Source organism: Vanellus vanellus, assembly GCF_965231255.1.
Source record: "Vanellus vanellus genome assembly, chromosome: 1".
NCBI lineage: Eukaryota > Metazoa > Chordata > Aves > Charadriiformes > Charadriidae > Vanellus > Vanellus vanellus.
The window spans coordinates 12523451-12595539 of NC_138905.1; the positions used below are offsets into that span (position 1 = coordinate 12523451).

A 72089-nucleotide genomic window follows, 5' to 3' on the forward strand; every position below is an offset into this window, starting at 1 on the left:
CTGAATTCAGAATAAAAATGGGATTTTAAAGTATATAGTAGAACTATTTAGAGTCATTAAAACATAGTATTAATACAGAAGTCTTGTTGCTAGTTATTACATGATGCTATTGTTTATGACAGCATTTGGATCCAATTGCACCAGACTAAACAGAGACCATGTTAAATGCCCACTGGATACCAAATGGTTTGCTAAAACGTACTGCCACTAAACCACTATGCATCAGACACCATCCCCTAAAGGTACGGCCGTGTTAGAGGGTGGTTGCTCACCTGCTTTACTAGCTGGCATGGGGCTTTGTGGTCATCACAGGTCAGTCAGCATCATGTAATCCTCTGACCTTAGTGGAAGCAGAATGCAATTGTGTGCGACAGAAAATGTTGAACATAAAACTTCTGTCTCTGTCGGCAGCAAAGCAATGAGCAGCACTGTCGGGTACAGTTTAGTGTTGTATTCTAGTACGGGTAACTTTGGCTAGTGTCGAGAGAAATTTCCTACCTCTGATGCTGTTTTTTGAGGGATGAAGTGTAACAAGTGTTCTGATGCTCGTGTTTGTTTTTTTGTTTTTTTTTGTTTTTTTTTTTGTTTGTTTGTTTGTTTTTTGTTTTTTCTAAAGAGGATTTATATCCTTGACAAGACGAGGCTAATCTCTCAAGCTTATTTACTGCAGTAGAATCCCATCCAACGGTAAATCATGATGTCACCTGCACATGCTGCAGACTCCTTCGGCTGTGATTCACTTTGTGGAATGATTTCTTATGTGTCCTGATTAACTGTGGGGAATAGAATCTTACCCATGTCTCGTTTCCATAAAATGCTATTCCAGATAGTTCACCTCAAACGATCATCTATGGAAACAAAGCCGAAAGGATTTTGCATTCTTGGTTACAGCGGGTAATTTGTCTAGGAAATGAGACGACTTCCAATTCAGGATGAGTTTGTTCATTTCAAATGGGAAAGATTTAGAAAGTCTGCTTTTGGCAGCCCCCTATATCCTCTTGTACCATCACTGCTTCATCCCTAGTTCAGCATGGTTTCATACTTAGCACCCCACTGCCTTGGATCAGACGGACCAGCCGTGACTGCCACCATCAGAACAGCCGCCAGTCAGGAGCTCTCTTTTCCCATCAGCAGGTAACAGTGCCCGAGAACTGCATTTTTAGAAGTACCAGCCGCAATAAAGCCACGCACGATGTAGTTGATAGCCATGCACAAAGCATTTAAAAACACAACACAGCAAGTGCTCAGAAGCACATGCCAAAACCTCCTTTGATCATACATACGGCACAGAGTTCAGGAGTTGCATGGAAGATAGCCAGAGACTGCGTGTATGCCCATATGATCATCATATGGAGACCGTTACAGCAGAGAGATCTACCCATCAGGATTATATATTGCTTTAAAAGGGCTTATTCTTTATCTTTCCGTGTTGTGCAGATCTGACGGTCTCTTTCCATCTGCTTCCTCTCCAGAAGATTAAAAATAGCATTCACAACAGAGACGTTAAAAGTCTTATTTTTCAGCTATAACAAATCCCACTGGCACCCCCAGCTGCTTCCTCTTCCCCAAGATCCACTCACGGCCTTTCCTGTTACCTCCCTCTGCTAATAAAAAGCCCCCTAAATGAATGCGTTACTTGGCAAGTGCATTTATTGTAGCCGTAGGTAAATAACTAGAGGGGGAAAAAACCCTGTAAGTAATTAGAAAGGTACACTGCCTCACAGATTCATTAAACTACTCAGCTTTTCTCAAAGTCTGTTGGATAAGCTAATGGCCCAAGTCAGGCTACAGAGAGATTTCAGGCAGCCGACACTCAAAACTTCAAGTGGAGTCCCAAAACAGAAAAAGAAAACATGCATGACATTTCTGAAGTGTGGAGGAAACATTTAATCATTGTGGTGCACAATGATCATTGAATCACCAAGACTGTAAGTACCTTTGGTTTTCTTCCTCAGTATCTTTAGCACATCTGTCGTGCTACAGAACATAGAAAAGAGAGCAACAGCAGAGGATAATAATAATAAAAAAAAAAAAACACAAAGGAAAAAAACCCACATGAAATATTTAAACCCATAATAGGGCAGGGAGAATAGAGCTGTAGCAGGATGGCTATTTGAGGCATTTTCTAGATATTGCACAAGGTCATGGCTCTGGAGGAGAGGCACAGTTACAATGGAACACTTCGCAACAAAGACAGTGTGAAATTGTTTCAAAGTATTACAAACTACCAAGGCCACAAAACTAACCACCTGCCTCTGGAGCTGAAGAGCCTCCAATGAGCAGCAGCCAGCTGAGACCTGCAGCAAAGATCCATTGAGCAGAACTATTCAAACACCCCACAGAAGTCCTGAGTTCTGTCATTCGGCTCTTCCTCCTGCATTATCTACAGCCTTTGCCATTAGAAGCAAACTCATCTTTGTGACTCAAAACACATTTTGATTATGCTGTTTCATGATTGTCGTGCTCGGCGGCATGCCCTCCATGTTGTTTGACAGCAATAAAGAAATCAGATTGTAAAGATTAATAGATACATGAAGGTAAATGATGGTAGCTTCTCACCGTACTTCTCATGTCATCGCTCTCTTAAAGAAGTCAGTGCAGAGAGGCAGAATGCAGCACCGCTGGGCACCTACTTTGAATACAAGTGAAGAGCTGTGCTGATACAATGGCTAACAAAGTACTTTATTTTGGTATAATGAAAAGCTATAAACATCAATTTGCTGTGCTTAAAGCACAGAAGCCTGTGTAGGCACGTTAACTCCACTGTTTTGCTTTCCAGAATACAGCTCATAAGAAAGATCTGCCTTAAAAGTCCAGCTTACACCTCCTGGGCCATTGTCCACCCAAGAACAGGAAAGTCCTCTAAGTAGTTAAGAGAGTTAAAGCAAAGAAGGAAACTGACTTCCTAGGACTCTCTCTCCAAACCCAGCAGTCAAAGACTAACAGCTCTAGAGCAGAATTCTGGTTGGCAATGAGGCAAAGAAGTGCTTTAGCAGAGCAGCCTTTAGTCAAAATCAAATCAGGCAAGCGACAAATATCTTGCACGGAAGCTTCGTTCAGAAATTTTAAGTGTTCGGCTGACAGTTAAACTCCTGCAGTCCTGTCTCACTCATGGTCTTTCATCAATATTCTCCCTGAATTCTTCCAGAATGAACAGTGTTCTGATATTTGTCTATGTTTCCCTGGTCTAATAACACCATGACTTAATGAAAGTCATCCATTCATTATTCTAGTCTGATCAGAAACAGCATGGAGGCAGAAAATGGTTTTGGTATTTCAGCCTATTATAATGTATTTTTCTGTCTTTCAATCTGCATTTTTTTAAAAAGTGTATTACATTGTTTAGTAATCTACAAACCTCTCAAGTAACATTTAAGCTTTGGGAATGGAAAATTTTGAAGCTCGTTGAGATGATTCAAACTGATATTTTTTGGTAAAACCTTTGTTTTGTATTCTTTCCCCATCCATCCTACCAAAAGGAAAATTTAAAAAGAAAAAAAAAAAAAGCTTTCCACTTTTAAACCCTTTTCACTTATAAATAGCTTTGCAATTCAAGATACCCAAGGAGAAACGGAAATGATGCAGGAAAGAATTGCAAGAATGAATGAAGGACTAAAAAAACCATGCATTGTACAGAAAGTTTCATCAGGCTGAATCCATCCAGCTCAACAAAGAAACAGCTAAAGGATCACGGGATCAGTCTTAAGTGAACTCTCTAAGTTTTTTCTGTTTGTTAGTAGTTGAAAAAACAATTGACAAATTAATTTTGAGTTGAATTAGACATTTCAAACTATTATAAATCAGATGGTATCTGGAAAAAAAGATCTAAAAGGTTGATTTTGTTACCATTCAAAGGCGAAGAGGAGGGACATAGATGCTCTTACACAACATAATACAGCTAGCTGGGGTACTCCAGGATACACGCAAAGGGGCTCAGCATCAGCTTTGGTTCAGAGCAAGGATCTGAGTAAAGGTCTAACTCTGAGATCTTCTACTGAACTTATTGTACTTTGTACAAGATACGCACGTTTGGTGCAAAAGAATGAATTATTAGGATTGGTAACTGATACATTCACAGATTCTAGCCCTTGCAGAAATGAGTAGTCAGTATCATGTAAAGTGAAATAAATTTAACAGGACAAGGTAAAAATAACCTTTCAGAAAATATTACTAGTGCCATCATCCCCTCAGTCCTAGAGATAGTACAACAATGAGAAGTGCTATCTCCTAAAACCTGGCATAGACCTACTTCAAAAATCAGTTTCTGAAATGCTGACAAAATGTGATCGTGTGTATAAGTGCTATTGGAAGAATGCAAGCCTTGCTTTGCATTCACAGAATCACAGAATGGTCAGGGCTGGAAGGGACGTCTGGAGATCATCTAGTCCAACACCCCCCGCCAGAGCATGCATGATTTTAATTTTGCAAATTATTTCCCTAGTGATTGTGTCTTCCTTACTCCTTACATGTACAAGTTTCACTCTGTTTTAAATAAACTCAACTAGATTTCGTTTGTCAAAGGCTGAGAAAACATACTCATTACCACATGCCAGCTGATAGACGATCACTTGACAAACTGTTTTAACTCACTTGAGATACTGAACATTAAAGCGAGGCAAATTATCCCATTTCTAACAGAGCTCATGGCTTTCTGAAGTCCTTTTGAAAGTGATGAAACAGCTAACTCTCTTTTTAAAGCTCTCACTGAAAGTCAGTTTATGTAAACAACCCTTCTACAGCAGTCATCAGTTTGGCCTCAAAGGACGTTAACGCTTGTGTGTTGGTAGTTCGAGGTCCTATACCATTGATACTGGTTTAATATTTCTTTCCTCTTCATCAAGGATGTCAGCTGCCAACATACTGGATTCAAACACCAGAGCTATCAGGAAGCACTATTCAGTTCTTTGCTGCAATTCCACAGAAGATACACAGCTGATGGAAGGGTGGTATTTCAGCGCAGGTCTCAGGAAGGCTCACACAGAACACCGAGTGCTCCATTAATCTTCCTTTCACATTTACTGGGGAAAAAATCAAGTGAAATGAAATAGCTTGTCCCTATCTCTGCACTTTAGTATTTTAAACCCTAGAAAACCCATTTAACAGCCGCAGGATTTATCTTTTAGATCATCTTTGAGACTCTAAAACACTAAAAATTCTGGTTTTGAAAGAAAAAAAAACCTCATTCAAGACGAGCAAACTATTACTCTGCAGCTATATTAGCATTTTATTCTTTCTGGCATGGCTTTTAACTAGAGGAAGATAGATCTTCAAGGACTGAGGATCTGGATAGGACAAGATACTTCAAGATGAAGTGTACAATATACCAACAACTTTGTCCTAGTAGCACCCAAATACATCATCTCTTCGTGTAAAACTGCATTAAACCCTGAGAGAATTCAAATACAAACTCAATAGACATCAGAAGAGCAGCCACCTCCCTCCCTCTCCATCTCTGTTCAAGTCCTCTGAGGAGTGCTCCTGCTCTCCTCTCCAGGAGACCTGGGGTGCCTCTTGCCTATTTCTTTCTGCTGAGTAGCTCACAACCCTTTTCCTCAATATTTCCAAGATCAGGCCTTTAATACGCAGACATCGAACAGCCTCACCTGGGAAAGGGGTAAGTAGCTGAGCAACTGCACATACCTCACTGTAACACCTCACAATTAGAGCTCCAGATAACAAAAACATACAAAACCATACCAAAACCCCCAACTTTATGTCACGTTACTCTCCCAAAGTTGCTTTCTTCAAAAGTTGGACACAGCCGTTAAGTTAACCACGGAGTATTTTCTTTAAAGCTTTCCCAGAACATCAGTTTTGTGTGCCTGACTGACTACAAACATCTCAAAAATGTTCTTTTTGTCTCAGTAGATGATACAGTTTTTTACTTTCTTCCATCCCTTAAATAGAGTCAGAAAGCCAAAGACTGAGAATTTTATAAAGAATTAAGTTATAAGTAGAAAAACAAGGCAAACTAACAACATTTAAGCCAAACCAACATAAATTGGCTATGAAAGATACTGGCAGAATCTATAAGCAACAACTTCAGAATTTGATCAAATGTACTCAAATCTCCATGTGCAATATCTATCTAACAAATTGCTTTTTTTACAATAACATTTCTAGAAGTATGAAGGATTAAAACTGCATTTTGTTAAAGTTTAAAAATAGTAGAAATATCACCATTACAAATTGGATGTAACGAACTATCCTTACTGACTTAGAGATATCCTAAGACATAACACACAGGACAAAATCACATCTTACGCACATGTTCAAGTATGTTTGCTACAATAAAATTACTTAATATAATTTGGATATCTTTTTTGTCATTGTTCAGTTTTGTATTCTAAACTATGCAGCTGCTAACTTCTGATTTTCATTTACTTTAATAAATCCACCAATAATTCTTAATAAAGAAATGAAGTTTTGGCAATTTACACCAAGTGAAAGTTAACGCTATTCTCATTAGAAAATAATCTTTGTTTTAATAAAAAGCTCTCAATGAAAGTTAGACAAAGTATTTTAAGTTTGTGGTCAACAGCTCAATGTCCAAGTGGAGACCAGTGACAAGTGGCAGTCCTCAGGTGTCAGTACTGGGACCGGTGCTGTTTAACATCTTTGTTGGTGCCGTGGTGTCGTGTCCTCAAACCAGAACACATGGATGTTGGGATGGAGTGCACCCTCAGCAAATGTCCCGATGACACAAAGATGTATGGAGCAGTCGACATGCTGGAGAGGAGGAATGCCATCCAGAGGGACCTGGACAGGCTGGAGAGGTGGGCCTGTGCAAAACTCATGAAGTTCAACAAGGGCAAGTGCAAGGTCCTGCACATAGGTTGGGGCAATCCCAAGCACAAACAGAGGTGGAGAGTGGATTGAGAGCAGCCCTGAGAAGGACTTGGGGGTGTTGGTTGATGAGAAGGTCAACATGAGGTACCAATGTGCGCTTGCTGTCCAGAAACCAACCATATCCTTGGCTGCATCAAAAGAAGTGTGACCAGCAGGTTGAGGGAGGTGATTCTGCCCCTCTACTCTGCTCTCATGAGACCCCACCTGGAGTACTGCATCCAGTTTTGGAGTCCGCAGCACAGGAAGAACATGGACCTCATGGAATGAGTCCAGGGTACGGCCATGAAGATGATCAGAGGGATGGAGCATCTCTCCTATGAGGACAGGCCGACAAGAGTTGGGGTTGTTCAGCCTGGAGAAGGCTCCAGGGAGACCTTATAGTAGCCCTCCAGTACCTAAAGGAGGCTACAGGAAAGCTGGAGAGGGACTCTTTATCACGGAGTGTAGCAGTAGGACGAGGGGTAACTGTTTTCAACTGAAAGAGGGGCAATTTAGAATAGATATTAGGAAGAAATTCTTTACTGTGAGGGTGGTCAGGCACTGGAACAGGCTGCCCAAAGAAATTGTGGATGCCCCGTCCCTGGAGGTGTTCAAGGCCAGGCTGGATGGGGCTTTGAGCAACCTGGTCTAGTGGGAGGTGTCCCTCCATGGCAGGGAGGTTGGAACTAGATGATCTTTAAGGTCCCTTCCAATCCAAACCATTCTATGATTCTATGATTTACGGAATCATAACAGGAATATCTGCATCTTTGTTTTAATCTACCATAAGAATCCTGGCATACAGGACAAATATTAACCTTTTCCAATAAAAACTATGTAACATTCTCAGGCTGATTTAATTTCATAGGATTCATACTTTTCATGGTTTGTTTTCCTTTTTTTTTTTTAATCACATTCTAAGAGAATCACTACATTGGAACAGATGAAGAGTGAGAATGTGTGACTATACCTCAGTATATTTTTTTCAGAGTAAGACATTATGGTTCCTAAGGTAAACTGTCACACTTTTCAGCTTATGTGCAAAACCGATGGATTATTCATTTGTTGTAGTTTAGATAACTACCGCTACTTTATTTTGTCAAATGGCCAAATCCTTCTGGAAGTGTCTTGGTATCTATTTGAAATGTGTCTCTCAGCCATTTGTACTGTACAGTTTGAAAGTGCATTCTGATCTTGTAGAAATGAAGATACTTAGTATAAGAGGCATTTGAGATGTGCTCTGTGTCATACAGTAAGGGCTTTTGTGTATCCCTCTGGAACTAAAAGGTACGTAAATGAAAAGCTCCATGTGCTCAAGTTTTTGGTCTCCTAGACTTTTCTTCGTGCTTTTCAGTATAAACTCATGCAGCTTTAAGTACACTTATTTATTGTCTGATCAGTCTGCATATTCGTACATTACTATAATAATAAACTTACATTACATACAGACATCTGTATGTTCTTTATCTGCAAAGAAATTAAAGATTGGCATATTCCGCAGGATTCAATGTACCCATTCCTTAAATGGCTACACAATAGCACAACCTGTGAGTGGGAAAGCACAGTGACAACACCTCTTACCAAACTCCTCTATTAGTGGAAGGACAGAAAAGAAGGGAGAATAAAGAAGTTCAGAGGGAACAGCTAGTACTGTGAAGCTACAGTGACTTCCAATGACAACATATTTGGTCTTAAACATCTTTTGTTCCATTGCAATTAAAAAAAGACTCAGATTTCAGATAGCACATTCTGATCAGTACAACCTTGCATACATACATTTTTCTTCTGTAACAGCTGCTCTGAAATTCCTTTGAGAATTGAGGCATTGCACTAGAATAATATAGTTCTACTATAAAATTATATTTCTACCTTGTGGGCTCAACTCCTGCCCTTCGTAAAATCCAGAAGGGAGTATGACCAAAAATGGTATAGCATGACACTATCCCATATGAATATCAACCCATTGACTGCACTTTAATGTGGATTATGCCTTAGTCTAAGCAAATTATTACTAAAATAAAACGGCTCAATAACCCTGATCTCTGCTGTGTCAGGTAACAGTCATAAAGCCTTCCCACTGCCACAACACCTTATCTGGAACCATGACCAACTTTGAAAAGCAGTGCTCCTAAATATGCTATGGATAAAAAGCTAGATAAACACATTTTAACTCAGCCATTTTAAAATACAGTGTATTTTCATGACTTGGAAACATAACTGATTGAAATTCTGCTCCTAGCTTCCTCTATGTCAAGGCAGCTTCTTTGCAAGAACTTTAGAGACAGAGCTGGAAACAGTTTTCTTGTACCTATGCAACTGAAATTTTAATACACCTGTTCTTCAGAGTCCAAAAAACTTAATTTTTGCAAAAATTACAGGCACTGATATAGGTAATGACTGGTAATTGAGTTACTCAACAAAAAGTGTCCCTTTGATTTCCAGTTCCTCTTTCACTAGTTTCATCTTCCTCACTCATAGCCTCTGAGTGCACTCTCCCACAGGCTATGAATTATTCGAGGTTGAGCACCTTTCAGCCTCTTGTTGCAGCTTCTACACTTTTTTCAAAATGAAACAGTCAAGGATTTTAAGTTTACAACCCCAGCATTACTCTTGACCCACAGGCTATTAGTAATTAATATGAAGTATTATAGCTTCAAGAGACATCCACGCAGAAGGATAGCCAGTCTCTTGGTAGAGTTTCTGTTTTGCTTGATTTGGAACAGAAACTTCTCCTTTCATTTTCCCCAATTCTAAATGCATACGAGCCATCATGCTGTTCAGCATGCTGCAGATTGATCTCTTTTGCTCCCTAAGATTTTACATAGAATTTAAATCGTGAAGCAGCTAAATGTGTACATGGCAACAGAAACTGCATTGCTACTCTGTTCCCATGCTATGATCCTGGACCCTGTTTTAGTTACTAAGAAGTTACTACATTTAACATCAAACTTCCTCTAAATTCAATAGGTAGCATCATGAAGTCTAATACCAAATTTTCCAAACCATACTTCCTCACATACTTTCCACACCATACTTTCCTCCTTAAAAATAACTACATGTTTAACAATGGCTGCATTTTACTGAAAGACTTCAACCACAGACAATACACTCATAAGACCACGGGGGCTGGAGAGGCCTCCGTGAGGTTATAATTCCCTACATATACTAAATTATACATACACTAAATTTAGAATATTTAAAAGGATCTGAAACAATATCTAAGCTAGTAGAGGGAACTTCTTTGTGTAAGGCTAGAAAAAGCAGTTTGCCTGGATACTTTGCATGCAAAAATGTGAGGAATAGCGAACTGGAAGAGAATACAGGCTCACATTGCTCAGGCAAAAAACTGCCCTTCTCAGACAGTGGCAGACCCACAGAATCTCCTCCATTTTCTGTAGTGCTCCGACTGTACAGAGATGGAATGGAGCCTTATTAAAACTGCAATGAAAACTAAGTGTGTGGCTCCCACTATTCCACATAAATCCACTTGCAGTTCTTCCTAGAGCAGTAGCCTAGGCTGACAACTCTTATCACAGGACAAAGATACATCACCCAGTACAGAGCATCTATAGGGAAACATACCTGCTGTCCACTCACCAAGTCAGAAAAGACAAGTTCACCTGCCTGGACCAGCAAGCAAAAGTATTTCACAATTTTGTTCTATATTAAGATGTAAATATTTTAGCAAACACCAGTTACGAAATTCCTAAAATTCTCCAATTGAAGATGTTAGGAACAACAGTAAAGGAAAAATATTTAGGAAATAATCAATAATCATCAATTTATGCTGATTTTCATTTTACCGTTTCTTGCATAAAGTTTTTAGATTTACTTGCTGTATCTTCTCATTTTTACTACCTAGTTATCTCCACAGGATGGATGCAAAAAGATTTCCATCAGCACAGTTAATGAAAAAAATTTCTTTCAAGCAAGGCACAAAATTTAGATTTATTTATGTAATTTGATTAATCCCAATTTTTGTTTTACATTAAGTACAAAAACCAACTTGAACGTAGGTATAAATACAATTTCCACAAAGCAGTTCAATGAGATTCAAAATCAGTTATGTATCCAGAACTGTAAAGCACAATTAAAAGCAGCCCAGGATATACAGATTGCTTACCATAACTGCTGAAAGAGCTCCTAATGTATGAATATATTTAACAACCTCCAGTAATAAGTTATCTCCTTTCTAGTCTTTCATTTGAAACGCATTTAGCAATTCTGTACCTAACAAAGGAAGCATTAAAGAATGAGAAGTGCAGACAAGTTTTACTCAAGCTATCTGAGGCCTAAACGAAACACACATACAATTAAAAATTAAATAACAGAACAATGACTTAAATATTTTCATTGAACATATTTTCTAAGAACATAAAAGCTAAGATAATACAGAAAAATAGCAACAGGTTCAAAGACTGATTTACTTCTCAAAGAATCTATGGTGTACTGTAGCTGCCAGAAATATTTTAACAATTATAGAAAATCATATTTCCAAGTTTGGTACGTTCATATTTTCTAGATGACATACATTTAAGACAACCATCCATGAACTTACTTACAAATAGAAGCTTAGTAATTTTAAAATCTGTATAAAAAAATCAATTTTGGCACTACTCATAAGGCAATGGATGACATATACCTAAGACAGCAAAACAGATAATGAAAGCATAACCAGAAGAAAATAATATTCTTAGCTTATTTAAAGAAACTGTGAGATTTTAATTATAATTAAAGAGGAAATTAAAGAATCAGCGTTTGCAAGTCACTAAAACACCCTATCCAAAATACTGAAGATTTTTTATATGCAACAGGAAATCGCTTTAATCTGTGAAGCCACTGTGCCATGTCTTGTGGGAAAACCTGGTATTTCTATGATTATTAAATTATCAAACTAGTTTTATTACCAGAAAATAGCAAAAAGTTTAAGGAGAACATGATTTTACTTCTTAAGTAAGCAGAAAAAAATATTACTCTGAAGTCTAGCCTTTGTTAACTGTCTATAAAAAAACCCCAAAGATAATTTTGTCATTCACTCCACTGAGTAAAGACCACAGTTTTGAACTTTTTTTATTGATGTGAATGTTTTTAACAACTTCCTTTTTGCATTTCCATCAGCTTTAATGATAGTTGAACCTTAAAATTCAATTTCTCAGTGTTGCCACGTTTGCACTGCAAAGACTGCAAGCCGAGATTTCATAAACTGTGGATTTAATTTAAATTTAAAAAATAATCTTGCATTTATCTTAAATTTATAAAAAGATTTTTTCAAAACTTAAGGCAAAAAACAAGTTTTATTGGTTATGTTTTGTTACGTCTGAGCAGGTGTACGAGGCTGTTTAAATATCAAAAAAAGCTAACGCCATATACAGTAATACCAACAAAAGTAAAGAATAAGGCAGCATGCACCCTTAAGATGAAAAGAAAATTTAATTTTACAAGATGTTTAAATAATCCAAAGGCAAAAAGTGTCTGTCTCCTCTAAGAGTATCTTCATAAAACATGGAAATTTTAGAGGACATCAAGTTACTAAAATATTCCGTTCAACGTTTATACAAATACATTACTACAATTTTAAGTTTACATACAATCAACTGACATCTCAGTGTTAACTAATTACTTAAATTTACAAGACAAACATAAATAAAGCTGTTAAAACAGGCAAGTACAGTACTGATCTATCATTCAGCACAATGTATTTTGTATTTCTTTCACCTTGAAAACAATCAGATAAGAATTGTGCGAAGTCATTCTCCAAACCTAGAAATAAAATAAAAGAGAATTAAGTATATCCATGTAGGTTTTACACAGCATTAGCATATTCCAAATGCCTAAGTCCTGTTTTCAGGCATGTAATTTACCATTTAGCAACTGTTTGTCTGCTTCTCAGAAGAGGCCACAGTCTTTAAGGTTATTTTTAATAATTACATCAGTTACAGCATCAAAAACAAACTGCACATTTTTTGTGTCTGTGGCACATGTGAAATGAGTGTAGATTTCCTTCGTGTCTTTTCTCTTGTTCAGATCTTCAAACTGACACTGAATGTAAGCAGCTGCTTCTTCGTAAGTGTTTGATCCTAGAAGGACAAAATTGCTCAGTAAGCAGGTTTCGAATGAGAAGGAGTAAGATGCATACTGTATCTTTTAAGTAAGTGGTTCTTTGGAAATAGTTAAGCTAAACCTGAAGAGGTTTAGGTAATTCCGCAGCCATTGCTTTAAGACACCATAAGTAAATCTTGAAGGAAAACTTTTGGACACATTTTTAAGAATAAAAACTAAGGACTCAAATTCCAGCTGCAGGAAGAAGAGTCTTTCCATTTACTTCAGTGGCAGATGGAATAAGTCATTAATGACCCATCACTCTTCCCTAGATTAGGATATTTTTTTTCCTTCATTCAAGTTATTCACTTTCATTTTTCATGTTTTTAAAAGGTTTGAGTTTTTCCCAAACTCAATTGAAGACATCGGCCATACACATTTCTCCTAAGCTTTTTACCTCCAACGTGCAATTTTCTGTACAATGGAATAGCCTGAAGTTACAATGGAAATTATATTTAAAAAGGCTAAGACTTGTTAAATTAAGTTATCCTCTTTTTCTATGTATTTCCTCAATAAGCCACCTACTTCTAACATGTATGTACACTCCCCGTTCAAATAAACTCCCATGTATCCTCAGGGATTCCTGCTAGTGACAAAAATTACATCTAAATACAAACACAGGAGGACATCAGAAAAAAATAACGGCCTAAATAAATTAGGCTGAAAAGAGCTGCAGCAGTAACATTCAAATGCTATCAGTGGACCAGCATTATTTCCCTGGTTAAAAAGACAAATCTGACTTAGCACTACTTTATTTGTGATCCATAAAAACACCCCCCTATCCATAAAAAATCCTCCTTATTTGTGCATCAAAATTGATGTAATTTAACCAAAAATTACTTGAAATCTGCACCCCCTTCCAATACCTGCATATTCAGGGTAGCAAATAGTGAGAGGACTCCTTTTAATTTTTTCTTCAAAAAGATCTTTCTTGTTCAGGAAGAGAATAATAGAAGTGTCTGTGAACCATTTATTGTTGCAGATACTGTCAAACAATTTCATGCTTTCATGCATCCGATTCTGTAATTGGAAAAAAAACACCTTGTTGTAATTTATCACACTGCAGTAGTAAAATCAGAATACATATTTTTGATTAGTTACAAATGAACAAGACAAGTTACAAAACTAAGTCTCTAGCATACAGAATCACATTTTACCACAGGGAAGTAAAACAGAGAGGCCAAGAACACCACAAAGAATGCTTTCACGAGCATGGTTTAAGCAACTACTTTATTTTTTTCCCCTTCTCATTTCCAGGCTTAAGCTGTTTAAAATTTTAGAAATTTTTGGTGTGTTTTGACGTTCTGCAGTACAGATATTTTACAAGAGTTGCTGAGTTACCTGACTTTGTCTTATAGTGATTAGATCTTCTGGAAATTGAAAATTAAATTATGCACCTAGCTGAGATTCCAGCATAACAGGAAAGAAAAATAAAGCTCTACAGAACTAGAGAATCAAGTGATCAGTTTTTTTTTCCTCTTACCCTAATTTTTAACTCTGTAGAAAAATTATCCAACATGTAAGTACTTCAGCCAAGCTCCAGTCATTTAAGTAGCAGGGTGCTAGCTATGACCTTCTTTGGCTACATTTGACTTGAAAGGTTTTTTTGTTTCCTCTTTCCTCCCCAAACTATATTTTATAAGTTGCAGAACATGAGGAAGAGCAAAGAATTCTGTTAATGATTCACACATGATAGATAAGTATCACTTTAGACCACTGGGATAGTAAAAAGCATGCACAATGTGCATACTGATATGAGAGGAGTCACACCTTGAAAAAGGAGAAAGGAGTGTAGGGGGTTGGAAAGGAGCAGGAAGATAATCTCTGCTGCTTTTTTTTTTTCCCCACATTTTCACAAAAATTTCACATTTAGAAAGAAACAAAAACTGAAGACTGAGGAAGGAAAGGAAAAGAAAACATGCAGTAAAGTACAAACAGGTAAGTTAAGCAATTTCTTGTTATATACTTCTAGCATCCATAAAGAGACTGAAACGTGTATTACTGACAATCTATCCTCATTAATCTGTGTCCTTTAAAACATGAAAGAGTGTAGCTGAAAAGAATACTTGTCTTATAGTACTCCTGAGAATAAGACGAAACACTTTGAAACCTGAAAGCATGAACACCATCTCCATTTCCCTGAGACCTTATACACAAAACCCGTAAATCTTACAAAGCAGTAATACTCTAAAAGATGTATTTGTAGCTTTCCTTTCAAATTTATTTAGTTTTTATCCAACAACTGTTCTTGTCTTCAACATTAAGGTACTTGCCATTTCCTCATCTTCAGCCAAGACCAAGTCATAATCACTTAATGCCACACAAAAAATAATTGCTGTGACACCCTCAAAACAATGAATCCACTTCTTCCGCTCTGATCTTTGGCCTCCAACATCAAACATCCTGCAAACAGAAGTGCAAAGCAGGGAATGAACTTTGGAATTTCTAGCTTTTTGAATATTAACCAATAAAATCTGAAAGTATCAGCCGTGCAAGTTCAATCACAAATTTTTTAAAAAAGCATAAAAATCTGCAGCATTTACTACCATTTAATATCTCAGTATAAAAAAAAAATTCAATAAAGCCTTAAGTCTCCTTACACGTCATTTTACAAAACATGAGAAGGTGCGAGATGAAAGCTTAAGAAAACTGATTATTTACAAATAATTTGTACTGTATTTTGTTAAAAAAGTTAACTGCAATCTATAAAAAATAAAAATACACAGCTTTACTAATTGTAAACTAGGTTAAAGTGTTACCCCGTCTTTAGCCCAAATGAATAAAAAGTGTAAAATAATAAAAGGTATTGATCAACAATGCAAGATTCTTTAAGAGGAGAGTGGTGTCTGGTTTAATACTTGGAAATAATGCAATACTAAGGAAGTTGGATACAAGTAACACTGACTTGATTCTTTTTGTTTTAGTATTCTGAATATAAATATATAAAATCTAATTTTCACTTTTTCAAATTTAATCTTGAATCTCTAGATTTTCCTCAGTTTCTGCTCCTCTCTCTTCTAAATAAAACCACAACTTGACCTATTTTTCAAGTGTCCACATTTAAATGGGATATTTAAGAGACAATAAAATTATTTTCAAAATTCTCTTAAAAGACAAAACAAGCATTATGTGAGAAGAATAATCATCTTCCCTATGGTTTGGAAATGCAGTTAAGTGGGAAAACTGAGCTATAAAGGTGAATCCTGTTTCTTTTGAATTCTTGGCAGAAATAGAATAAGAAAAGACTACATTACAGAACTTAACAGCGGAGGATCAGCAAATTAGCACAATATGAATGGATTTGCTTTTCTCTGCTGTCTAAATGCTTAAAATGGCCATTTACTAACTATTATGGGCTACAGCCACTCTGAAAGACAGAACTTTCATTAGAAATTATTAGGAACTTCAAGTATTTTGCAAGCTAGATAAACAGCATCCTGATATAATGAACTGTGAGTCATGGGGGGGAGGGAGGATGGACAACCAACACAAAAAAAAAAAAATAAAGAAGACAAACAGTGGTATCCTGAAATTAAGTGACATATATACATCACAGGATCTTCTTAGAGAAGACAGACTTTTTCCACCTGTTTCCTTCCTATCACAGAAAAAAAAGTCTGTCGTCTCAAATTCTTGCAATGACTTATAGCTTCAAAACAATGAAAACGTCACACATTACTTCCCTCACTATGTCAGTCAATATTCTATCACGCAAAAATTTAATTTTTCCCCCTACTTACAAGGAAATGTAATTATTCCTTTTAAAAGAGGCCTGACTTTTGTCTTCAGGGGTTTTCACAAGTAATTTTAAGCCTTTTCTACGTTGTCATAGAAAAAGAGCTTAAAATCCAGTAGGTATAAAAATGTTCAAATGGGAGGAGGAAGACAGAAGAGAAAGAACACAGAACAGAGCAATTCCTACATCTCCATCCTCTTTACTGTAAGCAGTAGAATGGCCAGCTCTATCATGAAAGCCTTATTTGGGTAAAAATGTCTTATGAACAGGAAGAGAAATCCAGACCAGAACAACAATTGTTAAGATGCATAGTTATAATTCCTGTAAAGATATTCCAGCAAGGCCTAAAATAATTCAACATTATATTAGTAATAAGGCTATCACATTGAAGGGTTTTGGTAGACAGCAAGGCATGTAGGGTTGAACAACAATAAATCTTATTCTTTATAGGACAGAAGAGAATACAAGACAAAAATTAACTGAGAAACCGAACAAGAAAATTGCTCCTTTTATTTTTCGTGGACATCATCCACGAAGGAACGTGAGAAATTAAATGCTTTATACTGATGGCAGTACTGTAATATCAATCTGCATGGGTCTCACCTAGCTCAATAGTATCTTACAGCACTGCTCAATGCAAAAATATTACTACTGAGATGGTAACTGAGAGGTATAAAAACCAGGCATAACTTCCCATATTAATAAAGAACTGTTGTAAAAATTATTATTTCAAAGAACAGCTAAAACATGTAAAGAACATAGGTCTGCACATGAGGCACTGTATGATTTTTGGTATGTTCAGTCTATGTTGCCAGCATGTATCCTGGGAAGGGAGGAAAAATGCAGAAGACAGACAACTTCTAGAACACAGAAGTGTAATTTCCAGTTTGTATTCACAGATATTGATTTTTGCCAGAAATATTTGAGTCAATTCAGAATAGCCTCTCTGCCAGTGGTGTGTTTCACCAGTGATGTTTGTCTCTTTTTGGGTCTGCCTTTCTAATGGCGCACCTAACAAAGTTCCAGTTCTTTATGCAAACCATATTTATGCACTCATCTTTGAAATTTCTATATACTAAAATCTAGTGCTGGATGAAGCTTTGGCACCACAGCTTCACACTAAACACCTCAACAGCAAGTAATGAGAACCCAATGGATTGTTTTATGTAATGCAGCTTCTTCTCCATATGATATGGGTACAGAGAAATACAGGCATACAGAAAAGAAACTATTTGGCACACAAAATTCATAAAAAAGATAAGGCTGCAAGTATCTTTCAGAAAAATTAGCCATTCTGAACAGAGTGGTCTTAAAGTTCATAAGCTTTCCATTTGCCCTGTTAGAAGTCATACTGAGGCCTGTTAGGTCACAGTCCCACAAGACTGAAACACTCATGGAAGCTGCTTAATCTCCAGATAAATTTTAAGAAGTTTTGAAAGAATCATTTACAGATACCACCTTCCAATACGGGAGGATGTGCACACAGGGTTGTGTGCAAACCCATCTTTTAAGCAGCCGCCTCAGGTGCCAAAATTCATAGTACCGTCCATGGTTTGACTATTCAAAAGAGCCATATTTTGCTCATGCAAGGTAAGTCAGAGTCTACAATGAACTAAAAAGAAATACAAGAAAGAAATTAAGTTTTAATCTATCCCCCTTATCTAAAGAATGAAGGTATTAGAGAAATGATTTAATGACTTTCCATTATTTAAAGAAAGCAGACTTCTCCAATGAGATTACATGGTGACTATGCCACATTAAGACAAATTACTTGACTGAAGTAAATGTAAAGCATTAGAGACACTTCTCCAGTCATCACTCTACTAAGCTATGTAGTTATAATAAACGAGTAGCTACGTTACGTAGTTATAATAAACGAGTAGCTTTCCAAATGGTTTATCTGCAATTGTGCAAATTTAAGGACTTATGCAAGGCCCTTTCATTAGCACAGTATGTTTTTGAAAGCTACTGTTGCCAGATTTGCTATGTTCTGCTTCTTTCAGACTACTTAAGCAAAGAACATGATTCTAGTACCCATACAAAACGTGACAAGGGCGCCAAAAGGACACCAGACAATTATTATGACAGCTTTCACTTTTTTTTAAGTTATAAAAGTTGTCTGTTCCAGTCCCCAGCCTTGCAAAAAGACTATGAATTTGGCAAATATTTTTTTGAGGCAGGGTGTTTACAAAAATATGATACTGTTGAGGTTTGGTCTGGGCTGGCCACTAAAATGAACAACAGGTGCTCTCTTTTACCTTCACTTTAATGAAATAATAATAAAATAATACAAAGAGAAAAAATAATATTAATAAGAAAATAATTAAATATATACAATATATACAAAACCAGTATCAAGCTCCCAGGATGACAATCACGTCGCTGGCAGGAACTGGGAAAGTCCCAGACTGGACTCAGCGACAGATAGGAACTGGATTCCAGATCTGGATTCAGGAACCCATGGACTAGGGTCAAAGGCAGACAGACAGTGTCCTCCTCAGATGCCAGCCACTGAAGAAGGAGGTTCACCCCCTTTGATCCCTCAGGCTTTTACGCTGAGCATGAGGCAGATGGGATGGAATGCCCCGTTGGTCAGTTTTAGGTCTCCTGTCCTGTCCGCTCCTCCCCATAGGCGTGACACATTTACACCCTTCCACTTCCAACCATCTAACTTGGTACATAACAAAGTCAGCTGACTTTGGTTGTCACAGCAATAAGTACAAGCAGAAGCCTCTCTGCATACCATTCCTTGGTATTAATTACAAATATTAGACCCTATCTGCTAGAAGCGGACACTGTCTGAAAAACACACTGTTAATTTCAGAGTTAGAAAAGGCTTAACTGAAATGTAAAGTTACTGAAAAGAAAATTGGTTCTGTTTTACCTCAAACCGGGACAGATACATATCTGGAAAGTATTATCCCACTTTCCTGTTTTCCCTGTGCTGTAAGATTGGGGGGGGGGGTGGTGGTGGTAGATAAAAAACCCTACCAATTTAATGTTACTCTACTACATGACTAGGTAAATTGCACTAGAAAGGATTAAGTTACAGTTGTTATTTTTAGACATCTTCAAGTGTCCTGAGTTGCTAGATTTTGATTTAAAAAAAAAAAAAAAAAAAAACAAAAACACACAGTAAAAGTAAGTAAAGAAGGAAACAAATTAGAAGAAAAGAAAAAAAAAAAAAAAAAAAAGACCCTTGGCTTTCTGATCCAAAACTGTCAGAGACATCATAACCTCTAAGAAGGTCTTCTACTCGGGTGTACTATTGTGCAAGTGACAATGTTCATTGCCATTTAATGTTCTACAATGGAATAATGCCATCTTAAAAAAAAATTAAAGATTACTCCCTGTTAGAATTTTAAAATTAAAAAAGGATTCTGTAGAAGTGTTCTTTGAGGGGAAGTCTCTAGATATCACCCTATAGAAATGCAAGTCACCCACTTACTTCTACTTAGTTCTCAATTAATTAGCGATGGCGGTACCCATAGGAAAATATTTCATGCTTCTGTCAATTCTAACGCTGATGTTTTATAATTTTGTACTAAGACCTGAATTTCCATAAGAATTTTGTTACATTATCAGAAGAACATTTCTACAGAATAAGGTGTTCTTTGAAGACAAAAGTAGCAAATAATCAGACTCAACTTCTGAAATAGTCTATAGAAACAGGATGAAGATGAATTGCTATTTGCATTTTAGATTGAATCAATAATCAGAGCTATGCTAAGCGCTTTATAAAGAAGGCTGAAATGATGCTCAACCTCAAAGAATCTAAACATGCACAGCAAAACAGGAAAGAAAAGACAATTGATGAAAAAAAAAAAATTGAAGTACACAATATGGCACAGATAGTCATGTTTATGTACCCTCACCTCAGTATATTCAAGCCTTTTATGCTTTTAGTTCACCTTAAAAGTTCTTTTCAATGTTATCATAGAATGGTTTAGTTTGGAACAGACCTTGAAGATCATCGAGTTCCAACCCCGCTGCCATAGGCAGGGACACCTCCCACTAGACCAGGTTGCCCAAGGCCACGTCCAGCCTGGCCTTGAACACCTCCAGGGATGGGGCCTCAACAACCTCTCTGGGCAACCTGTTCCAGTGCCTTACCACCCTCAAAGTGAAAAATGTTTAATCTGAACCTGCCCTTTTCCAGTTTAAAGCCATTCCCCCTTGTCCTATCGCTAGATGCCCTAGTAAAAAGTCCTTCCCCAGCTCTCCTGTAGGCCCCCTTTAGGTACTGGAAGGCTGCAATAAGATGTCCCTGGAGCCTTCTCCAGGCTCAACAGCCCCAACTCTTTCAGCCTCTCCTCATAGGGGAGGTGCTCCAGCCCTCGGATCATCCTCGTGGCTCTCCTCTTGACACGCTCCAGCAGGTCCATGTCCTTCTTATGTTGGGGATTCCAGAGCTGGATGCATTACTCCAGGTGGGGTCTCACAAGAGTGGAGTAGAGGGGAAGAATCACCTCCTTTGACCTGCTGGCCACACTTCTTTTGATGCAGTCCAGGATACGGTTGGCCTTCTGGGCTGCGATCACTCACTGCTGGCTCATGTTGAGCTTCTCGTTAATCAGCACACCCAGGTCCTTCTCCTCAGGGCTGCTCTCCAGCCATTCGCCACCGAGCCTGTATTTGTGCTTGGGATTGTCCCGACCCAGATGTAAGACCTTGCACTTGGCCTTGTTGAACTGCATGGGGTTGGCTTGGGCCCACCTGTCCAGCTCCCTCTGGATGGCATCCCTCCCCTCCAGTGTGTCTACCTCGCTGAACAGCTTGGTATCATCAGCAAACTTGCTGAGGGTGCACTCGACCCCACTGTCCATGTCCTCAACAAAGATGTTGAACAGTACAGGTCCCAGTACCGACCCCTGAGAAATGCCACTCATCACTGCTCTCCACTTGGACATCGAGCCGTTGACCGTAACTCTTTGAGTGCAACCGTCCAGCCAGTTCTTTATCCACCGAGTGGTCCATTTGTTGAATCCATGTCTCTTCAATTTAGAGACCAGGATATTGTGTGGGACAGTGTCAAATGCTTTGCACAAATCCAAGTAGATGACATCAGTTGGTCTTCCCTTGTCCCCTGACACTGTAACCTCTTCGTAGAAGGCCAGCAAATTTGTCAGGCATGACTTGTCCTTGGTTAAGCCATGCTGGCTGTCACCAATCACCTCCTTGTTTTCCACGTGCCTCAGCAGAGTTTCCAGGAGGATCTGCTCCATGACCTTGCCAGGCACAGAAGTGAGACTGACTGGCCTGTAGTTCCCTGGGTCTTCCTTGTTTCCCTTTCTGAAAATCGGGGTTATGTTTCCCCTTTTCCAGTCAGCAGGGACCTCACCAGACCGCCACAACTTCTCATATATGATGGCTAGTAGCTTAGTGACTTCATCTGCCAGTTCCCTCCGGACCCACAGATGTATCTCATCAGGTCCCATGGACTTGTGCACCTTCAGATTCCTCAGGTGGTCTTGCACTTGAACTTCACCTACAGTGGGGCGTTCTCCATTTTCCCAATCCTCATCTTTGCATTCTGTGTCATGGGCAGTGTGGCTGCAGTCCTTGCCAGTGAAGACTGAGGCAAAAAAGTCATTAAGTACCTCAGCTCTGTCTCTGTCCTGGGTAACTAGTTCTTGTGTTTCCTTCCAGAGAGGGCCCACAGTTTTCCTAGTTTTTCTTTTCTCTCTGACATACTTAAAGAAGGATTATTTGTTTGTCTTAATGTCCCTGGCCAGATTTAGTTCTATCTGGGCTTTAGCTTGTCTAACCTGATCCCTGGCTGCTCAAACTATACCTCTGTATACTTCCCAGGCTACCCGCCCCTGTTTCCACTCCCTATAGGCCTCCTTTTTCCTTTTGGTCATGTCCAGGAGCTCCTTGTTCATCCACGCTGGCCTCCTTGCTTTTCTGCCTGCCTTCCTCTTTGTAGGGATGCATTGCTCCTGAGCTTGGAGGAGGTGGTCCTTGAATATTAACCAACTTTCTTGGGCCCGTCTTCCCTCCAGCATCTCATCCCATGGCACCATACCAAGCAGATTCTTCAAGAGGCCAAAGTCAGCTCTCCTAAAGTCCAGGGTGGTCAGCCCGCTGCGCACCCTTCTCACTGCCTCGAGGATCTGAAACTCGACCATTTCATGGTCACTACAGTCCAGGCTACCCTTGAGTTGGACACCGTCTACCAGCCCCTCCTCGTTGGTAAGAGCAAGATCCAGCATAGCTCCTCTCCTCGTTGGCTCCTCAACCACTTGGAGAAGGAAGTTGTCCTCAATGCAATCCAAGAACCTCCTGGATTGCCTATGCCTGGCTGTGTTACCCTTCCAACAGATGTCGGGGTGGTGGAAGTCACCCATGAGAACCAGGGTCTGTGAATGTGATGCTGCCCCTATCTGTCTATAGAGGGCTTCATCCACTCAGTCTTCTTGGTCGGGTGGCCTGTAGGAGACTCCCACTGTGATGTCCCCTGCTCCTGATTTCCCTTTAATCCTGATCCATAGGCTCTCAGTTGGCTCTTTATCCATCCCTAGGCTGAGCTTCATGCATTCCAGCTGCTCCTTCACATATAAGGCAACACCGCTCCTCGTTTCCCTTGCCTGTCTCTCCTGAAGAGCCTGTAGCCTTCCATGGCAACACTCCAGTCATAAGAGTCATCCCACCAAGTTTCTACGATGCCAACGAGATCGTAGCCTTGGAGGTGTGCACACATCTCTAGCTCCTCTTGTTTGTTCCCCATGCTCTGTGCATTTGCATAGATGCACTTTAGCTGTGTCTTTGTTGAGGCTGACCTGGCTGGAACAACTGTAATTACTTTGTGCTGCTCTCCAGGTGGCATTCCTGTGCCGTGTATTAAAGATGCCTCCCCCCACTGGCTCCTGTTGGTCCAGGAGCTCCTGGCTTGTCTACATAAGTCTTTGAGCATGCTGCAGCATAGCCAGCACATTTTGGAGCTAATGGCTGCAGGCCCTCACCAGCACCCTGTTCCTCTATCCTTGGTACAACATCCCTTGGCTGGTCACGGGCAAACCTGATAATACTCCCTTCCCCCATCGAATCCAGTTTAAAGCCCTGTTAATGAGACCTGCTAATTTTGGGGCAAAAACCCTTCTCCCCATTTGAGTGAGCCAACCCCCATCTGCTGCCAGCAGGCCTGGTGCTGCATAGGCCATTCCATTGTTGAAAAACCCAAAATTGTGGCGGTGACACCAGCCACAGAGCCACGTATTAACAGACTGAGCTCATCTGTTCCTTTCAATGTCATTGCCCGCAACAGGAAGTAGGGATGAAAAAATAAAAAAATTTCTTCAGCCCTCATTAAGCCTGTCTCCTAAGGCACCTGTACAGGTGTTTAAGTGTACAACATTACAGCTAAATACTTCCAAAGGCCTGTCTTACAATTACACATTTTACAGAAGTATAATCGTACGATCCTTATAATGGACTTCGTAGGACTGTAATCGTATGGTCCTTATAACAGTCCTAATAATCAGTACAGAATGGACATAGCTACCTACATACAAATTCATTGAGAAAGTAGAAGAATGTAAATCCATCTACAATACAAAACTCAACAAAAAACAGAGTGAGAAAATGGACATTTGCATTTACATGAAAAAAAAAAGTTTTCCATGAAGATACTAAACAAATATATTGTATAGACATGCTGACAACAATCTCTGCACAATCTAAATGCAGATGAAATGTGAGTTCTACTGAGTTTTCTTCTCATTGTTCCTGATGAGTAGGAGATGGAATATTATTACATTTATACTATCCCATGCTTTCACCATGAATGTCTTTGGACATAAAATGTTCAGAATATTACATTATTTTGTAAATCCCACATTACAAGAAACATAAGTCACATTCTTTCATCACTAAATAAAATACTACCTTAAAGTACAACACATATTTAAATTCAGTTCTTCAGGAAAATGGATTTACTCTTTCATACGACATCAGCAATCATTTACAAGCCCCCAGTTCTCCAATTGAATTTAAAAGGGAAGAATCTGATAGAAGAACTGTTTTTTAACATGGCAGAAAATGGAGTATTTTGAGATTTAATTTACATATAAAATATCTTTACAAAAAGCTTCCAATAAACCCAAAGCATTTACTACTTAATACCTACATATTTATTCTGAGTTATTACAGAGTTCCAACAACTCCCACATCCCTTCAGAAAATTGAGCTGAGCATGTGGAATTTTTTTCAGAGAAAAAGGCAGGGGGGCATCAAAGTTGTGGTTAGACAAATCTGTTAGACAAATCATTGAAAGTCCATCTTTTAGAACTTTACAGAAACCATAACAGACAGATGAGCATGCAGCATGATTTACATACTTAAAATGAAGATCTTTGAAAGTAAAGTGAGTTTCCACTATTCCTGTAGTTTTCACTCTAGTCCTGAGAACGTCCTGTTGGGTTGGAATGTAGCTGGTTTGTGCTATCCTGTCCAAGTCATTCAAGTAACTGAAGGTAAAAATAAATACTGCTTTCAGTTATTCATAAAACAGTAACAAGACAATTACAAAGAATTATAGAAGTTCTAGGTCCATTCATTATATTGTGCCTGACTTTCATAGAATATATTTCTGAGATAGGACAGGAGACAAGACACATTATTTCCCTCAATCTTCCAAGGTTTTTTGAAATAAGCTTTAGAGACACAACGATATTTCATCCTAGAAGAAAACTTATGCAATTGACTCCACTACAAAGAATTCTTCAAAATCCCAAAATGCAAACATGGTTCCACATACACCAATGTTATTTGCACTAACTAGAAGAACTCCATCTTTGTAACCTACTGAACTATAAGTTACTTTGAACTATAACCAAAGCCCCAAATTACCCTGAATCTGATAATAGGTATGAAAAGAACAACCCAGTGTTTTGGCCAGAATTAATGTTTTTAAGAAAATGCTTAATACATAATACATTAATACATAGTGTTGGTGGACAGCCGGCTGAGTATGAGCCAGCAGTGTGCCCAGGCAGCCAAGAAGGCCAACACCATCCTGGCCTGCATGAGGAATAGTGTGGTGAGCCGGACTAGGGAAGTAATCATCCCCCTGTACTCGGCACTGGTGAGGCCTCACCTCGAGTATTGTGTTCAGTTTTGGGCCCCTCACTACAAGAAGGACATTGAGGTGTTGGAACGTGTCCAGAGAAGGGCTACAAAGCTGGTGAAGGGTCTGGAGGACAAACCTTATGAGGAACAACTGAGGGATCTGGGGTTGTTTAGCCTGGAGAAGAGGAGGCTGAGGGGAGACCTTATCACCCTCTACAACTACCTGAAAGGAGGTTTTAGAGAGATGGGAGCTGACCTCTTCTCCCTGTCGACAAGTGATAGGACAAGAGGAAACGGGTTCAAGTTATGTCAGGGCAGGTTTAGATTGGATATTAGGAAGCATTTTTTCACTGAAAGGGTTATTAAACATTGGAATAGGCTGCCCAGAGAGGTGGTGGATTCACCATCCCTGGATGTGTTTAAGAAAAGGGTAGATGAGGTGCTTAGGGACATGGTTTAGAAGTGGTGGTGTTTTTATCAGGGTAGGTTAACGGTTGGACTTGATGATCTTAAAGGTCCCTTCCAACCTCACTAATTCTATGATTCTATAACAATTAACTTTCTATTGAGAATTTGTGATTGCACAGACGCTAGCAATTTTAAGGATACAACTGTATGGCTAGAAGAACAGTTTTATGAAACTGGAGGTAGAGGTGTCTAAAACAACAAAATAGAACAGAGGAGGTTACTAGAGAAAAGTAAGCGACCCTCCAAATGAAGTGCTCCATATTGAAGACAGTTTATAGAAGGGCTATTTCTTAGGTCAAGAGATCTGTCATTGTGAGCTCAGCTCGTTGTCATCTACCTTCTGTACCCTTAGAAGAACTTCAAACAAGTAACAATCATGGTGGAAGTATCAGTGTTATTCCAATACAATTTGATCACATTTCTATTCATTTAGCATGCCTATAATTACATTAGTCCAGCTGTAGTCTTCTCAGTTACCTTACCTGCATGTTGTTTATTTATGTACAGTTATTCTATAGAACAGAAGTACCTTATCTTAAGGAAAGTGAACTTCAAACACTACAAGTCAATTCAGCTTTAAAAAGCTGCCCTGTAAGGCCAATATCACTGCTATGTCATTCTTTACCATCTTACCTCTCCCTCAATGGACTCTCTTCCTTGCTGACTTACCATTACTTGCTGCCATCACATCTTATTTCTCACACCCTTGATTCCTTACTATTTCATTTTTTTAATAACTACCCTAGCACAGAAGACACATCCTGGTTGTTACCTTTGCTCAACACATTTCTAACAGAGACTGTTAATTAACAAATAAAATGCGGCGGTGTTGAATGACAGAAGAAACTATTATGAACATGAAGGTAGTATCCTTGGTAATACAGACTTCACATCACATCAAGTTTCCTGAACATGTTCAGATACTAACAGGTATTGAGTCATGTTTTTGTAATAAAAATGCTATGGAACGTATTAAAGCAGCTTAAAGCAATTTTTGTCTTCCTCAAGAGGATGAAACAACTGGTTGGAACATAACTCAAATTCATAATTATACCACACGTCTTCCTCTCCAACCCTGAAGGTTAGTTGCAGCATTTTGACCCAAGCAGACAATATCTTTGTCCAGACACTTCGATATTTTCCATCTACACGGGAACAGGATTCCTCAAAAGATGAGACTTCTATTTCTCTAGCTATTACTTAGAAGACAAAGAGAGCCTTTTTTGTCACATAGTACTTACTAGGCTGCAGAGTCATTAAGCTGGTATTCTCTAGATCTGTTGAAACAAGCTTGAACTCCACTGTCTTTCCACAGTCTCTTGATAACTCCAGCAAGCTCTGCAGTCATAAATCCTTCATCTGCTGCTCCAGCTAACACAAAGAGTTGCCGAGCATCATCCTTTAAGATGTAAACAGAAAGTGGAGAGACAAACATTGAGAAACACAATGGAAGCATTATAACCGAAGAACTATATTCAGCAAATGAGCTACTTTCTTAACCTGGTAAACGTGAATGTAACCAAACCAAAAAATGTGAAGGAAAACAATAGGGTTTAGTGTTCTGCACAGGATATTAATTCCAACATTTTTCAACAGCAGAAAGACTACTTAACCAAATTTCTCACTGGCTGATAAAGCTGCTTCTGATCTGTTTATAACTTAACTAAGCTTCTATAAACCAAAGTAGTAACATATTTTGTGCTCAAATCTCAAGTTAACCTTATTTGTTTATCAAATACCAGAAACTGAATAGAATGGTTACAATGCATAATAGAACCTTCAGAAATGCAGATGTATGTTGATTGACTGAAGAAAACACATAAATCATTTAAGCTTCAAAAATCAACTTTCTTTGAATGTGACAAATGATTTCTTCCCAAATCATGCATCAGGATACAGAAAAACACTTCTTGAAGCCTTTCCAGATAAATCAGTTACAAATATTCATTACCTTATTTCTTCTACAGAGACCAAGGTAATGCCATATCAAGCAAATATCAAGATTTTTAAGACAGCAAATGCTAGATTTTAAGATTGTGTATAATGACTGCCTTTGAGAGTAAGGCTAATGGAGTAAAGGATGTCAATCCACCAGTATCCTGTAACAGAATTTGACCAGTTGGCTACCTTCATCCAATTTTGACTAAGGAAAGAAACTTAATGTTGGAGCTGTAAGGCATTGGAAAAAGAGGATAGCAGCAGGGCAGAGGAAAGAGAACCGCATTAGTACTCTCCTGTGGTTATTAGCTGTATGTGGTCTAATGCCAAGGTACGTCAGCCAGAAAAATCAACATACTTGTGGCTTGTAACTACTACCCACAGCATGTACTGTTTGTCCAATAATTAAAAGAAAGAGAACAGATGATAGTGAAAAGGAAGAAGGAGAAAATAGATACTTAGGCACATCAGCTGCGAACTGAAAGTATTTCACGAAAGTGGATTAAAACAAGCAACACAAAGTTATTCTCACAAAAGTGCAGATACAGATAAACATCGGTAGAAAAATACAGTTCTGTCACCTTTGCTATTCAAACAATAAGCCATGAAAAAAGCCCACATTTTCAGGACAAGCACAGAAAGTAGTGCCTGTTCCAAAGATATTGTCTGCTGTAGACTTAAATAATCAAAAATTATGACAGCTAACAGGGAAATTGTTTGCAGATGGATTGAGTAATACCAATAGTCACAGCTTTAAAACAAAAAGCTTGCAGTCCAGTCAATTCAAAGCAAACTTGAAGAGATTTATGTATATCCACATGTAAACATATGTAGTTATACATATGAAAAACAGGTAACTGACACAGTTCAAAATCTTTTGAAAGCTAAAATAGCTACACATATAAAAATGAACACATATAAAAATGAACATTTGTGAACCAAATCAACACAATACCTATTACTGTACAGGCACAGGACAAATTGTGGACAACTAATAAAAATTCAATTGATTGCACTAATAATTACATGAAAAAACAAAGTAGTAAAGATCAAAGGGTTGGATAGTTAGAACTCACTGACTGTAGTTTGAGCAACGTGTCTGCATAAAAGAAACCCAAATGACAATTCTGATGTTGAATATCGTTTGTAGATGCAAATGCCAAGGACCTACAACTCATAAAAGCAGCAGATCTTGAAGAAAAGCCAATATATTAAGACACATGATGGAAACAGCTTAGAAATTGACAGTCAGTTTTGTCATGACTGACTATGCCATTTATACCTAACATAGTCTGATTTTCAAACATACAAAATTTACTGTTTCAAATAGCTCTAATTACTACATGTTCTGAAATGGGGGGGGGGGGGGGAGGGGGGCGGGCGGAAGGAAGATGGAACAAGAGAATCCATTTCAGCTTTTTTTAAAAGCCTAAACATTAAAATAAGAAAGAACTGGTCTCTGTTACCTCCATTCTCCCTTTTCTAAGGATGGCAAATACTGCAGACACAAGTGAGGTAGTATGCAATATCAAGTCCTATTTTCATTAATAACCAATGCTACATACTTTCCTTTAATTATACTGGAACGGGGCAGCTTCCTTTCTTGGTGTTGCTATTTTTATACCAGATTTCATAAATGAGATAATGTAAAAAAAATAATTTAAGCACCTCTCTAGCTAATAACAGCAAATCTTATATTTAGAAAGTGTTCCATGGTCCTTTAAAGCACATTCACTAAATGTCTCTCAAAACATACTGTCTACTTTAGTACTGAAATGTCCTGTAGGACAGAGGTAGATACACCAATCTTGAGACTGAACATTACTGAAGCTGCTGGTGTAATCTGTGCTCCCTTGATTCAATAGCTTTAAAATAGAAAACATTCAACTTACTGCTTTACCATTAGTCTTATGACAGAAATAAGAGTATATGATTTTCCAAATAAACTTATTCCATTTAGAGTAAAACCCTCAGAAATTTAAGGAAAAGAATCTGAATGTAACAGTTTTCCTCAGGAATTACAGTTTTGAGCGCCGCCTCCCCCCCCCCCCCCCAATATGAAAAAACTACAACAAAATAGAATAAAATTAAAAGGCTATACTGTAATAACTGAGAAGTAACCATACATTTTTTTAAAAAAGCGAGGGTGATGTATAACAAACTCTGAATTCCTTTTCCATTTCTAACTTTACAAATGGTAGAAATCTAGTACTGATGTTCCATAGCAGCATTGCTCTGAAAAAAAGAGCTTGGACCCATAAGATCTGCATAAGCGCAAAGGGATGGACAGATATTTTAAGATTATCCCTGACAAAAGTTTGCCTCATCATTTATATAGCCGTCTAAAGTCGACAAATTCCGATGACTTCACATTGATATCACATATAAAATAGCCCTCAAGATCTTGTTAGTCATTTTATCTGCTAACACTTAAATTTACTCCTCCTCCGTGTTCTCTTACTACGTATTTAGTAACACGAGTCTACCATCTGCCTCTTTCCAACATTAACTGCCAGACTCCAGAGAGGACTCCATTGCACAAATACTGAACTAACATGCAATAAGATACTGTTGCCGCCCTGGAAAACTTTTTCTTAAGGGGCGACAACAGCAAACATGAGAATAAATGTAGAGAGGAATAACCAATGAAAAGGAAGCTTTTACTAGTTATGTTTACAACTGAACAGGTTTCAGGTAGAATTAACATATGTACATAAAAATGACTATCAAAAAGCAAAATGAAAATTAACTAATAATTCACATGACTGCCAATCAAATTTAGATTTCAGATACAACTTCATGACCCACTTTACATAATCTTATGAACATTTGTCTTCTTTATGAAAACCATACATAATGCATTTCACAAGGTCACTGAAGGTATATTCTCTAATACTTATGAATTGCTTTTTAAGCAATCAATAAGATCTTGAACACAAGACTTTGTCATGAATGAAAACTTTACATATTATTACTTATTTTTCAAGACCCTCCTTCTCCTCCCAAACTGTAATTCAACCTTAACACGATGGAAAGAACTTAATTATGACAAAATATGCCTCTAACTACCTTACAAACTTATTTCAATACATGAACAGCAAAAAAAACCACCTTCCTCCATCTTCCCTCAAGACAGTGATAATGTGGCTAGGTCTTGCTTCAAAAACTGTACTATTGAGCATTCCATATTCTGACATTGATTTCTATGGAATGAACATAAAGGCACACATCCTGAACTAAGCTGCAATGCTATTCAGACTAACAGCTTCGGTGATCAAATTCAGCACTGCAGCACAGAGCTTATTCCTGTAACCAGAGGACAGGCAAAAACACTTAAGCTAAGCATTTTACGGAGCTTCAGAGCCTCTAACCTCCAGACCAGATGTGGACTTAATCAGGGTCCCCACAGGTACGAGTATAAGGTTAGGACTGGAGAAACAATGAGCCAATACAATCAATTCTCAAGACCAGCATCAGTAGGTAGAATGGCAAATAGACCCATCAGAGGTTTGTATGCAGGACATTAGACAAAAGGAGATGGAAAAGATGCAGAAAAGGTTTGAAAAAGGTCTCCTGTTTCTTGGGAAAAATCCTTAATCTTTATGGTATCATGAAAAAACAGGATATCAGCAGCAGGGCTATGCTCATGTCTCTGCTTTGAGTAAAATAAAATCCTCCACATTGGAAATCAGTGTGAAACAGGATCAAGCTCGGAGGACAGAAATATTTTAGGCAATGCTGTGCTTATGAACTAATTAAGAAGTGCAAACAGTAGCTAGATGCCTACCTATTTAAGCTATATTTAAGGAACATGAAGGTATCTAACTTAAATGACTTACAGAACATAACAGCCCACAAGTCCTTACAAATAAAGAGACGTGACTGCATGGTTTAATGTTTTTCAAAAATTCCCTAAGACTTGGATGTTTAGTTTTCCAAATTTAGATGGAATTTGGAGAATTGTATCTAAACCAAATAGTTGTCATGAATCAACCCACTGCTGATCGTTCTGAGGGTCACCTTGCTGTGTAAAGACCAATGGCATTTAGTTTTCAATCAAAATTTGTATCCAACAAAGAAGATTTTGGAATATCAAGAGATTTTTTCAGGAAACAGTAACAGACAAAAATTGAAAATTAATGGATATTTCAGCTGTGTATCTGTGGGTGTACTTCAATACTCACAGCCCTGGTTGGATCACCAAAGTCTATCTTCAACCTCCCCATTGCTCTAATGATAGCAATAATGGACTGAATGGTGTTACTGTAGACAACAGCTTTGTACTGTTTACATTCTTCTTCTGAATAACCAGCTTCATGGATAATCCTACGGAAGGAAAAAAAAAATAAATTCTCTATTCAAATAAAAAAAATATTTCTCTATCATAGTATTTCACCATACTTACTTCATTTGTTTGACAATTGTGCTTTTCCCTGATTCACCAGCTCCTGAAAAATAAATGTGTGAAAATTCATTAGAGTAGACTTTTATTGATCTTTGAAAACACATTTAGTTTCTTCATTCCAAATACCTAATCAATATAAAAAGTTAAAAGTACATGCTACAAGTTAATTTTTAATACCAAAATTTAAGGGTCTTAAGCTGGAAATTTCAAAAATCAAGACATTTTAAGAACAAATCATTCAGCTCTAAAAAGTCTTTTTCTTTTTACAGAAGCAAGCATAATCTTTACATAGTCTGCTGGTGTTTCTAATGCAAACAGATAATAAGTTGTTCAATTTCAAATGGGTCTGAAGCTCAATTCCTCTAACTGCCTTTTTAATCAACACCTAACCAGAAACCTCCTTTATACATCCTCCACATTGTATTAAATGGTCTTCAGTGTTACACATGAACCTCTTCAAATTCTTCAGGGTTCCAGCCCTTGTAACCATCTTTTGGACCTTGCAAGAATAAACCAACACAGGCAAACTACATTTTGTTGGAGCAGACTGCACGCAGTTTGCCAGACATGCTGATACCATTCTCAATGCTTAAGAAATGTAATAAATAAATAAAAAGCACACTATGTTAAAATACAAAGTTTACAAAGAACAATTACTATGCCTGTCAGCAGACAGGGAAAAAAAAAAAAAAGCAGTTTTTTTCTGTTTCAACAACCTTAGTTTACCTCCACTTTCTTTAGTCTGCTGCTTTCCCTGAAAAATTTATGGAACTCTTGGAGCTGTGATCTAATCCCTTTAAGCCAGCACACTCCCGCTTTGTCTGTGACTTGTGCTGAATTCTCCCTCTCCCGTTTCCTCTTTCTCAATAAGGCTTTGCAGAAGCAAGTATAATCTACACAGTCTACAGGTGTTTCTAATGCAAACAGATAATCAGTTGTCCAATTCCAATACAATCAAAGAAAAGTCTGTTCTTTAGTGGTCACTGTGACCATGGAAAGCCACTGATAAAGGCTGTATTAACCTTCAAAAAAGGGCAAGAGGAGGAACCTCAGGCATTATGAGACTGTCAAGCCTCACCCTAATCCTCAAGCTAACTCTAGAGCAAATACTCCTGGAAGTAATTTCTAAGCACACGAACAAGAAGAAGGTGACTAGGAATTGCCAGCATGGCTTTACAAAGTGCAAACTGTGCCTAACTTGGTAACTTTCCACAAGTTAATGGCTGGTTTTGGGAATGAAGAACACCAACAGATATAATTTACTTTGACTTTAATAAGGCTTCCAATGCCACCTCCCATAGCATCCTTGTATCAAATTGGATAAATATCGATTTCAAGGTGCCTGAAAATCTTCCTAGACAGACAGACAAAGACTTCTGGTCAACAGTTTAAAATCTAACCGGAAGCCAGCTAGAAGAGGCAATCTTCAGGAGATGACATTGGGCTAATACAGTTTAACAACTTCAGCAATGACCTGAAAGTCAGGATGGAATGCACCCAAATCAAGTCTGCAGGCAACATCAGTCTAGGAGGCAGGAATTGGTCACAACACTGGGGAACAGAGGTGCTATTCAGAGGGTCCTCAATAAGCCAGAGGACTAAGCTGACAGGAATCTCATGACAGTGAACAGAGACAAATGTGAAGCCCTGCAAGTGGCACAGAATAACCCATGCAGTAATAGACTTGGGACTAATGGGTTAGGCCTTGTGGAAAACAACTGTAGGGATCAACAACCTGAAGAGTCAATAGCGGGCCCTTACATCAATAAAGGTCAACTGCATACCAAGCTGCTGCACTGGGTTTGGCTGGGATGGAGTTAACTTTCTTCACAGCAGCCCATATGGCACTGCGCTTTGGATTTGCGGCTAAACCAGTATTGATAACACACTAGTGTTTTTGCTATTGCTGAAAAGTGCACTGACAGCATCAAAGCTTTTTCTCTTTTCCACTGTTCCCACCCCTAGTGAGTAGGCTGGGGGTGGACAAGAGGTTGAGAAGGGACATAGCCAGAACGACTAACCCAAGATGACGAAAGGGATATTCCATACCACATGATGCTGTGCCCAGCAGTAAAAGTTCAGGAAATGAAGGCGGAAGGGTGGATGGACATTTGTGGTTTGTCTTCCCAACCAACCACTACGCACGCTGAGGCCCTGCTTTCCAGGAAGTGGCCAAACATCTGCCTCCCAGTGGGAAGTAGGGAATTAATTCTTTTTGCTTTGCTTGCGTATGCAAGCTTTTGCTTTCCCTATTAAAAAGTCATTATCTTGATCCACAAGTCTTCTTGCCTTCCTTCTATATTCTCCTTAGCCTGAGGGTGAGGACCATGATCAAGCATCTGTGTGGGTGTTTGGGTTTACCCCAGCCAATAGCTACCACTGCTGCACTGGCAAAACTGCAGTCAACAAGCGAAAAGAAGCTGTTATTCTCCACCAGTCAGCATCCATGCCGCTGTATCCAAGTATTTTGTCCTGTTCCCCTCCTCAGCATCCTGTACATGAGATACTGATAAACTAGACAAAAACCAGTAGAAGGTCCCTTAGTTGATTAGAGGGCTGGTACGCATGGCAAACAAGGAAAAACTACACAGAAATGGGCTTTTTAATCCTGGAACGACTACGGGAAGAGGAAGTGAGGTGTGTGTTTAATTGCTGTACTCTCCATAAAACCCACTTAAGAGTGCTGACGACAGAAGCAAACTTCTCAGAGGTATACAACAAAACAGACGTGAGGCAATCAAGCAGCTGCAGCACAGGCAGTTTCACAGAAGTGGGGGGAGGCAGGAAACCTACCCCCATGGAAGGGGTTGAGCACTGGAACGGAGTGGGCAGAGAGGAAGTAGAAACTCAGCTTTGGAGATCTTCAAGATTCAACTGGACAAGGCTGTGAGCAACCTTGTCTATTTTGATGTTAGACTGGCTTTGAGCCAAAGGTTGAGCTAGATGACCTCTAGAGGTTTCTTCAAACTTAAAATATTATTTGATGTCAGTATAACAAAATATTTCTATACTTTGACTACTATATAGTGATGCCTTTAGGATATTCCTCCTATTAAACCAAATAGGTAGATTCCTGACAGGCTCAAGCCAATTTAGGACTGGCTGCCAAAAGTTGTGCCACCTCCTCCCCAGCACTCGTACCGATATGACTAGAACTCCTTCCCTTCCTCCAACACACAGTAGAATGGTGTTAGCACTAACAGGAGCTACCGTGCTCCAGAAGTAGCTAAGGAATTGAGTAGGCCTGTCAACATCAATCTAATATCGTTTAATGCCATCTTTAGCCAATGTCCAAGATTTTTTTTTTTAAATAAACTGCAAGTTTTTTTCTAGAGTAGCAATAGTTCCTAGACTCTGATCTGCCATGGAATTTCAATACTAGCATATTACCATAAACAGAAAACAGAGACACCAGTACAAAAGACATTTACTATTGTGACACCCGGAGCACTTATAAACCAAATTAACATTTAATCTGTAAATAACTAATTATGCACATAAGCACAAATAAGTGACAAAAGTTTAAAGATGAGCCTTATTAATGAAATTACCATAATTTACTTTAGATTAATGTTTTTTTCAAACAATTTGAAGAAATTATTTAACCCTGCATTCAACAGCAATTTTGGAGATAATAAGAAATATTACTACAGCATTTAATTTATATCATCTTGTGAAGTGCTCTTTCTGTTAAAAAAATCACTATATTTGACAAACTGAGCAGGTCAGTGTTGGGGCTAGTTACAGTATCAAAATTTAATTATTTTGTAATACAGTTTCTACTTATTTTTTCCTGTGTCAAATATGCGTGTTTCTCTATGGTGTTAGAATTCACGTGTACTAAATACCTAGAATTCTAACAAAAGTCCTCTCAGTAACATAACCACAAACACTCACAATACATATTAAAAAAAAAAATTATTACAGAGTACCTAACATCAACAGTGAGTTCCTGGAAGATGCATTCCCCTATTTGACTTAATGGAAAATAGAAACAGTTGTGTTTGCTTTGGGCTTGTGAGTTTTTTTTGACTGCATGGTAAAATGCTTGCAGCTTGCCTATAATCTTTGCAAAGTATGTAAGAAAATTGCACCTCACTGGCCCATACTGAAACGAGATTTTTTTATTTTTTTTTTTTTTCACTCCTGAATACAGAGCTCAGCCAGGTTCTCTGATGGATGCATTTGTAAAATTTCCTTGATTATCTCAGTCTGAATAAGTTGTCCACACAGCAAAATGAGAACTAATTCTGTTTTAGAAAGTTTTAGTCAGGAGCAAGCAGTATTAAATATTTCATGTGACAGCTGCATATAAAATGTCAGAGTTAGCTATACTGTCACAACCAAACCCTACTCAAATTTAGACAGACTTGATTGTATATTCCTCAATCATCTCGTAAAGGATGCTATTTATTGCCTGCTACTTAAGTGTAATACTTGATTTCAGCTTCACTACTGCCAATTTGAACAGAGAGTCTTATTGGCTCAGTTACTATTTATGTATAACAAAAAATATTAACAAAAACATGACAGTTCTGCTCAGACAAGAAAAACAGCAGTGTATCAGTTTTGGATTTGAAAGAATGGTGGGGACTTTTAGTTTACTTAGTTTTAAATGAAAATCTATGCTGTTAGGTCATCACTTGGACAAAAGAAAGCTCTAATAATTGATGAGTATTTTCATCTCTTGTACACTTTGTGTCCTTCCTGCGCTTCTCACAAAAAAAATAAAGGAGCAACACATCCAATCCAATTTAAATCCAATTTAAAGCATAGAATTTTAAAACTTTTATTTATATGGTCCAGTAGGAATGTAACTTCAACCAAGTCTAATATTCTCATTACACCTGCTTGCCAGAAAGCAGGTAGATCCTTATACTTCATTATGCAGATTGACCAAGTGTGGAGGCAAAGCATGTCCTACAGTACAATTTAACACAGGAAACAGCACATTTCCCCATGCAGATTCTACTACAATCTGAAGGGTCTTCTGCCCCAAAGTTTAGTAATCAGGCTCTACCTTCACATGCCAATAATTGCACAGCTAGTTTTGGTGCTATCCAGAGCAGTCATTTACCTGGATCCAGCATGAGTCATGACAGCACTCAGTGAATTCATACCGAGCACCTAAACCCAGGCCTATGACTAACCCTGCTGCACCATCCATGGCACGGTTTATCTGAAGCTCAGCTAAATAAGAGGGACTAAATTTGTGTTGTAATTTTTCTTTCAAAGCCAACTTTCAACTTTGGAAATGGAGAGAAAAATCAAAGCATCTTCATGTTCAAGTGTCTTAAAAAACAAAGAAATAAACAAAAACCCCAATAAAAGAAAAACAACAGATCAACTTCATGTAGAATACTCTGAAGGAACTAAGTAGGGCTAGCAAAGCTTAAGTTTAAGAAACAGCTAAAGCAATATTTCCTCTCCAAACTGCTATTTGGCCAGTTACACAAGAACTTACTAAAAAATATTCAAAAGACAGACTCTGTTGATCTTAAGGGTCTTTTCCAACCTAAATGATTATATAGTCCTATCACTTACTAGTATGAAATTGTAGCAAACATAATTTTAGAGAGATACAGTATTCTTTTACTTTCCAAATGGAGCAGGTTTCTATTTAAAAAGAACTTAAATAAGTATTCTGTAATTTAATTAAAAATAACAGGTCAGCAAAAATGTTACTGTAAACTACTCAGTGTCTCATGATTTATTATCCCACACACTGCCACATAGCAAGCATTCCAGAACTACAAATTTCTGGAACAAATGTTTTATGCACCCATGCACAGAAACTGCTGTTTGTAAGTGCTGAAACCTTAACAGTAACATTTCTAACTTGTGAAGCATTTGCTAATTGCTTACTGAATAAACTAATCAAATACTAAAACAAAAAGCAAATTTCAAGTTCATAGTATCCCTCTTTGGAGGAAACCAACTGACAAGTACAGTAATTCCTAATAGCACAAATACACTCCCTGTAATACTAACACAGAAAAAAATTGTACAATAAATTTTGGGAAAAAAACCCTAGATTAAGAGAAGAGTTAGATAGAAAAGTAAGAGTAGAACAGGGCTGGCTTTGAACCATCAACTAAGTCAAAGGAACAGAACCCACAAGCACGTAGAATAGTCTTGTATGTTGCCAGAAAATAGTTCAAATATGGACAAGAGCAATTAATAGAAAACTTCCAGTGGATGCTTGTCAGCCTGTCAGACTGCAAAACAGGAGACTTGTACCAGATAAACGTAGAGACGTGCAAAATTTAAAATAAAAACATATTGACTCATAGATTGTTGGATTCACCTACTGTGAAGTCCTCTCCCCACAACTCTCCTACCCAGTCCTTCTGTCAGACATTAGCATTTCACAGTGGAAAGCACAAGACGAATGCTACCTCTTTCTCAGATGCCACTGGTCACAGCACAAGCTAAATGTCCAGTGATTTCTACTGTTCTGTACGGGGCCAGTAATCTCTTAGAAAAGCATGTGGAAAGCAGATAGCTTGGAAGTACCATCTCTTAAATTTATCACCTCATGACACATTACCAGACATGAGACTTGAATTCTAATTTAAGATGCTAATCATTGTTCCTATATTCAAAATGCATCAATGCTAGTACAAGAAACCCACAAACACATCCACTAGACAGGCTGACCACTAAACGAAACATTCTCTGACACCAGCACACACAAAATTTACCTTCTGTCTTGTGTCCCCACTCCCCCTTTCTGAAGTCGCCTAGCAGCTGCGCTACCTATGCACCATCATCTTGTGTTCTTCTAATTCTGGGGTGGTTGCTGGCACAAACAGAGTTTGCGTTTTTTTTTTTCCCCTCCCAACTGTTTTCATATAGTCAACCAAAGACAGACTGTACTCATTAATTATAAGGTGACATTAGTCTTGGAATTTCCATAGGTACTGGAATTTGAACATGCCAGGAAACCATGAATGAGTTAAAAAAGAAGCTGGGTGAGTAATATCTGGAAGAAAGTATTTCAGTAACTTTGCCATGTAGTAAGAGTGTGAAACCCAGATTACATCACTGATTGAAACCACAGGAGTGACAGATTCTAAAATTATGACACTGACTCAGATAAAAGACCTGAGATAATTCTCAAGGTTTCAGTAGTTGCATGCTGGTTTAGTTCTAAAGAATCACAGAAGCACCACTTAAACCTGTAAGCCACTGTCGCTTTTGTAAATTCCCTAATAAATCAAGAATTAATTACAACTAATTATTTCTTTCCTAGGTGTTCAGTATTGCTCTTAGTAGATGTTTGAAATCAATAGTACACAACAAAATAGTTAATACATTTTATATAAAACATAATTTCAGGAAACCGTTAATATAAAACATTACCTCAAGAAACAATCTCATATTAACTTACATTAGCATCCTGTGTGTTTATTCATGTCTAGACCTCCAATCAAATCTTTAAATTTCTTAGATAATGTCCTGGTTTGAGGACCACAACAGATACCTAGACTATTACTACAGTAAACACACAAGCAAGTGACAAAGACTGTATTAATTAGTTTATTATTGAAATAACAAAGGAAAAAATATGGGTTTATATGTAGTATAACCTCTAGAACTCAATGAATTCTAAGAAATAAAGCTTATGGTGAAATGAGCACATACTCCATTTTGCAAACCTTAAAGATGTGAATAGAAGTTACCTTATCTTGAGAAGTATGAATTGAGTTTCCAGCTATTTCAAATTTTCTATTAGTACTCAATATCTTTTCATGAAATCTTTTTGCGTAGAACTTGATGCATATGATAAGCAGACACCTTAGCAAAATTTTTTAATGTGCAATTTTATGTAAAACACACTTGAATACACACAGCTTTTGAATACAAATTATATCTAGCTCTTCAAAACTGTTTTTATAGTCCTCAACTGTTCCAAACTATTGGCTGTACAGCTACTGTTATACAGTAGGAACCCTTTTATCATTACATGCTTCACTTATACCAAAACCATATTGTGGCCACTGTCCCACTACAGAGGAGAGTACCAGTACAATCCCAAGTGTCCTATTTCAGAAACTCTGTGAAACATTTGTAAGAAAATAAGGTACCTTGGAATCGACTCTACTGTGGAAAGACTTATCTGTTGAGAATATACATGAGACGCCTTGAAAAACAGTATCATTGCTTTACAGAGGGACAGTGCCATTGTACTGCATCATTTTCTTCAATAAAGACACAGGCGTATCTTCTCTTCTGTGAGATGCCAAACCCAGAAGGACTGTGTCAAGCTGAGACTCAAAGGTTTGGAAATAAACTTCTTACTTATGTCAGAAATTTAATAAGGGAATGGATGCATACTTAGAGATAAAAGACACACAGTAATCATGCTTGCTGCCTTACAACTATATGCCACACCACCACTGGCTAAAGCATTTGTGACTTCAGGTTTATCTAAAATGTCAATACTGACAATAGCTTGACAAGATTATCAGTTGACTACTTAAACGTAAAGGCCGGCCTCCACACTACTATCCTATAAAAGATTTGGGAATCTCCTCAAAATTCAAAGTCCAGAAACTTGTTAAGTGTTTCTAATGAATCTTCACTAATAGCAAATAACTGATATTCTCTTCAAAATTAAAAAAAAAAAGATTTAAATTTGTTACTTTAAAAAAAAAAAAAAAAGAAGTAAAAGTGTTTACCTTCTTCTGCATGTAGTAGTATGCTCAGACACAATCACTACATAATTTGAAATCAAGGTATGAAAGAATGATTAGGGACCTTCTAGAACAGGGGTTTGTGTAGATATTGTATATGACCACACTACATGAGATAGATGCTGTATGCTTTAACAGAAAGAACCACCTCCTTTGCTCTTACAATGTTTACCAAAACAGTTACAGTCAATTTCTGCCAGAGTACAGCATGCCTCATCCAGACCTCCAAATATGTATCTAATAAACCTCTAGAAATCCAGAGTGCCCTGACATTTTTCTTGACAGTGGTAGGCCTTCATGGCCTTTTACTGTTCACTGAGCTATAAATATGGTGTGCAAAGGTGGTAGCTTCAGTGACTGAGATACCAGAGAGAACTGCTACTACTAAGCAGACTACCATTCATCACAATCAAAGACACTTAACAAAAAAAAAACCCTCACTGCAACAGAGGCATACTTTATGCAGGTTATTCTGGTGGAGAGACACAACAAAAGAGCTTGGAGTTCACAGCATGTTTTCATCTCAGGCTCCACTTGCAATTCAGAACAGCACTGCTGCTGTTGCATTATCTACTATTGTGACAGACCTAACAGTCCCTGCTACCTCATATTACCATGTAACTGCACAGAGTCAGGAAAACCAGAAAGCAAGGTGCATGCATTCATATCAAAACAGGAAAAAGACCTCTCATGTAAGTCTAAACTGATTTTATTCAAAGCTCTACTTGTCACGTAACACCAAGGCATTATTTGCAAATGAGATAAATGGGTACTGTCAAAGTTTATACCAGGGCAAATGTAGTTATACTAAAGGCAGTCCACTATTGTAAAAGCAGTACAGTAAACCTTAGTTCACATAAATTCTCAGTCTTCATCCATGCCTAACTTAAGTGTTTTTCATCTTGTAGCTTGAGGAGTAAGATCCACAAAAATAAAGAGAATAAGCACATTGATAGTTCGCTACAGAAAAGTCTCCACCTCCACCAAAATTTGTAAGGAATTAAATGAAATGTTAAATGAAAACATCTACCTATCCAGACTGATCTTTTTCAAAAGCAAACATTTTCAGAACACTTATTTGTATTTGAACCAGGAAAGAAAATTCATGTGTATACTCAACCATATTCTTGTTACATGCACATGCATTTTTCCACACAAAGTTATCTAACAAGCAGAACATTACTTGTGGTTAATAGTACTAAAACAAAAATCTGGCCCTTTGCTGTTGTTTGAATAGACTTTGTATTTAACTGGTCTCAAATTAAACTGAGAAAGCTTTGAAGTATATAAAAATTTCAACCCATTCAAACAGGCAGTTGTATTTAACAAGCCCGGAAACAAGGAATAAGATAGATACCTGCATAAATGGCAGCTTGTTAGGCCTCAAACAAGTATGTTGTCAAAGGCCATTCTAATCTAGCCCCAAAAGGCCCTATGTTCCGGAACAGGAGACAGAGAAAATAACCTAAGTAGTCTCTCACCTAGGAATTAAACAACAGCCTTTGCTAACAAATACTGAGGCACTAAAGCATATTAGAAGGAATCCCTGTCAATGTCTTTAAGAGCTTTAGAAAGCATATAATGGTTTTGCTAAGAGTTTACCAGATTTATTAAGGATCAGTAACTGAACCTGCATACAGTTGAGAAATCGACTTTTAAAACGCTTCAAGAAATATTTAATGCATGAAGAATACAGACTGTTTAAATGAGACAGCAGCTTATTTTCATTCCACCCTTGTACAGTACATTACTGGCAGATTCTGAAATCAATGACCATTCAAAATAACATTTAATTAAATAAAATCTATAAATACTTAAGACAATTGTCATGTTTACTTCAAATTTTGCTATGGCAAGACATTTATCTCCAGTCATAGCAAGTTCTAAAATTGCATTTCAATACTACAATCACACTGTATTCTGTTTATAATATCAGTACAACTTTACTGTTATAACTGGAGACTAACATCTCCATTCTCCTCTCTACTGTTTGGACACTGAACTGGCAGTTATGCTTCTTGTCCACCACCATCTTGCATTCTTCACAAAGTGCTAGGTATAAGAGGATTCTTCCGAGTCAAGCCTATGACCTTTAAGTTAGGGAAGAAGGGTTATTTGGAAGAATAAGGAACCACAGGCCTGAGACTCCATGGACTTGGAATGAAAACAAACTCCTACCTCGATTTTCTGATCGAGTGCCCTAATCAAAACTCTTCTTGAGAAAGACTAGCACTATCTCCATTCCAGCAGTGAGGTTTTAAAATAAGTGGGGTTTGAATACAGTTTAACATGTCTACCAACCAGACCTTGCAGGTGCACACAATTTCACATTGTTCCTAAGCCTATTCTACAGCAAACTGTGACACAGAAATGCAGAATGCATCCTATCCCACACACATTTCCCCCTCCACCCACTGCTATGCATTTCCAGTACTCCATCTGCATAGGGCACGTATCTTTGATCCTCATCATGCTTTTATTCAGGTCCTCACCAGACCATTACGAAAACCAGTTAAACCAAACACTCTAGCAGCAAACTAAATCCAAACAGGACAGCCAATTTTAATAGTAAACAAGCACAAAACTGAATTAAGCATTTAAAAGTCCCAGGGAAAGGGCAAAACCATTCAGCCAGATGCTGAGAGCACTTTCCTTTTGAGCAACACAGAGCTTCTAGAATGGCTCAACTGCTTACGTCACTACAGTATGCACTACAACATGCACTGCTTATTTCCAGTGTTCTGATATGGATTTAGAAAGTAGGCAAGAACCTCTTAAGTTTTACTGGAAAAATACTAAAAAAAAACCCCAGATTCAGAATGTCCTTACAACCACAATGGGTTAACAACTCATATCATGAGCCAAACAACTACAACAGCTTCATCCACGTAAAAAACAACATACAGTTGTATGCAAGAAATTATTTTATCAACTTTGCAAAGGGAAGATGGGATACAGGTAACCATTTGATTCTAACAGTATTTTCATTTCAAGAAACAGACCATATTAAATTCTACAAGATATTAAGAATTATAAACCTGCCTCACAGCTTCAACAGGAATTTTCATTACAGTACATTGATTTCTTCTTTAAAAACAATCTGTTTAGAGCAATGATTATGAAGACTTCCTGTCCATTCTGGTTGCCTAGAGACTGTTATATTTCACTAAAGATTTTATCAGGTACCTTTGCTAAGTACATCACGCACTTCAAATGCAGTACTACATTTCTAAAAAGCATATATGAAAAAGCAATGAGGTACAGTTTATTTCATAAGTCGAAGCACTGTATATTCAAATGGTATTGATTCCTTTAAATAAGTAGCTTTATGAAAAGTATTTTCTGATTTCAGTATCAATTTATACAGGTACATATAATACTGCAGTTTACATGCATCTCTAGATATAAATATATAGCGCCCATATATAGATATATGTCAACACCACTACTTGGCTTAAGTTGATACCTATACAGACAAGAAATTTTGTTTTTCAGAGCTTCAATGACCCTTCAATTACCAAAGTCAGGAAAGGAAAGCAATTTATATGCTTATCATGTGTTTAACAACAAATCTCTTATTTAAATAATTGGTTCTTAAATGCTCTATGATAATTACCCCCATCAGTCAAGATCCTAAAAGAATGATCTCAACAGAAATTTTAAAAAAATGACACAGAAATATGGTTTTCAAGGAAGGGGCTTGCCATCAATTAAACCAAAATGAAACAGAAAGTCAAAATTTGATCTGAACAAACAACATACTTTCAAATGAAGAAACACCCATATGCGTTATCTGTGACACTAGGTGATTTTTTTAGGCCATTTTGCTGGGACAGCATAAACAGATACATGATACTTCCCTTCCTGTTACATATTCAAACTATAGACAATTCCAGAGATTTTGAAGCTGGCTCCACAGCTTTGCAAATACCGTGGGCAAAGCCATGATAACAGGAAACATCTTCCAAATCCCCAATTCTAACACTTTTTACAGCTACGCTGTGAAAGGGTTATGAAGAGTCGCAAACACGGACAAGTTGTGCCAACACAACTATGTGAGGAGCTGTACTGTAAACTTTAGTTCTGAAGTGAGTTCAAAATAACTTCCTAAAAGGAGGTTCACTTAAATACACAATCATTTTAGTAATATAATCTATAGGACTGGAGTAAACTGTAGTATCAGCAGAATGATGATACAATAAACTGTGCTGCCAGAAAGAGTAGGAAGAAACTAATTAAGTCAATGTATTACAGAACTTATGCATAGTCTTGAGGCACCACTGATGCTGGCAAGTGAACAGCTTACCAAGAAGTACCTTACCAAGCTTTTTGCCTTGTCTCTAATTCGGAGGGGGGGGGGGGGGGAAGGGGAAAGCATTACATTGTTTTTAAAGACAACTTGAAGGACAATCATCTTTTAAGCTTAAAATGTTTGCTGTCTAACTCTTAAAATAGGAAAAAAAACAACTTAATGTCTTATGCAAAGGATAAGTTAAAATAGTTTTCACATATCCATAACCACACTTTTTAATCACGAGAAAAAAGTAAAGTCGCCATTAGTGGTATCATGACATAGTACAAAATGTACAGTTTCTTTTCAGCCCTTTCTAAAACAACTTGTACTGAAATAATTTTTTTCCTAAGAATGTTAAAGAATTAAAATCATGATACAATCATAAATGCTGATTTTATAATGAAACTTCAAAAATATTTAAAATAATAATGCAACAGATGACCTGAAATCACTAAAGATAATTTGTATTGTAGTGAAGAAGTCTATATACGCATTAAAGACCAATATTATGATGTTGTAAATTATTACACCAACATTCAAATAGAAAGAGACAAGCATAAAAGAACGCCAACTGCAACTATACAAACACAACCGTAACTGAATGGCTGTTTTCTGTACATCCATAAGCCTCCTTTGACAAAAATAAGGGGGGTTATTACACTATGGAAATCTAGTAATTTTGACTTTGTTCTTTGAAATTATTGTTATATTTAGTACAAAGGCTGGAGGATTTAATTGACTTAACTATGATGCCAGATATAAAAGTACACATAAATAACATTCTGATTGCCAGAGTCCAACTGTACCATATTAAAATGCAAGAGAGCTCCTAGTTCAGAACTCCTGCTAAATCTAAGCAGGCAGGCAGAAAGTTGGAAGGGGGGGGGGGGGGGGGGGGGGGGGGGGGGAAGAGAGCTGGGGCAGACAGACAACACCAAGAAGGGGGAAAAAAAAAAATAAACCCACAAAACACCAACTAAACAAACATTTAACTTCTAGGTATCACAAAACAGCTTTTAAATAAGAGATGGACTTTGTAAATATTTATAGATAGTTGTCTCTGAAGGTGAGACAGGAAATATTTTGTCAGAAGTGTTTTAGACTAGGCTGGCATAACTTACAAAGATGAGGTCAACATCTCTGAAATGTGCACTACTTTTTTGTGAGAATAAGGCTTTTTTGAGAGCTCTTATAAGTTCAGACTTCTAAAGCCTTTTTTCACGGCGATTGTGGAGAAAGAGAATACTCTGGAAGAAAGGCAAGAGAAGTAATGGTACAAACAACATACATATATTTTTTTAGTTGAATGTGCAGTCAGGTCTGGAGGATGGCAGGTATTGCCAAGGACTGTGAGGATCGTGCTGTCAAAAAGATGAGTATGCAGTGGGAGTCAGTTGATTGAGCAGACAGAAAGATGCAGGTCTGTAACAAAAGAGCAGCCAGAAAAAGATGCCTGAGATATGAAGTTTTAGAAGAACTGAACAGAATTGTTCTAGTTATTGCCTTAAGGAACAGGAAAAACTGGTATGAGAAAGATTAAGAGCAGTACTCTGTCTTAAGTTAAAAAATGGGTGTCTTTAAGAATGCAACATGCCAGTGTTCCAGTATGAATCACAAGGATCTGTTCAGGAATGGAAAAGTGGCTCTGTTGGTCATGAGTATAAAGGTATCCATTGAACTTAAGTCTACAAACGTGATTATCCAGAAAGAAGACAGATAATTACAGTTGTCAAATATAGGGTCCGTGACCTCCTGGATCCCTGGATTCACTCCCAAAGAATGTTTAATACACATCTATTGCCTTTTTCATTCAAAATACTAAGAACCTGAACACTGAATTTGCTATATTAGGTGAAGAATGTGATAATCCACAAGACAAAGAGCTAATCCTGTAAACTCATGCTGCCAGTTTGAATGTATTCATAAAACCTGATGAGTTAACCTCATACCAGAAGGCTTTCTACTAAATGAGGTACTGCCTGTTCTCCTGCAGTTGGCATAAATTCAGACTTATGTGCTTTAGCTAATTCAACAGAAATGTACTTGCAAATCCACACCTGACCAGGATCACATGTATATTAATGCAGCACACAGATCAGTCACACAGAACCACTATCTCTCAACATCAGTAGAATTACATTCATTCTGCAAACACCACTGGAATTTTTATTTGTTGAACACTAAAACACGAAAGAACCATGGAAGACAAAGACAACTTGAGTCTACTACTTTCTCTACTTGGAAGCCAGCCAGAACATACATTGCTTTTCAAAAATCTCACCCACAGTGAGCATATGACCTTATCTACAAGAAACAACAACAAAACATAAAACAAAATATTACTTCAAACAATGGGGAAACAGAAGTTTAGGAACTGTCAACTTGACACAAATATTAAAGTGCTTAAGGAAAAGTACTTTCCTATATTAAGTTTTTAGTGTTGGACAATGTACTAGACTGCACATATTTTTTGTCGATTTCCCATTAAATTTAAGTATTTCTTTGTCACACATTGACTGAAAATAATTTTAAATGAAAGAAACTAGTTTATTTAATGATTTTAAAAAATAAAATCACCAAATTTCATGTATAAACAAGCATTTTCTATTTGGCTTACAAACTACTTGCTCAAATTCAGCTTACTTCTAATAATGAGGATGGCGCCCAGAAATTTTCCGGAAAAGGTTCTCCTGCTGTTCTGATAGCACGTTGAAATGCATAGAATTACATGGTTAAAATATTGTTACACGTAGATAATGTTCAGAATCCAGTATTTTTATTCCAAGACCTGATGCGTGACCTGCAGTCAAATTTGTACAAAACGGTGCACCAAATTACAGATATGATGAAAGAAGTTAGAATATCCAAGGCCGGTAGTATTTTGTGCAGCTTAAATATGTCTGCTTCTTCCTAGAGACAAGACAACAAAATATAAATCTAACATGGATCAGTGATATTGTTCAAAAGTCATAGTTTAGGTACAGCAATGTCACATCCATCTCTTAATTAAATCACTGCAATTTCCTGTTTTAGAAAAAACTTTTTAAAAGCATATAATAGAATAAATTTAATTTAAAGGCTAGAAATAGACTGATGACTGATTTTATAAACACATCTTCCCTCAGTTGAGCATTCTAGCTCAAGCTTCAGTAGGATTCTCTAATCACCACACAAAAATATAGTTTTAATAAATGCTGGAATAAATCTGTCTTACTGAGTCAATAGGTATACAGCTACATGCTCTTTTTCTGCATAAGCAAGATATTTTAGATGCCTCTCACACATTGCGTTTTCCTGGCAGCAGACCACAGTTTGTACTTTTCCTTTTATTTCAGTATCTTTTTAACAGAACAAGCCCATAAATAGATGTAGGAGTACAACCGAGTAGATGATAAACTATGACATATGGGCTGAACAAGCAATTGGGAAAGTGAGCGGTGAGAAGAAAGTGACTCTAGTGGAAGTAACTTTAAATAGTTTTGCCATCAGAAAAGCATTCACATAACATTTAAGACATCTGACACAGTTGCAAGGAAAAGTAACAGAAAAACTTTCATTCCAAGACATGTGAAATACACAAGTGCATCCATGGATGTATATACTAAACCTCATTCTGAGTTCAGTAAACATTTAGGTAATTTTTGTTTAAATAATTATTCAAATACTGGTCCTAAAAGGACCTAGCCAGCTAGTTTCCATACCTCTTTTGAATAGGGGAGGGGGAAATATCAAACCAACTGAGCTACTGCTCAGAACACAATGAGAAAACACATGTATTTGAGCATTTGTTTCATATCCTAAGATTTCATAAGAGTCCAGAAAAAAACCCCATACTTTTCTCAGACGCTTTTCTATATTAAAGCCACAGAATTTATAAAATTCAAAAATAAAATATCATAACTTAGGACTTTATACATAAGAGCATTAGCAACTTAAAATAGTGACAAAATTCATTCTCAAGTTTAAAGCACCTTTCTATAGATGTGGACTTTATCCGTATCTACAGAATATGATGAAAGATATGAAGACGACTACCAAACTACATGTACTAAAAGTTCCATACAGAACAGCAAAATACTGAAAAATCATTTAAAATGCCTTGCCAGAAGACATGTAAAGCATTACTTTGCCACCTTTGAAAGAGACAGTAACATCTGCTGCAAGACTGCTATTGATCCCATACAGGATAACCTTTCCATGCAAGAGAAGATTCCAAAGGCGTACAGGACTAGGCACAACACCAACCAAAAGCCTAACACTTTCTGGAAAACAAACCAAAAATAAAAGCTTTAATTGTTTCTCTCATAAGCAAAATTTTAAATCTATAAACACGTTTTAGGACACTAGATTTCGCCCCTACTAGATTCTCTTCATCTACACACGGAAGTGTTTCAGTTTCCTACACCTTTCTGGAACTATTTTAGAATTTAGCAACAGAAACAAGTTATTTAAGAGGTCTACACAATGTTTGCTTGTCTACAGTGCTCTCTTCACTACAGTTTAGCAAAACCAATGTCAATGGGAGTGAGAAATGGGGCAGTCGTTTAACGTTTGCTTGAAACTGTAGCTCTGGGAGGGGAAGGGCAGCACGAGGAAAGCTGCAGATCAACAGCTTTGTAACTCCGGATTAGAAGGATACAGTCTGGTTTATCTATACGGCATATACTGCAAAAGTCCCGACATTAATACAATGCAAATCTTGCAGCATTCAGCTGTCCACAAGTTGTACAGTAGTTTTAGTCCTGCACAAAGGTATTTCTAATAAAAACCCTCGCTTCGTTTTTTTCTTGTAATTTTTAAAATGTAATCTTACTTTACTTACACACAGGCATGTCACTTAAAATACACAAAAAGCTAGCTTTCGAGTACTTTTGAAGCAAGACACAGGAACACAAGATAGTGTATTATGTGAGTCTTTCTATTATAAATTTAGAACCCCCATCACAGTTGTACTTCTCGTTGTAAGACTGCAGCATTACAAGCAACTTCCACAAAAATAAAACAATCTGAAAAGTTAAATGGCGCTTTGCCTTCTGTTCCTCTGATGCTTTCTGTACTTTATTCTTACAGCAACAGTTTGGGAGATGTTCGGGTCTAGAAGAAACGTTAAGAGCAAACATCCGCCAATCTAAAGTCTCCTTCCTCTGACCAGAGGCACACAGAATCCACGTCCAAAGTTTGAGATGTTATCCCCCTTCGTGTCGAAGCCAGGGCCCGCTCCAACCAGGGCGCCGGGTCAAACTGCGCCGTACCGCGTCCCCAGAACGGCCCTGCCTCTCGCTGCGAAGGCAGCCGAGGCGCCCACCTGCCTTCGCAGGCTGCCGTGCCTCCCCTCGCCCCCAGAACTTGCGCGGGGCCAGAAGCACACACCCCACGGCGGCAGAGCGGCGGCCCCCCCGCCACCTCCTCCGAGCAGGAGCGCATCCCACCGCCCGCCCTCGCCGCCGGGCCCTCTCCTCAGCCGCCCCCGGGTGCCGCACCAGCTGCCGGCCGGCTCGGAGGGCACCTGCCCCGCCCGCGCCTGCACAGCGACCCTCACCTCAGGGCCGGGGGGCGAGGGGGCACCTTCCCTCGGGGAAGCTCTTCCCCTCACGGCCGCTCTTACCTCAGGGAAGCTCTTCCCTCAGGCTCGGGGGGAGGAAGGGATTACTTCAGGTGGACCCTCACCTCACGGCAGCCCTTACCTAAGAGGAGCAGCTTGACCTCCCTGGCCGCCTTCTCGCCATCCTCCCGCAGGTTCCTGTCGATCATCTTGCTCCTCTCCACCGCCGCCTTGTCCTCGGCGCTCAGCGTGCAGCCCATTTTGGGAAAGGGGCTGTTTTGACTTCGCCGGCAGAAGAGAAGCAAGGGAGTGGCGGGGTTTCGCGCCCGCGGCCGCCGGAGAGGCGCTGACGAGGGAGGGGGAAGCGACTGCCTCCCCGCTCTCCCTCTGCTTCCCCCCCTCCCTCACCTGAAACGCAATGCCGGCGTAGGCACCACACGCCGCGCTCCCCTCACACGCAAGCAAGCGGAGAGGCAGAAAACGGTGATGGGGGGGGATGATGGTGGGGGGGAAGGCTTGCCTAAAGCCGTCCCTGGCGTAACGCTAACGGAGGCCACGCACCGGGAACCGCTACCGCCGGCCCGGGGCTGCTGGGGCGGCTGCTGGGGCGGCTGCTGCTGCTGCTGCTGCTGCTGCTGTGCTGCTCCCGCGGCGCCGCCCCCGCCCCTCCGGAGGCGCTCGCCCACACGGTGGCGGCGGCAGCAGCGGCGGCAGAGGCGGGGAGGGGAGAGGGCGGGGGGGGGGGGGGGAGGAGAAGGGCGGGGCGACTGCGCGTGCGCACGGCATCACCGGGCCGTTGATTTTGGGGGGGTGGGAGGGGTGTGATGTCGCGACGGAACCAAAACGTGAATGAGGCTAAAAACGGGGGCGGGGGGAGGTGGGCCGCGTCCGCGTGACGCCATCGCGCGCCGGGCGCGGGCACGAGCGGGCGATGGCGCAGGGCGGGAAGCCGGCGAGGTCTCGAATTTTAAACGGTCCCGTGCGGGCGGTTCCACTCCTCGGGGGGGCGGGGGAGCGCCGGGCAGGGCTGTACCAACGCCCGCAGGGGCGGTGCCAGAGGCGGAGGTCGCCCGAGGCGAGGCGTGGCGGGGCGCGGGAGGCGGTGGGTGAGAGCGTTCTTCTAAGCCGCGGGCCGCCTCGGTCGCCGTCGGGTACCGCCGTCCCCGCCCGCCTCGTGTCTCCTTCCCGCCGCTTCGCTGCCGAGATCCGTCCAAGGGCCGCGGGGTGCGGCCCCGCCGGCGCTGGGTGCGTGCGGGCTGCAGGGCAGCCGTCCCCTCAGGCGGGGGAGGCCGCGATGGGGCCTGGGGCAGCCGCGGGGATGTCTGCTCTTGAGACTCACCCCTCAGCAGCGGTTTTCCCCCAGGAAAAGAAAGGCAAAGCACAGCGATCCCAGCCCAGGGCTCTAAACTGCTCAGCCAACTTTCTCTGCGTGTTCCTGGTGGACTTTCTCAGAGCTCAAGCGTAGGACTGCCTGCGTATCCCCGGCCTCTCGATGGGTTGTTCTGTTCCTTGCTTGTTTTGTTCTTTAATATAAAACCCTTAAGAAAACTATACGCAATGTCTGCAACTCTTTCCTCACCGTGCACGTCTTGAGCTGTTTGGATTGCAAAAGAACAATCCTGTTACCTTTTAATAGGATCACAGAAAAACTCGGGTTGGAAGGGACCTCAGGAGATCAGCTGCCCAACCTCCTGCTCGAAGCTGGAGGATCAGCTGAGCGTCTGTGGGACTTTGTATCCACTGCTTCCCACCCACCCCCTCCCCCAGCTTTTGAGCACAGGCAGTTTGAAACAGTAGGTTTTGCAGAATTTCCTCGATGAAACAGTCTGCGCATGAGAGAAAACTTTGTGAATCTTGGGAAAACTTTCAGTCCAAACATGTCATAAGACACCAGAGTCTACAAGGCAAATCTGTTCAATTAAGGTTCATCTTCCCCAGTGAGTCCTTAGGATTATTTGTTTCTTACAGGATCTTAAGAATTTCTGCCCCCAGAATGAGCTTGACAAGAGCAGGGCTTTACAGTACAAGAGGTTTTTTAGCATTAGAGTACAAACACTTTAAGTCAGACTCAGCTATTACTATACATGGTAAATTAAAAGTTTTTTTTCCTGTAATACTTGATGGAAAAGTGTATCAAATGTCCAACAAAATTGAACGTGTTGGATTTTCTTTACAGGACTCTTCGAATGCTGATGCTGAATAAACCATAAATAATGATGTAAAATGAAGTAGATAACACTCAATTAAACTGGTAAGCATGCACTCAATCCTAGCAAAGTGGTATAAAATCCTTTCTTAAAGAAACCCTGAACAACATTAACTCTTAACACTTCATAAGACCTCTGAGACGTTTTATTGGCCATCTTCATTGTGCTACCACTATGGAGAATGGCTGGGCAGCTGAGAGATGTCACTCGCTTCTCTGCTACCAGCCATTTGCCCTTCGGAGTGGTTCATGTACGCAGTCCGTTTTGTGTTCTCTTGTGTAGACTCCCACTCTGGTGCCATGGGATAAGAGTTTTTACAAAACAGTGCAGCTCACATATGGGAACCTAGTCGTGTTTCAGGTTTCCTGGTGTCTCCTGTGGCAAAGTGGCAGAGGTAGTGATGTTTCCTGCTGCTCAGGAAAGAATGGAGTTGGGGGAGAGGAAAATTAGTAAGCTTCAGGATGGTTTTCTGGTTTGGAAATAAAGGACAAGGAATAATTTCTGAGGTAAACAACACATGTTTTGGATATTGGCAAGTGCAAGTGTGCAGATTAAGGGATAAGAAAGGACTAAGCAGAGATTATGATTGATGGAAATATATGATAATGAGAGAGGCAGATGTTATAAAGATGGAGATACTACAAGTTGGACATTCCAACTTTGCATGGATTTTGTTTCATTTAATCATGTGTCTAGCACACCCATTCTTGTGCTTCCAACTGTCTGCTACAGTTCTGTCTCTTCCCTTCTTGCCCTTTTAACACTGTCGCTACACCCATAGGTATAAAGAGTGAAATAGGCCCTAGTTCCTTTTCCTTTTATCACCCTGTAGCAGGAAAACAGAATTGTATAGTATTTGTTTTTTTACACATTTAGCTAGTCTTAAATATAAACAGATTTAATTATCTTTTTAGTCCTATTTATCTTAAAAACACTTTAGTTCATAATTAGGGACTTTTCTACTACCTTTTTCCTATTACAATCCTGTGGATAAGGTGTACCGTTTTGTACATGGACAACATTACCAAAACCAGGGCTTCTCCTGAAGATCTACTTGCATATGTTTTCTCTGGCATGCATGTTATTTGTGTTGAAATTTGCAGCCAATTTGTATTGATTTTTAATTTTACAGGAGTAGAAGAAATACTCATTGCAGGTTACATACAATTCACCAATATTATTTCCTTATGCAGTCTTCTTTGAAACAATGAAAGATCTTTTTGGCCTTGTTCATCAGTGTCTGTTGAGAAGGCTGAGGGGAGACCTTATTATGGAGTACAAGTATCTAAAGGGTGGGTTGAAGGAGGATGGAGCCAGGCTCTTGTCAATGGTTCCCAGTGACAGGACGATGGGCAATGGGTACAAGTTAGAACATAGGAAGTTCCGTTCAAATACACGGAAAAACTTCTTTACGGTGAGGGTGACAGAGCAGTGGCACAGGCTGCCCAGGGAGGCTGTGGAGTCCCCTTCTCTGGAGATTTTCAAGCCCCGCCTGGATGCAGTCCTGAGTAATGTGCTCTGGGCAATCCTGCTTTAGCAGGGGCGTTGGGATAGATGATCTCTAGAGGTCCCTTCCAACTCTGAAAATTCGGTGATTCCGTGATTCCGTTTAGTTCTACTTATGGAATAATGGCCCAAGTGATAAATTATTGTATTCTAGAGTTACTTCCCATTCAGGATCACAGAATAACACGTACTGTTTTTACCCTGCCCAAGAAGGCTGAAGAATGATTGTGCTAACTCTGTTGTAGCCTGGAAAGTCCCAATGTTCAGAACAAAGTTTGTCAGTGCAGTGCTTTACAACAAATAATGTCTTACATGATGTTAAGTTGTAGAGCAGTGGAGGTCTGAATCTGTACCTGGAACTAGTATAGATCTGTACATGATGTCTAAAAGTATTTTCTTATAATCTAAAATATTCTACTGCATGATAAAAGAAACTAGTTAAATACAGTCTGTATTTGGGCAGTACACCATCTATCAGTTTTATCCCAAAATGTCAGATACGTGTTTGCTCTAACGCATTGGTCAGAGTTGCTTCACAGCAGTGTGGTCATACGAGATAGTGTGTTTCATTTCTATAGTTAGAATTGTAAAGCTTTTCCTTTCATCTGACAAGTTGGGAGATTGCTCAGAAGCTGTGTGTGTGTTTTGCGGCCTCGTTTCTGAGAGAGGATTATTTCAAGAGATTTTGTTGTTTTGCTTGCTTTAACAACAAATAGCTGTTGTTTGGTATGACCTCCTTTTGAGTCCCCATCACCTGCTCTTGGGCTCATTTTGCTGTAAGATAATCTTTAGCTGTGACTGCATGGGCTTAATAGATAGAATTTCTTGTGTTTGGTATTGAATACACCGTGTTTTCTGGGCATAATGATCAGCCTTCTATTTTGCTGTTTTTCAGATTTTAATTTAAATTATCTGATTCAGCCACCTTATTTGCTCTCATCTTTAACCAGACACAGTATGCAAAATCATATATGAGAAATTGAAAGAAACAGAGGAAAGTGGGCAAGAATTTGAATTTCTGTCTTTGGAAAAGTGAATAGACCAAGGTAAAATACTTTCTGAATAAAGCATGTAGCTATATATGTAATTATAACTCAATGCCTAAATGAAAATAAAATTGTATCTAATTTATTTAATTTCTTTTTGTCTAAGAAAACAAAATGTTCCCAAGATTCAGTGCAAGGTATCTTCTTCCATACTACTGCTTCACTTTTAAAGTGTGTGTATTGAAGTTTTGCCTTCAGCCAGCTTCTTGACTTTTTTTACAGTTCTGGTAACCCCCATTTAACTAGGGGCCTCCCATGCACATGGCACCATATCTAAATCATTACCAATGTTAAGAAGCTGTATTACACTTTAAAATTTAAACAGATGAATAACAGTAAAACAGACATCAAAGCAAATACAAATCCTCTCTATGAATTCAATGTCAGATGCCCCTCTGCCCCATTGCTGAGTCTTGTGGCAAAATACATGCAGTCCACTTTCGAGGACCTCTGCGTTACACTGTATGCATACACAAAGCTGATTCTCCTCTCACATTAGTGTGATTAACTAATAGATAGTGGATACTTTAGATGTTAATTAGCTATGATAATGCCCTTGTTCTGCAATGTCACTAATGACAGGGCAGACCTCTGATGTCACATGCAACACCTCTGTGAAGGGCCTTTCTGACTAAGGGATTTTGTATGTTTAATTCAAAATGAAATTTTTCTTGGAACCACAAAACAAGTTCAGTTTTAAAATTTCCTAACGCTATAGCTGAACCATACTGAAGTGATTAAGCTGTAATTCGGTAGCATACTAACACCAATAACACTTGTTAATATGGATGCAAGTAATTATTATCAGTGCCCTGGGAGATTCTAAGGAAATTCCAAGGTGTATATTGTGTGAGGATGGTGCCCTTGGGAGGGAGAGGAGATATGTCGTGTAGGTCAGTGAGTGCCATGTACGACCTAGTACTCATTGCTGCCCTGAAATCCCAGTGAGGATTCTGTTAATTTTAATGAAAACAGTGCTAATTGCAGTAATGTAATTAGTTAAGGTGGACACTGTATTGTGCTAGGAGAAGGCTCAGCAATAGAGCAGAGGGAAGTTTGACATTTAATTCATAATATGTTAACCTTTCCAAAAGATCAGGTTTCCAACAAGTTGTGCGAGTCTGTAAGTTGATGATTTCAATGTTAAAAACACTGTAGATAAGTGCTCGACTAGAACTGCCAGGTGCAAATGTTCAGCAAGGTGGATTTTTTTTTGTGTGTGCAGTCTGCATTTTTGAAAGATTATCGTGTTAGACTTAATTCTGAATAGTTATGACAAAAGAAGGAATATATGCCTCTTTTTGATGTGGTCTGGGCAGTTCTATTATTCTTTATTCCTTTGTAGGTATGGATAAATTGAAATTCTTTCACAGTAAGTGTGAATTATAGAATAGATAAAAATTATAGAATAGATATCATTCTACTAGTGCAAGGCTTCAGTAAATCTTTTTCATGGTGACTTTCAATTTTGAATTGTGGGAAAATTGCATATGAACGTTACTTATTGTGATAAATAGATTCTGTAATGTATTCATACAAGGTTTTAATTCCTAGTTATAAATGTACTACAAATGCAACAACCATTTTGGTGACAAAGCATATCAACAGGTTATTTTCAGAGATTCAGAGACTTTTTCAATAATTGCAAATTTAAAATAAATTGCAGGTAAAGTCTATTGACTGAATGGAGTTGATTATGACCATGTCATCCAAAAAATATTATTTGTTTTCTTTAAAATGAAAGGAACGTGATATTTACATGTAAATGAAAAATAATGTTTTAATAAGTGATGCTTTTTATTTTTGCAAACATTTATGTGTGTTATGGCAGTAGTCTTTCCATTTCAGAATGCTGAATAACTGTCAGTACTGATCAATAAATACTAAGTAAAATAACTTTGAAATACGTATATTAAAGTAGGTTTGTCCTTCTCTTCCCCTGGCACAATGACATAAAGCCTAATACTAGACCTTGGGCTTCTATTACTATGACTCTATGGGATTCTCTTGATTACAGAAATTGGAGAAGAAACAAAGTCATAGAACTGCCTACCTCCTTTCAGTGATTGTCACTGAGCAGCAACATGAAGCAGGTCTGAAGGAAGGCCTTTGCCGTGGTTTTATGTTTACACGTATGCTGAATCTTCAAAATGTTCCTGTTCATTCTCAGTCACACAAGGTGCCAGATTCGATCCAGAGTCGTTCTCACATCTGTGCTTGTTTTTACTCTTAGCTTGTACTTTGCTTTGAATTCTGCTGCTTCTGAAGAAGGGCTTTTATGCCCTAAAGCCTGTCTTTTTTTCCTTAGCTGCACCAGTTGATCTAAATAAACTAACAAACCTCAGTTTTAATAAGTTTATTGGAAACAACAAAGTTCATGGTTCAAATCCTGGCTTCACTGAAGTCAATGGAAATGTTACCATTACTGTTACTTTACTGTTACTGTACCTCAGTACAGAATTTCTCTTTCAGAACTGCTCAAGTGCTTCGAGTTATACATATGTTTAGTGCATTCCCGCTCTACACCCAGGGTGCTCAGCATCTTTCAAAATTGTTATGTAGTTAGACAGATTATGCTGACACTTACTGTGTTGCAAAAACATTGCTTTTATTGGGTAAATGAAGAAAGTTATTATAACTTTTTGTTTAAAATCTGATCCTAAACGATTTGGGAGGAACAATATACTCATAGTTTAGGCCTTGAAATTGTAACATCTAAGTTAATTTCCATCTCCATTCAAAATTTTGTGTTTCTGTGAACTGAATAATTTTCTCATTTAAGTTTCTCCTTAAATGGCCTAAAAAAAGCAGAACTTCCTGTCATCACAGAGATGCAGATAAATATGCAGGATATTCTCTAATGTGGTGGCAAGATGGGTTGTATTTTCTTGATTTATATGAAATGAATAATTACTCAAAGCAAAACAGACATTAGACTCATTAGAGGAAACTGTGGTTCCTAATGCTTCTTCCTTCATCTTCCAAACAGGAACAAGTAAACCCAGCCCATAGTTGGTTATATTTCAGTGCTCCTTTGTTTGCCTTGGCATTTGCTTCACTTTTATACAAAATCAGATTAGTCCAAGTTGCCTGGGTAATGTTATTCATTCTACTGCTTGTTTACATGTTCAGTGTCCTCAAAGCTTGTAGTAATAATGGGCTGCTACTTTTTTTTTAAATAGACTAGTTCACTTTTATCAGTATCTGTGCGGAATACAGAAAATCAATGGTTGCAAAGTTATTAATTTTTAATTTTCATCATGAATTCAATACCATTATGGTGTTTTGCTGAATAATACATTAAGTCTAATGGTGCCTGGTATTATAAATTACATTTTGAATATAATCTTCCCTTTGAAAGCTAAGAAGTTTTGCCTTGGAGCATTCTGTTGATCCCTTTAAATCTCACCAAAAATAAAATAATCACAGGGACCAGAGGAGGATTCTGACAGAAGATTTTTTCATTAATAAAGTTTGCAGAATCAATCATGTTAACAGAATAAAATCAACTAACACAAACAATATTTTTTATAAAATTGAACTGTTGAAATGGGCATAGAGTCTATTTGTAAAATACCAAGAAAATACTTGCTTTAAAAATGTTATGGTTAGCAATAGAGATAATATATATTAGGTAAATACTGTCAACATTATTGATACCAAATACCAGATCCACTGTAAGGAAAGAAGAATGCTGTCATAAATATCCGTAAGACTTGGTTGTAACTTTGGATTACACACTATTGAAGAAAGTGGTGAAAGGATCTAGAAATAAAAACCTTGCTTAACAAAATAATTTCTCCTCTCCCGTATGCAAAAATAGTTCTTCCTCATCTGTCACGAGATCACCTGATTGAATAATCTGGCAAACTATTCTATGTGGTTTATTCCATCATGTTGAGTTTTGGCTAGTGTATGTAGACTTTATTCCCAAGAATGGAGATGCTGTTTTCAGCTTCTCTCATGAGAGGCATTTGGAAGATCCAGATATTTCCCTAACTGAAGCAGAACTATAAAACTGAGTTGTGAGCCTTTGCTGCAAGAATTTGAGGAACCCAGATTAAGAAAACTATGTATTGATAAAACTGTCTCAGGGAACAAAAACAGGAAATGTTTTTAGATGAGAAAGAGCTATCAGGAATTTAAACAGGAAAGACTGAGTACTGTTTGTTACTGCAGAATGCTGATGCTGTGTGCAGGGTGACCATTGCCCTGACGATTAGAGCTTTAACAGAAACTCAGTCCAAGGTCACACAATCCAAGTCAGCAATGCAAAGTGGTCCACAAGGTACTTTGCTGGTTAAAAAAGCTGCAAATGGAATTAGAGATAAGGGAGTCAGAAGTAGAACTATCCCCTAAATTAGTAGGACCAAGTTGCAAGCAAGAATTATGATCAGAAAAAGATCTAGGCCGCTCTAAAGAAAGTAAAGTATGACAGCTAGGGTCAGAGAAGTCAGAGGCGAGCTGAGAAGTCCAGACAACCTGTGGGCTCCAGCTGGAGCAGAGCAATACCTTCAGATACAGTGATGGGGAGCTGCTCACGAATGGAGGTACAAGTAGGTACGGTGCTGGCACACAGAATGGGTGGTTATCTGCAGGACAGAAAGCCTTTTGAAAAAAAGGAAGATGTGGCAATGGTTTAAATGCCATCGTGATAGTGTGCTTTATGGTGTGACTCAAGAGCAGCACTTCCCTCGGGTGTGGCGAGGCACGTAGACTATGGAAAGGCACCAGATCGCTGCGCTGCTTCTCAGTGGAAAACTCGGAGTCTTGGGGGCTCACTGGTCATGAAACTTGTCAGTAGGGAAACCATTGCAATTCTTAGCAGCTCCTTTGCTGATGGATAAGGATTACTGTGTCAATGAATAACTGCAGTTCACAAGTCTTCCACTTCCCCCCCCCCCACCGAGGCTCGCAGCGGTCCCTCCCTCTCCCACTGGTTTCAGAGCAGACCTGCCAGAAGTGGGTGGTTTTCCCCCAGAATTGTGTCTCAGACCGAAACCAGGCAGGTAGTGAGCAAAACAGTTTGGAATCCACAAACTGCATTTTTACAAAACTAAACCAAACCATAACAATGAACCAAACAAACAAAAAACCAAACCAGAAACAACACCCCCCCCCAAAAAAAAAAAAACCCTTATAAACATTCTCCTGTGTTCTAAACTGACCCATTTGGTAGGTTTCTTTCATCTTAAATAATCCATCCTCTCACTGATCTACACTTCCTTTGCATATTGGAGTAAAAAGTAAGAGCAAGTCCCATCACAACCCTCGTTTTTGCTAGGCAAAGTTGGCACGAGTTTGGGCTATGTTGTTCTTTTTCATTTCAGGATGTATTCTGAAGTATGTTCGGTTAATGTGTAAACAGTAGGTTTCTACAACAAATTTCTGTTTCTCCAAAACCAGATCTGCAGTTATTGTACTATCTATTAAAAAGTAGCAATCAGGTGATACATATAGAAATATTATAAAAAAATAAATATGGTATTAACATGAAATAGTGCTGCCGAGATATACCCTGCTACCATAGGCTGGTCAGCATGAGTCAAAATAACAGAAAACAGGTAAACAGTTCATTTCCTCATGAATTAAAAGGTAGGAATAACATCCATTCCAGTCAACATTTTACCGAATTTATTTTCCAAAAATAAATATTTTTTTAATGAAATCTTCCAAGGTTTTTGATTAAGTATTCCATGACATTCAGATTGGAAATGCAGCAATATGCTTTATCCGTGATTCAGACCTTAGAGATATTTAAGAGAAGTGAGCTGGCAGATTTTTAAAATGTATATAAATTTTTTTATCTATATATAGATAAGTATTTTTGCCGTTTGTGACACTTATGTAAATATTATGTCCAGACTTTCACCAATGAATGGGGTTTGTGGAAGGGTTCTGCAGGAAACAGGACTCATATCTGATCTGTTCAACACTGTGCTTGACAACTTTGCATTAATTATCGTACCATATCTGATAAAACTTGCACATGACACGCAGGCCAACAAAATGTTAGGTAATGATGAGGCTAAGGCAGTTACATGGAAAAAAAATTGTTTATATAGTAAATAAACAATAAGTATACGAAGAGGCAATTTTAGCTCTTCTTGAAGTTTTTATGAGACCAATATTGAAATACTGCCTACAGAGCTAGTGTGGAGGCACCAAAAAAAGGAAGTTGAAAAATATTCAATCAATGTCTAAATCATCATAAAAAGGCCCAGGGAGAATTCTCTAATAAGAAGGCTGAGGACCGTGAGCAGCAGGAGCCGGTGCTGGCTGCCCTGTGCCTCTGGCAGCTGTGCCCAGCTGTGTGCGCCCACCACCATGGCATGGGGACAGGTGCCATCACCACTGCTGGGCAGCGCACCGAGGGCACTGCCGAAACTTGCTGTCTCAGATGGCAACAGCGTCATTTAAGGGTCAGTGATAGGTGGAGAATCAAACTAGATCGTCTGAGTTTTATACTTCCTTAATGTCAGCATATCTATGGTAAAATAATTTAGGAATGGACTGCAGCAAATCTCTTCTAATTGGTGATTACACGTTGCCTCAGTGGGATCTTGCGAAAGACCCTGAAGCTGACTCCCGATACAGCGTGGTTGTGCCTTACTTAAACTACAGCTGTGTGACTTGCTACAGATCGCTGTGATGCAGAATTCTGTAATTTGAATGAAAGGAACCTTTTAATTCATTATGAAACGCAGTGGAGGTACCTGGCAACTTTCATCTTCCTTTGAACTCCTTTTCAGCTCATTGCTGGCCTGTGGGCTGCTTGGCCTTACGGTTATAGTTCAAAGCCCAATTTATGTTGCTGATTAAATATGACTTAAAAGCCATTGGAAAAGAGAAGTATGGGCACGTGAGTGTGCAGTGCAGGTCTGTCTACCAGGGTTACCAAGCCTTTGACTGGATCTGGCTGCTAAATTTTGGTTCTTAGTCTCAGATCTTGGTGAGTGACAGAAAAGAGAAGCTGGTGTTGGCGTTAAAAAATCACCTTTGTAGTTATATTATTATGTGGAGCAGTCTGACTCTTCGGTCTCTCATCTGATATCTAAAGCGGATAGTATGCGCAATTGATAAATACGATAATGAGAACTGGAGAGAGAAAAGATAGCACTTTCCAGTTATGGCATCCTGGATGGACATGTGATGCGAATACGAGACTTGACGGTGGAGATTACAGAGACAAAGGACACTGTGAGCAGCGCTGATAGCGGGTTGATTTTACGCAGGGAATGCCCACGTGGCGCAGCGGTCAGGAGCGGGGCAATTTCCGAGCTAACTGGGCCATGCAAGAAAAACGCTTTGCATTACCCTGCTTCGAGGAGGACTTACCAGGTCGGGCGCGCTGCAGTACCTTGCCTGAACCGCAGCGTGGGCTCCCCGGCTCCGCTGGCTCCTCACCACCCGTTCAAAGTGTCTGCGTGACCCGGACACCCTCTACCAGTGTCCGCGCTACAAAACGATAATGAACGTTCATAGCTTGCTCTGCCCTATTTAAGGCCATAATAAGACAGCAAACAACCCAGATTTCAGGGACAAGGAGCAATGCAGGTATCCCACCGGGGGCAGTTTTCTCAGGAACAGGTGCTGCAGTACTGACTCGTCCGCACCAGCCTAGCCTGGCCCAATACAAATGTTATTGTTCACACCAAACTTTTTCATTTTAACTTCCTCTTTATCTATGTATGTATATATTGTTTATTCACAAGCATGTTACAGCTTCCAGTGGGCTGAAGCAGGCAGTGGGGTATCTCTCTATTCATACATTTCTGCTTTTTAATAGGACCTTTTCAGAGCAAGACAAAAGCCTGATTGAATGCTGGGAGAAATTTTGTATCATAGAGTCATTTAAATGTGAACTGGGACATTCTCTGGACAATTACATAAAAACGGCAAGTGACCCTCTGTACAATAGTTGCTTTCAACAGGATCCAAGGCCAAGACAGGCTTTTGACAGTTGCATAATGCAGATGGGTCATGATCAGCCAACGCAGAAATGTTCGGCATTGTGCAAAACGGGAATCGCATTTAGCGAAGTTGGAACCGAAAAGACAGACAGACAAAAAAGCTTTCATTTTCAGTATGCCAATCGGTTTTCTAATTAATAATATTCAAGTTTAGAAATATTTATTTGTAGTCTGAAAGCTGAATACTAATAGGAAGATTGGAAAAGGCTGAAATCTGGGAGGTCTTCAAACTTTGACACACCTGTTCACAGAAACATCTGCAATATATTGTAAATAGTATGTGAAACTACAGATTAGTGATCATATATGCTATTGACTTATATGAAATACCTGTATTTGTATTTAAAAATATTTTACTATGCTTCTAAAATAGCTATAGGCTAATTTAGTTACAGAACTGAATTCCAGATTTCACAAATCCAAATAATTTAGCTCACTGCTAGCGTCCTGCCACCTCTGCTTTTCTTCCTGCTTTTTCCACTGCAAAAAATGTTGCTTAATACTTTGTGTTAATGCTTATTTGCTCTTTCTTATGCCAGAACAATAATTTCACAGAAAAATATCAACAATAGATCTGAAAAAATACACCTGCATCGCTAAATACCACATTGCGGCAGTGTGAATTTTCTCTTCTCCGAATGGTAATAATGTAAAAGCTGAAGGCTTTACAAACAGATATATGTATCTCTATAGCTATGTAAAAATAAAGTACATAAAAAGCCTCTCTCTTTCTCTTTCTCTCTCTCTCTCTCTAAAATCTGCTTCAGGGGAGCTATAGCACAAGCTTCTTTGCTATCTCTACTATTGTTTTTTCACTATAGCCTGAAGAGAAATCTGCTGATATTAAGGACAGTTTATGGTCTTCCTTTGCATTCTCTCTTTCACTTCCAGGATGGGACCAAGAATGTTAATTACTGACATACGGGAATTGTAATATCGTTTCAAATTAATTACCCTCTTGTGGTATCCCTTCCTTTAGAACAGCTGGGCCCTAATGTTCCCCAGTAAATATTCCAAAATACTGTAATGAATAATCATGTAAAAACTCATCAAGGAAACTTTTTTGTAAGTGAGTCTAGTAAATGGTTTGTTTATACAAATTGGTGGTGCAAATATTAGTATCTTGATTTTGTGTGACTAACGACAATATTTTATTATTCTCTCTGATCTTTTTTATTTCCTTAAACCTGTTTATATCCACATAAACTCTTTACAGTAGTAAAGAAGTGAATTATGAGTTGTGTTAAAAACAAGATTTCCATATCTGCCCTTAGGTTCCTGCTTTTAATATGTTTAAACTGAATTACAGTGGTGAGTTTCATCAAGAAGCAAGTTTTTTATGCTAAATCATAAAAAAGGCCTCTATTACTGGCCATGTAGTTCTGCTTCGAGGCTAGCTGGTTTTGGTTACTACTGCTTTTTGCCAAGATGTATGCTGTCAATCTGTGGAACAAGTATTCAAAAGACTGAGTGTAAGAAGAGTGAAAATTAAATTTGATACAAAACAATACCGAACATTGAACAAGTGTTGTCTAATAAGAAATGTTGTCAATCAGTGCCTGTTACCAACATGATTGTCCTGAATTTGTTATTAATTAATCTCTTGAGGCTGTTCTTTGTCAGAGTTTTTTTTCCAAAGCAAGTTAGGCAGGGAATTATTCAAAATACTTCCATCTCTTAACACAGTAAACATGTAAAGATTTAAGCTTTAAGTCTTCCTTGGAGCCGTCCTTATTATTAAGTAATAGCGAAGATAAACCATAATTTGATCTTCTTGTTAAAGGTGGCTTGTTTCCAAACCCTCTTTCTGCTCTTCCAAGTTCATTTCCTCCTCATGGACTCTTGCATGGATAGGCTGCTCTGGAAACAACATAAATAAATAGAGCTACATCTTTTTGCAGTACCCCGGTATCTGGTCCTTGACTGAACCAGCGCATCATCTCTGCATATTACTGTAGAGTTGTAGAATGACAGGTCCTTGATAGTAGTAAATGTGTTCATTACAAAAGTAATATTGAATCAGTTCGTTGCCAAAAACATACGAAGAAGTCATAAAGCAATCATGCAGTGGTTGACAATGAATAGTCAAGAGCCTAACAGATTAATCGTTCCTTCTTTATTTTTTTTTAATAAACTCATTGATTAATAAAGACCTTTCCAACTGTAATATACCAAAATCCCATAAAATTCAGTAGAACTTGCATGAGAATAAACTGAAAGATATGAAGAGAAAAGCAAGTTTTCCTCCAAACTGTAGTACTTTTCAACAGAAGAGATATAAAGATCTTATTCGGACCCTTATCTTGATCTCACTGAATTTATAATCAATATTTAAAGAGTTGCAATGAAGTTCAGATAATGCTCTTGCTGCACAGGGTGTCTGATAGCGGGCTTTATTTACCTCAAGGCAAAGCAGAAGTGCAAGTTTACAAATATTTAATAATTTTCACTTAGTTTGGTTGAATGAACCTGTATAGACTTTGAGAAATAAGTATAGTGTTTAATATCAGAGTACCCTTTGCTGTGGTTTTCAGAAGCAGGTCTTACGATGCTGGCCGAACTTCACTTTGGGTCATTAGCTTCTATTTAAATTTCCCCTGTGGTTCTGGAAACCACAGCTGGAAACTAGCTGGAAAATGTTGTACTTCACTGTCCTTTTTTGGGGCATAGATTGATTTTTTTCATAGGAAAAGTAGCTAGCTTTTCTATCAATTTTCCGTTTGTCAGCCCTCTTTGGCTTAGTTACTCCCCATCATTACTACACATAAACTTGTCTGCCCCTACTGCCGTGTTGCTACCTGTAATGTTTAGTTAAGGCTCATGCTAGACAGCAAACTATTCAAGGTATATCCTAAAGCTCACTGTGTTCTGAAGAACAGTCCACACTTAATTCACTCTGTAAATAATAATACAAAATAAAAAAGACTTCGCGGTGACATAGGTATTAACTGTTTCAGCTGCTATGGAGTAACAGTGCAGTCAGTGGTAAACGCGCACATTACCCTGCTCACCCCATTGCAATAAGATGTAAACATACACAAATACTGTTTGAAGGTGGAAGCAGAAACTGTAATCCTTTGGATGATGTTCTTAACATACACGTGCAACAATATATTCTTTCTTATAAGTATGGGTTTAGTTGTGAATGATTCAAAGAAAAATACTAACTGTTGTTGGCTGTGGAGAGAAAGTGAACTTTCCTCATATTCACAATACGAGGTTTGTTGTACAAAAGCCAGAATGGTGGTTAAGATATGGCAAAGGTTTGTGGGAGAGAGCCCTGTTCACCTGTTATCTTGGGATTTTAATCAAGTGATTTCCCCCCACATTTTGGGAAGGATAATTTGTAAAGGCCTCTTAAGACTTGTAGTGTGAATGTAAAATTGCACAAGGAAAGCAGCCTGAAGAGGAGAACACAGTATTATTAAATTCATGTCGTTAATGATTATAAAATGTGAGCAAAACCAATGCTAAAGTAAGTCAAGATAAATGAAAATTTGCAAATGGTTGATGAAACATGAATATGGAAAAAATAATGCACACAGTGATGCTGTCTAAAAGTGTCAGAAATGTGGTGTCTCCTGCTGTTTGCACTCCTGAAAGCATTCAAATAACACCTTGCATCTAAAATCACAATTACCAAGCCTCTCCTTTTGCTTCTGTGCTGAGGAGGAGAGAGGGATTGCTATGGAGACAATATATAGCTAATAGCTGGAGGGTAGGTGGAATAAATTCAATAAATAAACAGTCACAGCTGAAAAGAGGGAACGAGGGATGACAAGCAAGTCTGACAAAAAGCTTCTGATTTTATACTGAAACTTTGAAAAGGATGTAGAAATCAAATACTGTCACTAAAAATGGGTAAAGCCATTGAATCTATCAGGGGAAAACATGAGGAAATGATCTGCTGTTCAAAATGAGACGCTAACAGACAATCATAGCACCTTTTACTAAACTCTGCAGCTGTTTCTATGGCTTTGAACTGGTCATTTATATTATTGCACTCTCTGAGCATCAGATTACTAAGAAATCCCTCTAGGTTTCCAGTCTGGGCATTGTGTGAGTGCTTGCCCTCTCTATTTAGCCAGTTCATTTCTTCCTGTGCTCTTAAAAACAGCAAAAAGGTGGGCTGGTATGACAAGCCAACTCCAAGGGATACGATCAAACAATCTTACAAATCACCTGCTGATTTTAGAACGCAATTATATGTTTGAGAAAGGTCATTAAATAATGCATAGCATGGCAAGTGACATAGAGTTACGTTAATGGAAACACTTAACGCTGTTACCGTGGTTAGTGTGAAAAACATGCCCAAAAGGGCCCAGTGCTGTTGAGTGCTACTATTGATTCCAGAAAACCCCATTAGTTCTGCTTCTCAACAAGTTGCGGAGTACTGGAGAAGTGCCCATCATTGTTCTTCTGTCAATTAGAATCAAATATAACAAAAGTATAATCTGGTTTTTGTTACCGTATCTCTGTTCTGTATATAGCTCCTGCCCCAGTATATTATTTACTATTGAACAACAGAAATATTTTAATGGTGGGAAAGGAAAACTCTGACTGCAGTCGCTGCCTTCCAGTAGCCTCTCTCTGTACCTGCTCTGGCTTCACATCTTTTGTTGCAGAGCCAGATCATAAATACTTTTCCTTTAGTGACTTTTCCCTTTTCATTTAGATGGCTTTTAATCATTAACCTGTGCAGTTCTCTGCTGCCTTTCCTCAGATTCACGACCTGGTTCAGATTCTGTCACTGGCCATGTCTCGCATCCTGGGAATGGAGGAGGGTCTTTTTGGGAGGGGTGAGGACGAGGGGAAGGATGGAAGGGTTGAAGGGTTGTTGCAGGTTTTTTTTGCTAGAGCCCCAAATTCTACCCATCTCTTCTGTCCCAGTTATTCACCCAAACTGTAGCTAATCAGCATGACAACTTTGATAATTTTTGCCGTTATTTGCAAGAAATTAGCTTTGTCCTTTTTATTAGTGTATAGCTTGAGTTCTCCGAGTTCATTTGAGTTCCTCACTACTCTTCTGTAAAAGAAGGCTGCCCAGAGAGGTTGTGGAGTCTCCCACTCTGGAGACATTCAAAACCCGCCTGGACGCCGTCCTGTGCAACTGCTGTAGGTGACCCTGCTCTGGCGGGGGGGTTGGACTAGATGATCTCCAGAGGTCCCTTCCAACCCTGACCATTCTGTGATTCTGTGAAAATAATACAAATATTTTAATAATTTGCAAATACAGCTGGCAGAGCTATGGTTAGAAGATGGTGTTCAGCTCATTTTTCTCCCTGTTGTCACCCAGTATCCTTCTAATCAAATGTGGCTGACAGTGAACTGTAGCAGTTGAGAAGCTGACATACATTAACTTTTGCTCCTCCTATTGCAGATGCAATAACCTACTGCAAAGAAACTATAGTGACTGCTGAGGGCAGGAATATACTGACACGACTAGATCCAACAAATACTGCTTACCGGAGAAATTCATGAGCTGTTCACTTTAATTGCTGTCGTAATTGGTGGAAGAGAGCAAGCGGGTGTGCTAGGTTATGAAGAAAGAAATAGGAGGGATCATAACTGGGAAGCCTGGGCTCTTCCTGCTCACGTGTCTTCATTTTAACGCAAAAAGCATCAAGAGGAGCGATATTATTCAAAGTTTCTTTGACGACTTATTCACAGGTAGTGGATGTGAACGTGAACTGTGGAATTTTGCATACAGAGAAACAGAAAGAATTCTGATTCCCCCAGGACGATAAAAGCTATATATGCACAGTCCAGTGAACCCCGATGCGCGATGCTACTGCCACTGTCCTCTGTCTACCACCTGTCTCTCTCAGCCAACGTTGTCCATCTCTTTGACCCCTACCCCTGGGTGTCCCACTAGCCATTGCAGCAGCACATGGCTGGTGCCGACCTGTTCTCGGTACCGCAGGACTCCAGAGGGAGCAGCGTGGAACTGGCCAGGCGTGAACCTTCTCTGCGCCTCGGGTGGGTTTGCAGTGAGCGCCGTCATCTGCGCTGCCACAGTGGTTACGGGTAGATCAGCTACATCCAAACTGTACTCCCATCACTAATTAAGATTTTTTTTTTTTTCCTTCTCATTTTAGCTTTCTAGAAATCAGGTATCTCATCTAGAAATCAGGTATCTCATCTAGAAATCAGGTATCTCATCTAAGCGATTTATCTAATTGGTGTTACCTCCACATAAGCAATGGGGAAGATGGAAACTTCTGAAAGACAATTTTGTCTCCTGTTGTATTCAACCATTTTGTGATTAGATGAGTCACCCCTTAGCTTTATCGGCCCCTCTACCCTGATTACAAAGGAAACCTATATGACTAGCCTGGATTACGCCACTTTTCAGATGATAAGAGCTTGGAGACAGGAATCCCACGTAACCTGAGTGACGGGGAAATGGGGAAATTGGTTGAAAAGGTACTTCAGTGAGGGAAGCTGAAATGCAGGGCTGCATAGAAGCTAACAAGTAAAACAATAGAAGTGGTAAAACAATAGATCTACATGTCATTGCAGTAAAGTACTCTAAATGAGTTTGTACTGTAATGAGTCTTTGTTGCCAAATGCCACAGTACACCCCAGAAGTGGAGACATTACCTTGTGTGTTGAAATTCTCGCGTTTCCACTAGGAAGAAACCCTCAAAATTAGCTAATGTCAGAGTGTTCTGTAGTTTTATTTACATGCGCTGGTAATGCTCTAGAATATTTTAATGACGTCGAGCTATGGATGCCAATGTCTTGGCACATTAACCCTGTGAGCAAATTATCAACTGTACAAATAAACAGAATTCCACTGGTGTAAGTACAGCAATACTGATTTATGTCACCTATGATTTTGGAGCTCTGTATTTTGACAGAAAGCTTTGAGAAAAATAATTCCACGATATAAAAAAGTGTACGGAGAAATCTAAACCCAGAAATAATTCACTCCATTTAACTGTCCAAGATGAAACACAATTGCATCTTTTCTTCTTTTGTGCATTCTTATTTATAGCACACAGTAAACTATCGAATGGAAACAACTGGTGTATTGTGTAGTTTCTAACAGTGGCTGACACTAGTTCAAATAGATGATCTTGACAGCATGCCCAAAGCAATGTTTCAGCTTTACAGTCTAGAAAATGTTGTTTTTCTTCTGTGAACTAAGTGGTTACATGAAGCATATATAGATACATTTTTATAATTAAGAACATAGTCTTTATTTTGTTGTGGCTGCATTGTTCAGGCTTGCAGCCCCACAGGGAGGAAAAAGAGTTCTCGGAGAAATGAATGGAGTGCTGGTTGAACCTCGCTGCTCAGCTGAAATAGCGTGAAAAGTATGAATACAGCTGGGGTAGCTGACTCTGTCCCACGTTTTCATGTATCCTCTAAGAGCAGTATTAGCTGCCAGGGCTCAGAGCAGGAGGCACGATCAAACCGTGAGACTCCCCGGATGAGGCTGTGTGAGCTCTCTAGGTCTGCAGCACAGCTCTGGCAACGTCCAGACCGCAGCTGCGGGGTGGGCAGGGATCAGGCTTTTGGGGTTTGCATGAATGCATGGGAACACATCTGTCGGTGATTTCGGGAAGTATCAACTCCAGAAGCAAACTAGGGAAATAAAATAAATTCAAGATGCCCAGTGTATCAGGCAGTGGATGTTGTAGAGTGTGCATCAGATTTGTGTGTTGGTACCAAAAATGTGAGAGGGGCCTCATCTGGAACGCTACCCGCAGCGGAATGGAAAAGCCAGGACTGCTGGACTTGCCTTTCTGGTGCACCATAGTTATAGGGCATTGACTTCCTCTTTAAACGTAAAATAGTTTGGTCAAACAAACCATGTTTGGCAAGCTCTATAAAAAAAACCTCATTTGCTCAAAGCAATTCTAATTACTACAGAAGTGTGTGACTGGATCAAATTCTTCTGAGTTTTCATCCCAAGTATCTAGCTAACATTTTTTTTTTTTTTATAGTGGTCCCCTTCAGTCGCAGGGATGAAGGTCCAAACATGGCAGTGTAACAGGCTACAGCCCAAACACCTTCATACAAACTTTGTGGACAAGGTGTGGCCTGAGAGGGATGTTGGGTTTACAGTAAACTGACGTGATCAGCAAAAGGTTGTGCACATGACCGTGCTGTGCGGGACAAACCCACAGCGGCGGTGGCTGGTGATCTCGCTCAGTTTTGTAACTGAGCTGTAAGTGGGTCTGTCATATGTCTAAGTATACCTTTGACTTATTTTAAATGAATAAATATTAACTTCTGCTGGAATGCTCACTCCAAAATAACTATGAAAT

General features: G+C 38.9%; 1 protein-coding gene across 1 annotated transcript; it reads right to left on the bottom strand.

The window, feature by feature from the left end:
- Positions 1–10762: 10762 nt before the first annotated feature.
- Positions 10763–51722, bottom strand: GNAI1 (G protein subunit alpha i1). The gene is made up of 9 exons (XM_082486621.1): positions 51221–51722; positions 32544–32586; positions 32323–32464; positions 27442–27599; positions 25003–25131; positions 15201–15330; positions 13794–13947; positions 12690–12905; positions 10763–12588 (listed from the first exon to the last, which is right to left on the bottom strand). The coding sequence occupies exons 1-8, from the start codon at positions 51336–51338 to the stop codon at positions 12715–12717; spliced, it is 1065 nt and encodes a 354-aa protein (XP_082342747.1). The 5' UTR covers positions 51339–51722; the 3' UTR covers positions 10763–12588; positions 12690–12714.
- Between the last annotated feature and the right edge of the window lie 20367 nt (positions 51723–72089).

Bases quoted from the DNA above. Each gene is read 5' to 3' on its own strand.
- GNAI1 (XM_082486621.1), bottom strand. From the start codon at position 51,338: ATGGGCTGCACGCTGAGCGCCGAGGACAAGGCGGCGGTGGAGAGGAGC. The intron at 32,587-51,220 runs GTAAGGGCTGCC...TTTATTTTTCAG, and splicing joins GGTCAAGCTGCTCCTCTTAG to GAGCTGGTGAATCAGGGAAA. The intron at 12,906-13,793 runs GTATTGGAAGGG...TTGTCCTTCTAG, and splicing joins TTGCTACCCTGAATATGCAG to GATCAAACACTTACGAAGAA.